Source organism: Henckelia pumila, chromosome 2 (assembly GCF_033568475.1).
Source record: "Henckelia pumila isolate YLH828 chromosome 2, ASM3356847v2, whole genome shotgun sequence".
NCBI lineage: Eukaryota > Viridiplantae > Streptophyta > Magnoliopsida > Lamiales > Gesneriaceae > Henckelia > Henckelia pumila.
The window spans coordinates 143343656-143415744 of NC_133121.1; the positions used below are offsets into that span (position 1 = coordinate 143343656).

The 72089-nt window shown below is 35.4% G+C and overlaps 4 protein-coding genes across 6 annotated transcripts; 2 read left to right on the plus strand and 2 right to left on the minus strand.

The window, feature by feature from the left end:
* The first annotated feature begins 16296 nt into the window (after positions 1 to 16296).
* On the plus strand, positions 16297 to 21088 carry LOC140881607 (nucleolar complex-associated protein 2). The gene is made up of 10 exons (XM_073287046.1): positions 16297 to 16663; positions 17062 to 17133; positions 17222 to 17767; positions 18374 to 18769; positions 18902 to 19231; positions 19311 to 19517; positions 19671 to 19757; positions 19886 to 19980; positions 20070 to 20186; positions 20599 to 21088. Exons 1-10 carry the CDS (start codon positions 16607 to 16609, stop codon positions 20867 to 20869), a joined length of 2178 nt encoding a protein of 725 aa, XP_073143147.1. The 5' UTR covers positions 16297 to 16606; the 3' UTR covers positions 20870 to 21088.
* A 6494-nt stretch (positions 21089 to 27582) lies between these two features.
* On the plus strand, positions 27583 to 29851 carry LOC140881795 (delta(12)-acyl-lipid-desaturase-like). Of its 2 annotated transcripts, none has more exons than XM_073287384.1 (2): positions 27583 to 27739; positions 28417 to 29851. In XM_073287384.1, exon 2 carries the CDS (start codon positions 28457 to 28459, stop codon positions 29609 to 29611), a length of 1155 nt encoding a protein of 384 aa, XP_073143485.1. In that variant the 5' UTR covers positions 27583 to 27739; positions 28417 to 28456; the 3' UTR covers positions 29612 to 29851. The 2 variants fall into 2 exon arrangements, with proteins under 2 accessions (XP_073143485.1, XP_073143484.1); XM_073287383.1 differs by having other exon boundaries at positions 27592 to 27739; positions 28422 to 29851.
* A 77-nt stretch (positions 29852 to 29928) lies between these two features.
* Positions 29929 to 34952, minus strand: LOC140881794 (putative E3 ubiquitin-protein ligase LIN-1). Of its 2 annotated transcripts, none has more exons than XM_073287382.1 (9): positions 34651 to 34952; positions 32546 to 34254; positions 32252 to 32371; positions 32143 to 32170; positions 31417 to 32065; positions 31176 to 31320; positions 30812 to 31072; positions 30366 to 30723; positions 29929 to 30267 (listed from the first exon to the last, which is right to left on the minus strand). In XM_073287382.1, exons 2-9 carry the CDS (start codon positions 34232 to 34234, stop codon positions 30122 to 30124), a joined length of 3396 nt encoding a protein of 1131 aa, XP_073143483.1. In that variant the 5' UTR covers positions 34235 to 34254; positions 34651 to 34952; the 3' UTR covers positions 29929 to 30121. The 2 variants fall into 2 exon arrangements, with proteins under 2 accessions (XP_073143483.1, XP_073143482.1); XM_073287381.1 differs by having other exon boundaries at positions 34497 to 34952.
* Positions 34953 to 58194: 23242 nt separating this feature from the next.
* Positions 58195 to 61993, minus strand: LOC140878593 (putative E3 ubiquitin-protein ligase LIN-1). The gene is made up of 7 exons (XM_073282210.1): positions 61843 to 61993; positions 60304 to 61739; positions 59902 to 59929; positions 59176 to 59824; positions 58935 to 59079; positions 58571 to 58738; positions 58195 to 58479 (listed from the first exon to the last, which is right to left on the minus strand). Exons 1-7 carry the CDS (start codon positions 61991 to 61993, stop codon positions 58195 to 58197), a joined length of 2862 nt encoding a protein of 953 aa, XP_073138311.1.
* Between the last annotated feature and the right edge of the window lie 10096 nt (positions 61994 to 72089).

Genomic DNA, 72089 nt, shown 5'->3' on the forward strand with positions numbered 1-72089 from the left:
CAAAGGGTGTGATAATCCGGGAAGGTGCCTCATCAGCTCCTGAGGTCACTCTCGCTGATCCCAAAGACAAAGGGAAAGGTGTGATGATCTACACACCCAAGGCTCAACCAGCAGCTACGATAGAACTCAATATGATCATCTCTCACGTGCTCCGTACTGTCAAGCGTCATCTACAACGTTTTGACAGATGGCATCACTCCCGCACTCACTTGACACTCACTCAAATATTTCCTAAATGGAAATCTCTAAACGTCATTGAGCAGAAGATGCTTCTATTTGCTGATACTGAAGACATCGTGGAGGCTCTGGGAAGAAGACATCTCATAGACTTGAAGCTTCGAGGAAGCCTGCTATCTCTGCTAATTAATGAGCGTGTCAAGAATTTCAAGTCCAAGAGTCCTACCGCTGCCGATGACTTTATGATTTTGACTGGACTACAGGATAGTCTACGTCAAATCACTCAACTACTTCAGCACTTCCAAGCTCTCAACAATGTCAAAACACCAGCTTCAGCAGCCTGTTTACAAGCTTACGTGCTGGAAGCACAAGTGATGATAAAAACCTTTCTCACTCAAGATCAGGGTGAAGAAGACGTCTATGCTCTCCCTTCTTCAGATGGGATTCTGACCGATCTCATCACTGCTGACCTCTTTCAATCATCTGCTCTAAGATCGAATGTGGCAGCATCTTCATCGGTCGACCCCTCCTCAACCGCAGTCCAAGCAGTTACTCAACCGGAAGCAGTTGTGATTGCTCACTCCTCTCCAGTGACGACCGCTCACACTTCTCCCGGTCATTCACAAGATGTTTTAGAAGTGGTTGCACAAGAGATACCTGTCACCTCTGTGACAGAGGCTCCTTGCAGTAGTGAAGCAACAGTGCCCCCAACGGAGATATCAAGCTCTATTGTATCACCTGCATCTCCAGAACAGCAAGTGACTGATGCTGATCCAGCACTTCAACCGTCTCCATCTACTGAAAAGTTTATGGAAGATCTCATTATGGATGAACCAAGTGCTGATCCTGGTACTCCACCAACCATATTGGCTGCAGTCGAAACTATTACATCTCCAACTGTACCATTATTGGAAGGTCCATCGGGTAGCTCTCCAGCCAGTTCACCCGCACCACATCATCGTGAGTCTAGCCCGGTTTCACTAAGAAATGACCCAGAAGGGCAAATGCTTCAGACTGATGATTCTTTAATTGAAGCCATGGCCGCAGCTCTAGATCATACCTTGATAAATCGGCTTCATGAGCTCATGCAAACGGTTAGGTCCTTCTCTCAAGACATAACAAACTCATCCTTATCGGTCGATAATTCACGCCAGACGATGATTCGGCATTTCGAGACCGTGTCTCGAGACCTTGCTCGTCTGTCCACAGAGATCACTAATCATCATCGCACTCAAATCAACACGCTCTCTACCGTCTCCGAACAAGTTATCCGATCCGAAAACCGCCTTCATAAGCAGTTGAATGATCGGATGGACTCTATGCAAGCCACTCTACTTGCTCAAATCGATGCAAAAATAGACATTATGCAAGCCTGCCTTGGCACTCAACTCACTGAGGTCATCCTTCGACTCAACCAAGGTGATGCCAAAAAGGGGGAAGAAGAGCAACGTAGAGCAGCAGAGGCAAGAAGACGTGAAGAAGAGTCCAGAAGAAAAGAAGAAGCCGACAGAAGAAGAAGAGAAGGCGATAGGTCAGGAGGAGCCAGTTGGTTCAAAAGATGAACAACTTATCTCTTCTTTACTTATCGCAGCTGCATCTTTTCTGTAGGTGTAATAAAAATGCTTATTGTACTTAATGAAATTCATTCTCTCAATGAAGTTCATTTTAATGCTTTCATATTGTTCTTGGAGCACTTAAGTTTTGTCATCACCAAAAAGGGGGAAATTGTTGAATCCGATATTTTGGTGATAACAAACAACAACTCATTGTATAGGAATGTGCTGCCAACCTTTGTATTTCAGGAATCTACTACAACTTCTACCGGAAGCTTGTCAACCGCCTTTGCTCTCGACCGGTTGAAGTCACAAGCCTATCGACTGGCTATCAAAACCAGCAGAGGATAAATCTATCTACCGGAAGCTTGTCAACCGCCTTTGCTCTCGACCGGTTGAAGTCACAAGCCTATCGACTGGCTATCAAAACCAGCAGAGGATAAATCTATCTACCGGAAGCTTGTCAACCGCCTTTGCTCTCGACCGGTTGAAGTCACAAGCCTATCGACTGGCTATCAAAACCAGCAGAGGATAAATCTATCTACCGGAAGCTTGTCAACCGCCTTTGCTCTCGACCGGTTGAAGTCACAAGCTTATCGACTGGTTATTCAAACCAGCAGAGGACAAATATCTCTACAGGAAGAATGCCAACTGCCTATCAGGATATCTCAAGACAAGTACGTGTGACAAGATGTTCTTTGCAAGATCTTTTATTAAAAGCAGAACCGGCGTGTCAGAAGATATGTTGACTCCTGCAATCGAGACAACAGGTTGCACCAAAATGGCAAAAACACAGAATGACTACAGATAAAGCATTCGACCGTTTATTCCAGTTTTGGACCCTGGAAGTTGTCTGCAGTGTACGATCTTCATGCAGAATCATCAATGCATTTATGAGCATTAAATGTGCATTCAATGCAGCATCAGAACGTTCAAAATAAAGACGTTGATGATTGACCTATATAAAGGGAAGATTGCTCAACAACAAAAAGGGGGTGTAGACAACAAAGAGAGACAAGCAATTCAGAAAAATCTCAATCAACTCAATCAATTGAATAATATCAGAAGTCCTCATCTGATATACTTGAGCATACTTACAAGATCATTCATTTGCTGCTCAAATAAACCCTCGCCTACAGTTCACATATCTGATCGTCAAGGATCGTCCTAGGGTTTTCAAGCCTCTCGACCGCTCTGCAGTTTGAGAAGCTCAACTCAACTATACTCATTGTTGAAGAGAATTGAAGCTACTCTGAAAGCTTCCACCAGTCTGATAAGAACTGAGAATCTTATCTGTGTAAATCTAGGAGTTTCGGATTAGGCATTGGATAAGTCCTAAGTCTGAAGTGGGTGTATTACAAGACGTTGTAATAACCAAAGTCTTCTAGTGAATTCCTTCCTAAGTGGAAGAAGGGGAGACGTAGAAGGATTAAGCCTTCGAACTTCCATAAATCGTGCCTTAGTCTTTACTGCTATTTATCTTACATTCTGCTCATACATTGCATTATAAATTTTGCATCACTAAAACCTCTGAACTATTTCCGCACTATTTAAGTTGTTCAAACCGTTTTAGAAGTTGAGAAAACAGATTAAGTGAACTAAACCTCACTTGATCATTTCTAAAGAAGAAGAAAAGTTTCAGAGTGTATTCACCCCCCCCCCCCCTTTACCCTCTGAACCGATCCCAACAAACTCTATGAGGGTCATCAGGTGTCGGGATTTGGTACAGTTATGACACATATAGGAGTCGATGCTTTGTTGTCAAGGATTCACCACACGCTTGCGAGTGTGGATATCCTATGCGATCTGAGGAGATATTAGTATGACAAATCTCTGGCCAAAGTACTCGATGTGATTTAGGTTACTTGGTTTCCTAGTAGCACATGCGATGTCATTATTTGATCTTCAAGATGCATTGCATAGTTATCGAATCTCGAACGGCTCTCGATGTACCAATGGTTGTTGATTTGATCGGGATATTTGGATGAAGGGACCGTATTGTACGCTAACCAAAACCTACAGGTTCTGGCAGACACTATCAGTGATACCTAGGGAATAATGTGGCGATGTTGCTAGGCGCTTTTACCATGATTCGATGGGTAAGTCGGAAATTGTTGTTTCGAGTCACAAGAAGTTGTGAGCCCACGGCTAGCTGTATCTCTGAACCATTGAGGGTCACACAAGTAATGGATTACTAATCCCCGTTGAGATAGTTAAATTTAAAGAGTTAAATTTAGCGAAAGAGAAGTTGGACTTCTTAACTAAAGGGAGTGGAATTTCCTAAAATGACATAGGGATGGGCATTTTTGGAAATCACTGAATTCGGATTCAGAAAAATTATCTTGACTTTAAAAGCTGCAAAAATGGTTTCTATGCACAATGGTGAAATTAGTTTATCATTCTGAGCCACGATGAATTTTATATTAATTTTTGAACATGCGGGTTTTACTTGTCAGGCTTGAACTTATGACTAATGGGCCCTAAGGTGTTAGCAGCCCACATTATAAATAAGTTATTACAGTACAGAAATTAGACACACAACCTCATAATTAACAGAGCAATTTTCGAAAATCCTAGAAGAGTTCTAAGGAGAATTCGAAAATCCTGTCTCCCTTTTGAGAGAGAATTCAGTCTGTGATTTTTGAAAAATTACATTCTGAATTGACAGATCAAATCTGTAAATCTCTTCGATAAACATCTGATTGATTTCTAGTGCAATCAATCAGAGGGTTTTAGTTTTCTGTTCGTGGACCTAATTCAGGAGATTGATCGAGCGAGTCATCAGTTCCTGAGATTTACAACAAGAACAGATTAATTTGTTGGTGTCCATAATCAAGTCATAGCTTGAAGAGGTAAAATATTAATTGTTATTATTATTTTACATGTTGATTTTAATCGTTAGGATTTGATACCCATGATATGGAATTGTTCCATATAAGAAAATAAAAATTTTTAAACTTCCGCTGCTTCGGATATCATATCACACTGATCTGAAAACGTGTTCCAACACTTGGTCTAGATCTATCCAAAAACTATCCGAAAACTAGTTCAAGTAGAGATGTTTATCCAAGTTAATTTATATTTACAAATATAATGGATGCAAGACATCTAACAATGCCGAAGTGTTCCTTTATATATATATATTTAACAAAATTATTATTTTGTAGGTTATATATAGAGATCTAAGAGATGTAAATGAACCTAATCGCTCGTGAGATATTCGAATCTCGATTCGATAAAAGTTTGTTTAATGAGGCTCTCGTTAAGATCAATGAAATAAGATCAATATTATCTTTACAATATCCGGCTCGTTAACTCGTGAAAAAACTCGTTAGTAGGGTTGTAAGTTAGATCTAAAAGCAAAATTAATGTTTTTGATATTTGATTTACAAAATTTACACTTTTACTCATTACAAATATTTAAAAATTGATTAAATTTTTTTATTGAATAAAATTATAAATTTTAATAAGAATATTATATTTTTCTCTAATACAGAATTTAGTTTTCAATGATATCAATGTATATTTAAATTTATTAAGCTCGTTTAGACTCTATAAAAATTCGAATAAGCTCGTAAGCCAGAAATATATTTGTTAAATAAAGCTCGAGCTCGGCTTAGCTCGAATCGAATACGTCTCTAATTATATCACCACAACATTGAAATTAATATTGATATTGAACAAAGAAAACTACTGAGTTATAACAGGAGAAATAAATGTCACCTGATGTAACAGATTATATCCTATATTGAAATCGTGTATAGATCCGAATCTAAGGAAAATCTTGCTTATTGTGAATAGGATTTGAAAAACTTGGAGGGTTTGATCTTAACCCATTTTCCATAGCTTTCTCAGGCCCAGGCTGCACCATTTGATCTCCTCCACTGCTCGACTTCTCTTTATTCGGATAATTGAGTACTGATGAATTTACAGAATCCATCAGCAATTTTCTTGAATGAAATTTCCCTCCCACATTCTGATGATGTGTTGCATGAGAAAAATCATGAAAACCCAAAAAGGTGTGGGAGTGCAGGAAGATTACAACTGTGAGAACAAGTACTAATGTTGTTGTGTGATTAATGATGCTTTTCATGATGGTTTGGTTTTGAGAGCAAAATAATATGGAAGAATATATTGAATTAATGCTTGCTAGCTTGAGATATTAATTGCTTATTATATAAGGAGAAGAAAAGTTAGATCGAATTTTGTCATGTTTTGTGTTACTTTGAAAATGATTGAGCCTGATTTAATTCTTGGTTGGAGCTCGTGCTTTTGCCTGCCTAAACAATTGTTTGTGTGTTAAAATACACTAGTAGAAGGGACGAGAATGACGATTAAACTATGGCTCAAACTCGAGTTTACGTTATTATAATTGTTCAGTGCAAAGTATGGGACATCAGTTGATTAATGTACATATTTCGTTGCAAGTTTTACAAAAGACTAGCTAGAGAATTTGTATAATTCATTATGTGCTATATGTATAATGATTTATCATCGTCATGATATAACATTTGTCATCTTATTTTACGACTCAAACGGTATTTAATAATTCTAAAATGCGATCAAATACTATTATAGTAAAAGGATTTAAGTTTCCTCCGTCGTCGGAACTCATCCATTCATATTCAGAATCAATCTACGTGAAATTTTGCCAGAACTATGTTTATTTAATTACTATAAAATTCTTATTTTTCCTGGAATCTTGAAATAGCATGGAAATTGGGAGGACATGTTCACATGCCATGCTGATTTGACTCGTATTATTGAGTAGCCAATCTTCAAATATCTAAGAACATGTGTCATGTGACTTTTGGCAACACATCACTTTGCTCGTCTTTTTAAAGATTATTATTATTATTATTATTATTATTATTATTATTATTAGTGTAGTAGTAGTAGTAATATACACATATTGCGTCGAAAGAATGTAAGCGAGTTAAATATTGTAACAGTTATGAATATTTTGCATTCTCATTGATTCGAAATAAACAATAAAATTATCCAATCGATTACTATATATATCTATCCAGTAATCATATATATTCACACAGAAGGACTCTAGACAATTCATCATCAACAACACAAGTACAGGATTCTCTGCAAATTTAGTTATACCTTTTTATATATAGTTTTAGTTTTAATTTTATCTTCTTGTTGGAAATATATTAAATAAAAATTTTGAATGAAAATAATGGATCATGAATGTGTGAGTGTTTTTTGGCTCTCCACATTCTTGAATTAATTTGAGGCTTTTGGCTCTCCACATTCTTAAGTTAAATGAAAGATTAATTGAGTTAATTAATTTTATGACTCTTGGTGTGCTTTTTGAAGCCTATAAATAGTGTTCTCATTTTCTCAATCTAAACACACATTATTCAAGATCTCACTCAAGAATTCTCTTACATTTCATATTGTTAGCTCTTCTTTTGGCCTCCATTTAATTTTGATGATAAAGTGAAGGTACGATTCGAGTTCGCCGGAGTAGTGAATTTGTGCTTAGTTTGCTACTGGTTTTTTCGTTGTATCCTGGAAAACAGACGTCTGTACGTGTTGATCCTCAAGCATCTAGTGGAGTGGACGAATCTGTTTTAAAAAAACTGTACTAGTTACAGGCCTCGGTTTGCTTGACTATTTCCTTACTTGTTTGCTTTATACTTTTCAGTATTTGTGTATTCGTTATACTATTGAATTGTTATACGATCATTCTTTCTTCTTGTAATATTATTTCTGTAATATTCACGTTTTGAATTTGCATATTTTGGATAACAAACTTAAAACAAAATTTGGTGCTCATTACGTGATTTGTTTCAGAAATGGCTTCTGCTTCAAGTGAGACTACTCATGTTGTCCCTATTGTCACGGTTCCAAATCGTGTCGTTCCTCCTGTTGCCCCACGTGGTGCTGCCGTTCCTATTCCAAACAGTCACGGAGAAAAGCCAGATAAGTTCACTGGTGCGGACTTCAAGAGGTGGCAACAGAAAATGCTCTTCTACTTGACGACGCTGAACCTGGCCAGATTCCTCTCGGAGGATGCTCCTAAGCTCAAGGAGGGTGAGGGAGATGATGAATCCGTCAGTGCTTTAGAGGCATGGAATCATTCTGATTTCCTATGCCGAAATTACGTGCTGAACGGATTGGCAAATTCACTCTACAATGTGTATTGCGAAAAGAAAACGGCCAAAGAGCCGTGGGAATCCCTTGACAGAAAGTACAAAACCGAGGATGCGGGGGCCAAGAAGTTTCTTGTAGGCCGCTTTCTGGATTTTAAGATGGTGGATTTCAAGCCGGTAATCAGCCAAGTTCAAGAGATCCAAGTGATTCTTCACGAGATTCACGCTGAGGGGATGATGTTGAGTGAATCCTTTCAAGTGGCTGCCATTGTTGAGAAGCTACCACCGGCATGGAAGGATTTCAAGAACTACTTGAAACACAAGCGAAAGGAGATGAATGTTGAAGAACTCATTGTTCGACTTCGTATCGAGGAAGACAACAAGAGCTCTGAAAGACGACTGTTTTCTCTAGTTACTGCTAAAGAAAATGTTGTGCAGCATGACCAAAGCTCGAAAAAGAAACACTTCAATCCTTCGAACAAAAGGATGAAGATAGGACCAAAAGGATGCATTACGAAGAAGAAGTTCTCCGAGAAATGCTTCAACTGTGATGGTACTGGTCACAAGGCCTCTGAGTGCAATAAGCCAAAGAAAAACCGAGAGGTGAATATGGTGGAGAACATATCCCATGAGGTTTCAAACATGAACCTCTGTGCTGTCATTTCTGAAGTGAATCTGGTTGGTTCAAACCCAAGGGAGTGGTGGATTGACACTGGTGCCACTCGCCATGTTTGCTCTGACAAAGAGATGTTTGCAAATCTTGAGAAATCCATGAACGGGGAAATGTTGTTCATGGGGAATTCTGCAACTTCTGAAATCAAGGGACAAGGGAAAGTGGTTTTGAAGATGACCTCTGGAAAAGAGCTGACTTTGAACAATGTGTTGTATGTGCCAGACATCCGTAAAAACTTGGTGTCTGGGTCACTGATTAACAAGCATGGTTTTCGCATTGTGTTTGAGTCAGATAAAGTTGTTTTGTCTAAGAGTGAAATGTTTGTAGGAAAAGGCTATGTAAGCAATGGTTTGTTCAAACTCAATGTAATGGCTATTAAGCCCGTGATCAATAAAATGAAATCTTCTGCTTACTTGCTTGAGTCTTCAATTTGTGGCATGGTAGACTAGGACATGTTAATTATGATACGATTCGTAGATTAATTAACTTGAAAAACATTCTTACATTAAAAATTGATACACAACACAAATGCAAAACTTGTGTTGAGGAAAAACTAACAAGATCATCTTTTCAAACAGTTGAAAGGAAATATGAACCCCTTGATTTTATACACTCTGATCTATGTGATTTAAAAGGAGTACAAACACGTGGTGGAAACAAATACTTCATTACTTTTATTGACGATAGCACAAAATATTGTTATGTGTATCTTCTTAAAAGTAAAGATGAAGCTATTGAAAAGTTTATCCACTACAAAAGTGAAGTTGAAAACCAACTTAGCAAGAAAATTAAGGTGCTGAGAAGTGATCGTGGAGGAGAGTATGAATCACCATTTGCTGAGTTTTGTGCTCAACATGGTATCAGGCACGAAAGAACTGCACCTTACTCTCCTCAGCAAAATGGTGTCGCAGAGTGAAAGAATCGCACTTTGAAAGAAATGATGAATGCACTGTTACTGAGTTCTGGTTTATCATAGAACATGTGGGGGAAGTTGTTCTAACAGCTAATTACCTTTTAAATAAGATACCCCGAAAAAAGCAAGATAAAAGTCCATATGAATTATGAAAAGAAAGAATACCTTCATACCAATATTTGCGAGTGTGGTGGTGTCTTGCCGAGGTAGCCGTACCTACTCCGAAAAAGGTAAAAATTGGACCAAAAACTGTTGATTGCTGTAGTAACCCAGATTCTATTTTAAGATAATGATATGTTAAACATGATTAAGGGTTAGTAATTAACCAATTCCAGGGCATAATTGGACTTCAGAATTACCAGAGGGATCGCTGCATATAAGGGTGATAGCCAAGTTCCACTTTCCATGCTATGATATGGCTTATAATTTTAAATGTGGCAAAACATGATTAAGGAGTCCTTATTTGGTAAAAATAAGTGGAAAATCAGCTCCAAAATGTCCGAAAATGATAGGAAGGGTCCTGGGGGTCTCGAACAGTTCGGAGGCACCGAAATGAGTTTGGACCATCCGAACTCAAATACAAAGTTCGGACCATCCGAACCCAGCACTTAGGAGGCTCCGAACTCCGACGGATTTTTGGCTATAAATAGGGCTCTTCGGAGTCATAATTTGAATATGAATTCCCCAGTTTTTTTCTTCAGTTATATAGTGTGAGTTATACACTTGAGGGCCTTATCGGTTATAATAGAGGTTCTGGAATAACCAAGGAGTGGTTATAGTCATCCGGGACTAGCGACTTCAAAGGGCTATCAACGGACGAAGGTATGGTCCGGGAATCTATTTAAATTTTGGGAGTACTTATTAGCTTAGTTAAGGCTTATAGAACTTGTGTAGTGATACGATGAACTTCTGAATATAGGCTTGGAACCTAGGATCCTACTATACTTGAACTAGCTTAGAGGTACGTACACATTGACTGAGATTGCCAGCGAGTATACATGTTTATATGTTGCATTTATTTGGCATTATTATATGGCATGATATATGATTTACCGCTTTCTATATTCATATGTCATGTACATATACACGTTGAGCCTATACCTTGATATACCTGATTATAGAGCCGCTCAGCTCTATACTCGATAGTCTGTCACTGAGAGTACCGCGACAGCGGGGACATTTATGTCTGACTACTCTGGTGTACTTGACGAGTGTGGTTGCAACCAGAGGTTGATCCGTGCGGTGGCAGCACTCATGTGGCGCCGGTACTGAGCATGACTTTTCAGATGACCCTTTACCAGTCATCATGTTGCATGCACTATATACATATGTTTACTCATGTTTATGTACTGGGCGTTAGCGCTCACGTCCTAGTTATTATCTTGGACATCTTGTTCCATGGGGCAGGTCGCAGGATGGACGGAGCTGGTAGTTCAAGGCAGGACTAGGGAGCAGGAGCCTTGAGGAGTTTATTATACAGCAGGATTCGATATAGCTGTATAATATTTACTTTTAAGTTTTTCGATATGGTTGTATCACTACAGTATTAAGCCTGGATATATTTTACTAAGCTGATATGTAATTTATGGATTATGTTTCCGCACGTTTTACTCTGTTAAGTATTTTGCTGTATTAAGTTTAATGCATGCTATTAGTTGCCAGTTAGTAGGTGATTCCATGCAGGGTCACTACAATTGCATTTTCATAGAATATGCACACAACAGTAGCTCTTATCAATTCCTTGTGTATGAATCTCAAATTCCCGACATTCATAAGAATACGATAATGGAATCAAGAAATGTTTCGTTCTTTGAACATGTGTTCCCTTGCAAATCTAAGAAAGAACCAAGTTCATCCAAAAGATTACATGAGACAATGGAAAAAGAACAAGAGGTTAACTACGAGGTTGAACCTAGACGTAGCAAAAGAGCTAGAACTGAGAAATCATTTGGTTCAGATTTCATCACTTTCATGATGAAAAGTAAACCTCAAAACTTCAAGAAAGCTGTAAATTCATCTGAAGGACCTCAATGGAAAGAAGCTATAAATTTCGAAATAGAATCCATTTTGCAAAATTATACGTGGGAACTAGTGGACCTTCCTCTGGAAAGCAAACCACTAGGTTATAAATGGATTTTTAAATGGAAAATGAAATCAGATGGAACAATAGATAAATATAAAGTCAGATTGGTAATACCGTCAACGTGAAGGGCTTGATTACTTTGACACTTACTCTTCAGTCACGAGAATAACTTCCATTCGAGTGATACTTGCAATTATCGCATTGCGAAATCTTGAAGTACATCAAATGGATGTAAAGACTGCCTTTCTAAATGGAGATTTAGAAGAAGAAATTTACATGAAACAACCTGAGGGATTTTCTGCACCTGGGCAAGAAAATAAGGTTTGTAAATTGGTGAAGTCTTTGTATGGTTTAAAGCAAACACCAAAACAATGGCACGAAAAATTTGACAAAGTCATGTTAGAAAGTGGATTTAAAGTCAATGAGTGTGACAAATGTGTATACGTAAAGAACACTGAAAGTGGCTATGTTATTTTGTGTCTTTACGTAGATGACATGCTTATCATCGGTAGCAATGATAAGATGATCAAATCCACTAAAAAATTGTTAAACTCAAAATTCGACATGAAGGATTTGAGATTAACCGATGTCCTTGGAATTAAAATCCATAGAACATCAGAAGGGATGGTTCTAAGTCAATCACATTATGTGAAAAAAATACTTGAGAAATTCAATAAGGATGACTCTGCATTGGCAAGAACCCCAATAGATACGAGTCAACATCTAACGAAGAATCGGGGTGAGATATCTCCCAACTAGAATACTCTCGAGTCATTGGTAGTCTGATGTACTTAATGAGTTGTACATGACCAAACATAGCCTATGCAATAAGCAAATTGAGCAGATTCACCAGTAATCCAGGAGATGAACACTGGAAAGCAATTATAAGATTGATATGGTATTTAAAATACACTCGTGACCATGGGCTGCACTATACCAGATATCTTGCTGTTATTAAAGGATACAGTGATGCAAACTAGATATCTGATATGAAAGACTCAAAATCTACAAGTGGATTTGTATTCACTTTAGGAAGTGCAGCAACTGCTTGAAAATCTTCTAAACAAACTGTAATAGCCAGATCCACGATGGAATCTGAGTTTATTGCACTTGACAAGTGTGCTGAAGAAGATGAATGGTTGCGTCTATTTTTAGAAGATGTTCCAGGATGGGTGAAACCTGTACCGGCTATTTGCATTCATTGTGATAGTCAATCTGCGATCGGAAGGGCACAGAACAAGATGTATAATGGAAATTCTAGACATATACGTCGTAGACAGAACACCATTAGACAACTACTCTCAACTGGAGTTATCTCTATTGACTATGTAAAGTCAAAGGATAATATAGCGGATCCGTTAACCAAAGGGTTAAACAGAGAGTTAGTTGAAAAATCTTCAAAAGAAATGGGTCTGAAGCTTATGGAATAAATTGGTGCGAAGAAAAACCCAACATATGCTGACTGGAGATCCCAAGAACTAGTTTCAATGGGACAACCTAATCGCACAGGTTTGGTAGATCACTGTGGGGGTTATCCCTAGTCTATTCCTATTGCAAACAGTGAATGTTGAGGATAAGCTTATTGTTTTTAATGATTCTGATGAAATTCAACATAGAATCACCTATGTGAGAGAGAAGTGAGGCCGCTTCGAAGGAATTACAAGGCTCAATACTAGACCCTCTTACAGAACCAGGCGTGTGTTCATGGCCAAAACGAACACAATCATGAGAACTGATAGTATCAGGGAGAGTCCTGTGTGAAGTATATTTTAATTTACACAAACGGATGTACAATTCAAAGACATCGCATCTACTGTCAACCAGTACATTACTATGCTTTCACAGGGAAGGTTCAAAGGATAACACCTACTTATCCTTTGCAGGATTCAACTGTAGAGCTTTATTACCAAAAATTCGTATCAATTTTCATTCATGTGGGGGATTATTGGAAATATATTAAATAAAAATTTTGAATGAAAATAATGGATCATGAATGTGTGAGCGTCTTTTGGCTCTCCACATTCTTGAATTAATTTGAGGTTTTTGGCTCTTCACATTTTTGAGTTAAATGAAAGATTAATTGAGTTAATTAATCTTATGACTCTTGGTGTGCTTTTTGAAGCCTATAAATAGTGTTCTCATTTCCTCAATCTAAACACACACATTATTCAAGATCTCACTCAAAAATTCTCTTGCATTTCATATTGTTAGCTCTTCTTTTGGCCTCCGTTTAATTTTGGTGATAAAGTGAAGGTACGATTCAAGTTCGCCGGAGTAGTGAATTTGTACTTAGTTTGCTACTGATTTTTCCGTTGTGTCCTGGGATACAGACGTCTGTACGTGTTGATCCTCAAGCATCTAGTGGAGTGGACGAATATGTTTTAAGAAAATTGTACTAGTTACAGGCCTCGGTTTGCTTGACTATTTTCTTACTTGTTTGCTTTATATTTTTCAGTATTTGTGTATTCGTTATATTATTGAATTGTTATACGATCATTCTTTCTTCTTGTAATATTATTTTTGTAATATTCACGTTTTGAGTTTGCATATTTTGGATAACACTTCTAATGTAAAAAAATTAAAAAATCAAGAAGTTAATTTATCCAACTTATATCAACACAAGGGAGCATCGCTTGTTTTTAAAAATTGGATTTCACATATTTGACACGATTTGGTGTCTGACACGTATAAATTTTTGGTGCAAACGATATTTTGATTAAATGGATTTTCTTAAAAATTTCACACTGAATGAAATGAATAAGTGAGTTCATTCACCACTTTTTATACTCGTCAGTCGTCACTCGAGAAACAAAAGCCATAGCCTATATTTATTCAGATATGTATTTTAAATGAAGAAGAAGAAGATCAGAAGAGTTGCTAGTATATTTCACTCAGAATAATTTTTGTTAATATATTTTTTCTAACTTTGAGATTTTTATCAGTTTTATTTTCCAACTATATCATTAAGTTTTTTTATTTTAAAAAATCATTAAGCTTTTTTGGTTGATTAAGTATTTTTTTTAAGAATTAAGTTGGTTTTTTTAATTAAATATTATTAATTTAAACAAATTAATGAATCAGGTTGATATAAAAATCCGAGGAATGATTCCTCGGATTTTTCAAATGTTTGAATAACTTTGAGATAGATCTGTCAAACGGGCCAACTCACGTCCCACCAAAAACCCACCGTTTGACAAGTCAAGGACGGGCCGGCCAACTATCCCGACGAGCTGAAAATTCTCAACCCAACCCAAGTTGGGTTGCGAGTTAGGCGGACCGACTCACGAGTTGGCTCACTACAAATAAAAATTATTATAATTAATTATAAATTTCATAAATAAATATTAATAGACACATATTAATAAAAATTTTAATTATTGAAGTATTGATTTCATATGTGTAAATTTTATATAAAGTAATTAATACAAAAAAATTTCACAACTTTTATTTAAAAATATATATGTCACAATAAAAATAAAAAAAATAATTATCCAGTCCACTGCGGGCTGACCCGCCTAGGCCCGCGACCTGCGTGAGTTGGCCTACCTAAACCTACCTTTAGTTGGGTTGAAACCCACTTAAATTGTGTGGCGGGGTGAGCGGGGCCGGGCCGACCCGACCCGATCATCCTAACCCGGATTGACTGACACCCGGATTCCTCAATTTCAAGTAACGAATTTTCTTAACCATCAAAAACAATATTATTTTTTTTATTAAAAATATATCATATATATATATATATATATAATATGCTCAATTTCCTTTAATTTTTATACTGCTCGTGGATATATAGTTGATTTCAAGGGATATGATGTCCCCAGAGTGTTACTGTTATGATATCCACATTAAAATATTAAATTAATAAAGATTGAATAATAAACTAACGAGGTCAAACCACCCAACAGACAAATTTTTTGGGATAAACACCTCATGAGTTTATAACCTAACATTGATGTTTTTGTTGAGAGCCGACGTAGCGGAAGAGACGACCTAGAAAATGGCTACCATTAGAGAAAAGGTGAGTAAAAACCTTCTAAAATGGGCCGTCGCAGACGTCGGCTTCTCAAAGGATTATCATAATAGCTACTCTCATCATTCACAATTTGATATCTCTTGAACCTTTATCTTTTCAAGTATTCCAAGTTTTTTTTTTTTGTTAGAGTGACCTCAACAAACACTTGCTTTGAAATAGAAGTGACGGGATGCGAGTTACATCAACTTGGTGTGGAGCACTGGTTTCATTCATGGTGTGGAGCACTGATTTCATTCATTTTTTAATTATTTATTTCCGGTACCATATTTTAGTCTATTGAGCATGTCAAAACTTGGTTGACACAAATTTTGTAAAGCGTGTGCAGATGTGTGTCAAGTGTCAAAATGACATCAATTGAAAACAACAAAACATGAAAATACGATTTCTAATTTGTGGTTTGTGGGTGTTAGAAAAAGTTGAAGATAAAAATAGATATAGAAGCTCATGTTAAACATGATTTTCTTAAGAAGATTTTGCTCTGCTTTTGGTGCTGACCGAATACAATAATTTTCTTCAAAAATACAACAAGTTTGATTTATGATAATAGTACAATAAATCACAAGTTCCAAAAACTAAAAAAATTATAAACTCTCGTTGATCCGGTTAACCGACATGTGAACCATGGGCCTGGTCCGGATAGGCCTTGGCCAGGTCTAACCCACGATCCTAAATTTCGGGTTGTAAAACTAAAAGGGCCTTAATTTGAAAAAAAATTAAAAGAAAATCCCCAAATATCATTTAAAACCCATTCACTTTCGCAGCTCACTCATTCTGCAAAAACCCTCGTCCAAAACCCAGAACCACCACCTCCCTAACTCCTGCCCGCCGCCGCTCGTCCTCCGCCGCCTCCATACGGGTCTTAAAATTTTGTTTTTCACCTTTCATGCTGAGATTCAGAAACGCGGCCAGCTGTTCCTCCGTTTAAAAATACCGTATTTCCAAATATTTGAAAAAGATTTGGCTGTAGAATTGTTGTTTTCTTTATTTAACTTCATTATCGATCATAATTGGACTGCGCATCTAAGAAACTGAAAGAGGCCATTGGCTTGAAGGATCACGAGGTGATGGGGAAGAAAGAAGCTGAAGAACATGTTGGGACGCTGCGGAAGCTTCAAGAAAAGGTCTTTTTGCCACTCATCGATTTCGTGGATGCTTTTCTTAAATTTTCATTTTTTTTGTTTCCGTTCAGTTGTGTATTACCGAATTCAGTTGGCCACAACCTTAGATGTTGCATGAGGATAGACGCGACGAGCAGCAGTGTCTTCCTGCAAACTTTCAAATTTTCAGATTTTACAGTTTCACACACTTGCTAGTTTCCTAGCTGAGCCATCCAAGATTACCGATTCAATGTTGCTGTGTTTTACCTTGAATTTATGGAACATTTTGTATCTTATATGTCGTATATATAGAATGTTCTAGGATGTTATGCAAAGCCACTCTCCCACGATTTAACATTCGTTCGCTAGTTCATAATATTTGATGATTAGGGTGTTATATTTTCTATGGTGCATATCTGCAGGACCCGGAATTCTATGAATTCTTGAAAGAACATGACAAGGATCTCTTGGAATTTGATGATGAGGACATTGATGTGAGTCAACCAATTTTGTATGTATATAGTTTGTAATTATAGGTATTATTCTACAGATCACTAGAATTTGTCCCCCTCATATTTTTAGGATGACGCCCAAACTGATGCAGAGGAAGAAGAAACAGCAGTTGTTCATGTTGAACACGAGGATGATAAACTTGAGAAGGAAGAAGAGCCTTCTAAAAAAGTGATAACTAGTGCAATGGTTGATTCTTGGTGTAATGCAGTTCATGAAGGACCAAAGTTAGGGGCAGTTCGCTCGCTTTTGAGAGCTTTTCGTTCTGCTTGCCATTATGGTGATGATGGTGGTGATGACCCCACAACAAACTTTAGTACGATGTCTAGTGCTGTTTTTAATAAAGTAATGCTTTTTGTTTTAAATGAAATGGATGGAATCCTTCGGGAACTGTTGAAATTACCATCTTCTGGTGGGAAAAAGGAGATGATTGTGGATTTGATGAATACAAGACGCTGGAAGAACTACAACCATTTGGTGAAGTCATATCTTGGGAATTCTTTGCATGTATTGAATCAAATGACCGACAATGAAATGATAGCATTCATGCTAAAGCGTCTTCGATATTCCTCTTTATTTTTGGCTGCCTTTCCTGCTCTCTTGAGGAAGTATATTAAGGTATGATTTTCCACCTGTTTGTTTGTCAATTACATACTTCTCAGTCTTTGATGATGTAGTGCTTCATAGTTACGGGTTTTTTTTTTTGTTGAAAATATAATGTATATAAACACCATAGTTTACCAGACAAGTGCACAAAATGATGATAATAAGGAAACTATAAAGGAGAAGGTGACAGAAAGAGATAAAGAGAGATGGAGACGCTTTCAATATGTTAAACCTCATTGTCGTCAACTAGTTGCTCCTACAGTCCCACTTGCTCATGGCTGTGTCTGAGCTTTGCCTGGGGCCATCATAGTGAAACACATGAATTTGTCCTTGCGTTATTTCTGTGCGATCTGATACTCTCTATTATCTCGAAATAAATTAGACAAAGAGGTTCATTAATTTGGGCGATTGTTTGTGTTCTGCAATACAATATTCGGCCATGAATTTCAGTAGAATTTTAATTTAACTGCTATCACAATTGGGGCTGATGTGTGATGCCGGATATTTCGTCATTTCAATTAGAGCCGTTGGCAAGAATTAGCTCCAATAATTTGATTTAACATTTTTTTCCTGGGCACAATAATATCATATTTTATGCAGAAGCTGTAACATTTTCAGGTCGCTCTTCATTTTTGGGGTACAGAAAGCGGTGCTCTGCCAGTTGTTTCCTTTCTATTCTTAAGAGACTTATGCATACGACTTGGTTCTGATTCCCTAGATGAGTGCATCAGAGGAATGTACAAATCCTATGTCTTGAATTGCCATAATATTAATCCAGCAAAATTGCAGCACATTCAGTTTCTCAGCAACTGTTTTATTGAACTTCTTCGGGTGGACATTTCATCTGCTTACCAACACGCCTTTGCTTACATCCGGCAATTGGCAATGATTTTGAAGGAAGCACTTTCTGGTTCCAACAAAAAGAACACTTATAAAAAGAAGGGGAAGGATGCACCTTCTCGTTCCAAAAATAAGAGGGGGAAAGAAGCACCTTCTGGTAAAACGATTAAGAAGGTGTGGTCTTACATATTCTTCTGCTGATGATTGTTACTATAAATTTGAGTTTGCGTTTCATGGGGATCACATTGCCTACATTTAGGTTAATAATCTAACCTCAATTCTTCATTTTCATACAATTTATCACAGGACACGTTCAGAAAGGTTTATCAGTGGAAGTTTATTAATTGCCTGGAGCTATGGACTGGTGTCATCTGTGCATATAGCTCGGAAGCTGATTTGATCCCCCTTGCTTATCCATTGACTCAGATTATAATGGGGGCTGCTCGTTTACTTCCATCTGCTTGTTACTTCCCCGTCAGATTGCGTTGTGTGAGAATGCTCAACCGAATCAGTGCCTCAACCAATACTTTCATTCCCGTTTCTCTGCTTTTGTTGGACATGTTAGAAATCAAAGAATTGCGTAAGCCACCTACGGGAGGAGTGGGCAAAGCCATTGATTTTTGTCCTATTCTGAAGGTATCGTTGATAAGTTTCTAATCCATGATTCCAGGAGTCTTATTTCCTTTAACATGAATTTAAGATGGTCCGTTAACAGGTAAGCAAAGCCACCCTATCTACACGAGCCTTTCAGGAGGCTTATGTTTTTTCTGTGGTTGAGGAGCTCACCGAACATCTTGCTCAGTGGAGTTACTCAATTGCTTTTTTGGAGTTTTCTTTTATTCCTAGCATTCGGTTACGCAGCTTTTGTAAATCCACTAAGGTTGAGAGATTTCGTCGGGAGATGAGGCATCTCATTCGTCAGGTTTATGATATGTTCATCAGTGATTGCGTCTGTTAATTTGATGTCTGCATTATGTCGTAAAAATAAGATCTATTGAAAAGCTTGACAGAGCATTTCGTAGTTGATGCAGTGTGTTTATGTTAACTCTATTAATCTGTTACTCGAATGGTGTAGGTTGAGGCGAATTGTGATTTTATAAACAAGAAGCGGACAACATCATCATTGTCGCCAAATGAAATCGCGGTTGAATCTTTCCTTGAGGTCAGGAAATCTACTGACGGTTTTGTCCTCATCTTAACTATTTACCTGTCTGCATATTTGATATATTAATAAAATATATTTGATTGTTTATATTGCATCCTGATTGATTTTTTTTACGTGTACACTAGGATGAAAAGAAGTCAGGGACTAGCCCCCTGTCGCGGTATGTTGCCACTCTACGCCAGAGAGCAAAGGAAAGAAATGACTCTTTGAAGGAATCCAGGTGGATAAAATGAGTCATCTAGTTTATATAATCGTATTGAATTTGAAACTTTTGTTCTCTAAACTTTTACAAAATGACATTTTATCTAGTGTACTTGTTGGACATCATGCTTCAAAATTTGGAAACGGCTTAGAAGAGGATGATGAAGATGATGATTCTGAGGATGAAGAAAACACTGATCTTTTGCTGCCTGAGCCCCAGTCCAAGTACTCTCTCGTTTTCTCTGTCTGCAGCATAATGTGTTGTATGAGTTATGTTGAACTCAACTAAATATCTCACCGGTTGAGTTCTAATATTTGAGATCAAATTTTTTTTGTTGTACATGGCAAAATTGTTCTGCATGTGTTCATATGACTTAGGTAGTGTTTTGTAGAATTTCTAGGAAGCACTTCTTAGTGAAATTCTGTTAAAGAAAAAATGAGAAGTGCTTCCTAGAAGTTTTACAAAACACTACCTTAGTTTAAGAAAAGTACCAGGTGATTTAATGTGAATGAGTATTGGAGCCTGGCTTATATGTGGTATAGCTTCAACTGATCTACTTACGTGAGCCTTAGCCAAACTGCTTGTGGAGCTTCCATTGTGCAGTGCTTGTCTTAAATTGAATTGTTTGGTCACTAGGAATAAGCCTCAGAGACATGTTAAGAGGAAGAATGACGAACCATTGGACGATGCAGCCATGGATGAAGATGTTGTAGAGGATTTTATTCTCAGTTCTGACGAAGATAGTCCGATAAGGGACGATGCAGAGGAAGAGGACAGTCCCCTGAAGGCAGCTGCCCCGAAACGGAGGAGCAAGAAACAGAAGCAACCGGTGGAGATGTCTATGGAGGAGACTAAGGTAGGTCATAAAAAGTCGAGGAAGAGGAAAAGGGAAAAGGGTAAACCTTAAATCTCTCTTTTTGAATTATCCACCAATTTTGCTTAAAAATTAATTTGTTTGGAAATTGCAGAAATTGTAAGATCATGCTGCTTTGTAGTTCTTTGTAGTAATTAGTGTTTTAATTATTAAAATTTTATTGCTCGACTCACCAAACTTGGTTTAGGTTTTGAATTTAATCTGTATTATCATCCAATCACTCTTAAGAAACCTAAACCACATGGAAATCTGTCGAGAATCGTTTCAATCTTGGCGCTCTGTAGGGGTTTTTTTTAAAAAAAAATTATAATATACTCTCTCAGTTTCAATTATATATGCAATGTTTTTTTATTTATTTATCTCAAATATATAGAGATATATCATATTTAATAATATGTTTTAACGCTTTCTTATTAATTTATTTTTGTTAATTACATCTAAAAAATTGTGCAATTTTTTTTTAATATATTAAATATGCATAAAATAAAAAGTTTGTATAAAATTTGTTTTTTTAACTATGAAAAAAATCGGTTGATATAATCGGGATAAAGAGAGTAATATAATAACAATATATTATATTTAGTTTGAATCTATCAATTTTGATAACCATCATACACGTGTATTAGTTAAGTAAAATAAGATTCGACACAATTTAGGTAGTGTTTGGTGGATATTTTAGGAAATATTTTTTAGTTTTTTTTTTCACAAAATTTTAAAGTTTTATGAAATTTTGTGAAGAAAAAACCGAGAAATTATTTCTAAAAGTTCTTCAAAACACTATCTTAATATCATCCTTCAAAAGTCTATTTTCTGGCCTTCATACAAAATCAGGTTTTTATGACAATATTATGTATTGCGGTTTTATTTTTCTGTTACACAAATTGAATGCTGGAAAGGGTCTGTATAGAACAAAACTATGCTGGAGACATCATTATCGATTAACACGGGGTAAATTATGGGGGCAAAATTTTTTTTGAAACGGTCTCACAAATTAATTTGTGAGACGTGCCTTTTATTTAGGTTACCCATGAAAAAATATTAATTTTTATGCTAAAAGTAACTTTTTATTGTAAATATGGGTAGGATTGACCTGTCTCACGGATAAAAATCCGCGAGACTGTCTCAACCTATTCAACTCTCTGAGTTGTGTTAGTTTGTAAATCACGTCAATCAAATAAATCGTATCGACAACCTTTATACGATGGATGGATTCACCTCATATATAAAAATGATATCAGAATTCATCTTATATATATTTCCGACCATGTGTACACGTAAATTCAATTGAAATTATTTTGTATTATCATCTAATCACACTCTTTACAAAAATGGGAAACTATCGACAGTCGTTTCAATCTTTAATTTGCGCTTTGTTAATATATATCCAATTCCTAATTGTTTTCTAGATTGGTGGAAAATGTTTATTATTAAAAGAATCAATTTTGAGTTTCTACTTATATCCAAGCTATTCAAACAGTAAACAATCATGGAGAGGATATCGGAACAGCAGGTGTTATAGCTCCGGAGTTAATTTACTACGCTAGCTGCAACAAGGCTTTTAAAATTTTTTTTTTCGAACAAGAAAATATTCATTGAACAGAATCAACTAGAATTACATCAAAAATAAAAGAAGACGAAGGAGAAAATTGTTCCTCCAGACCAGACATAGAACCTACTGCTTTAGCTAGAACATTAGCATCTTTTAATTTATTTCTTTTAAGCATATGCGGAGAACTGCGAATACAGTCACACACAATCTAGCTCGGAGTGCTATGTCTTCATGTAGGGGTTTCGAATGGAATGGTTAACTGGTGTTTTATACCAGTGTGGTGGTCAAATGTGTAAAAAAATGACACGATTGCTTCTTCTTAATGAATGTGTGTTCATTCTAATTTTTTTTTTTATATAGAACTATCATAATTATATTAAATGAAATTCGGCACTATTTAATATTATCCCTCGAAAGTAGTTCCCAGCCTTCATACAAAATCAGGTTTTTTCTCTCCAAAAAAAGAAATCAGGTTTTTATGACATTATTATTTATTGTGGGTTTGAATTAGGGTGGGATCGGACATACCTGTCACGTAACTCATCTATCTAATTTTTGTTTCAATAAGAATCGAGAGTCTATTTTTTTTTTCTCATCACGTACCCGACACATGTCGAGACTTGAATATTCGGGATCTCGAATCGGTATCCCTTCGAGCGTGGAGAGAATATAACGATAATCTTTTCATGTTAAAAATTTTGTCTAAAATTTTTTTTTATTTATTTTTTTAAAAAAAAGACTATTTATAAATGTATGTATAAATAAAAATAAGCCGATGACATGTAGTTCATTTTGCACCAAAGTCTCAAATATGGGATGATGTCTCGTGTCTTAAAAAAAACAAAAACAAAACAAAACCTTTACTTAGAAATATATCAGTGCATAATAAGATCATTATATATATTCATGATTAAATTTGATTATCATAAAATTCAAAATATTGTACGCAATAACTAAGATTGTAAAATTTTTTCATGAAATATATATATTGTTCATGCAAAACCCAAATTCACATCAAAAGTTGTGATTAACACATGAAAATCTTGCATTTCATATTTTTTTCGAAGAAAAACATCAATTTTGCAATTGATTATTGTTGTTGATCAAATATTCGGAATACAAATTACATTCAAAATACGAGTTAACAAATAACTTTTGTTAAATAGATGAAGGGCAAATTGCATCTCTTATTTCGCATTTTTATAGGCTTATTTTGCATATATTGTTATAATTAAAAAATTATAAAAATAAATTAATAAAATTATAATATTTTTTAAAAAATATAAAAAAATAAAATGTTATTTCGTGATCCTAATATTCGATCATTTCAATCATACATAATTGTGCGACATAAGTCCCCAATTAATTTTCGTATAGGCTGAAGCCAAATAAACCAGTAGCCCAATATATATGTAATAAAATTATCAATAAAATTTATTAAAAATATTATTTCGGGTCGGGAATCACGTCGGAAAGATTTTTTATTCCCGATGTCTATCCCAATGTTAATCAGGACTGAAAAAATCCTAAAAATTTGGGTGGAGAAAACGTTAGGTGGGATTTTTTCGGGATAAAAATGAGATGAAATTTGAAAAGGTTCGGATTTTCAGATTTTTTTTCAGCCCTAGCTTGAATGCTGGAAAGGATATTTATGAAACAAAATTCAAACCTCCCTTTTTATTTTCCTTTTTAATACAGATTATGTAATTCATAATAGTTATCTATCAAGAACAATGGATAAACTCCGAGTATATTAGCTCATAAATCATGTTATTAGATAAATAACAAACTCTACACCACAAATTGATTCAAAAATAAATTTATATAAGAATATATAATAGAATATTATTTTTTAATTATTTTTTTTAAAAAATAATAGAATATGAATTTATATGTTGGAAAATGAGTTTTGTACTCATTTAGAGTCAATAAATAATTCGAACAAATTGCGTAACGAACAAGTTTTATATCGCGAGAAGAATTCGTAAGAAATTATTTTTCGATTATCTAATAGGGTGAATGAGAAATTAATTGATAATAGTTCAAATTTTAACGTGTTGAAAACTTAGATGGAGTGATATATATATATATATATATATACACATTCAAATTCGATTATATGAGTGAAATATAATATATTATTATTATTTATATTACATATATCGATGCGTTCAAAAATTTTGTATCAAATAAATTACCTCAAACCAATAATAAACCAATTAATTTTTTCAATAAATCGAGCCGAATTATCCTAAAATAATTCTGTGTGTGTATATATATATATATTGGTTTTGTTTGGTATTTTTTTTAATAATTTTTAATGGGTCGTTCCCCATTTTTTTTTAATATATAATATATTGACTTCTCAAATAAAATAATGTAATTTATTTTAAGTGGCGATCAACCTCTCTTTTTTATGAGATATTTGATTCATTTTTTCTCTTAGAATCTTTCGAGTGGCCGACCAACACAGTGACACACAACACCCATTTAAGATTTAAGGTCATTTTGCCTTAAACAAAAAAATAATTAAGGGCATTTCATAAATGATTTCAGGTTTTTTTGTGTATTTTTTTTCTTCATATCGTGTTTTTTAAGTCATTTTTTTTTTCAAAAAATTAGGTTTTGGTTTCTTGAGAGTATATATTTGTTAATTCTTCTCTTTATTTTTTTCTTGTTTTAAATCTTTGTTTCATTTAATCCTGGAACAACACATTTGATATCAATATTAGAAATACTAAAATTTATTGTAAAAAATGAAATTAGCATTGTTAATTTTTGCATCTTTGATTATTTTTGTTTGAATATTTCTATCTGTTGAATAATTGGTCGAAAATATTTGTGGATAGCAATGTATTTTTTTTACTATATTCATGAATCATAATGTAATTTAATTGATAAAGATATAGTAGATAGTGTTAAATAAACTAGCAAAAAACTGAATGCAATGAATCTAGTTTTATCTACTAAGTTTTATCCAAAAAACTTTGCAGAACATGAGATGCTGCAATTAAAAATCCAATTTGAGCATTTTGATCATGTTCGACAACTTTCTTATATCAGAACTCACTTGAAACTTATTTAATTGTTTAGATCTTGAGAGTGGTTTGGGCTTAGTCTTTCTCTCTTGTTTTTTTTTTTTTTTTCATTTCTAATAATATCTCTTTCAAAAATCTATATGTCTGTGTTTACGCTTTTAGTTTCTTCTTTGTTGGCCCCCCTTTTGCATGATTCTGGCTCCGCCCCTATATAGAAGATGTGTAAGAGACACATAAAAGCGCATATAAATGTATAAAAGAGTGTGTAAGAGCATGTGTAAGAAGTATGTAATATGTAAAACGTATGGGAGACGTATGCATTTCTCACACCATATCTTCTCATCCTCTCTTGTTTAATTTTTATACGAATTTTTAAGCTTCTATCTCTTAAAATCTAAATTACAATACATAAAATCTTTGTTTGAATTTTCTAAGCTTTTGGCTTAAATTCAATCTTTAAAATTAAATTCGAGAGTTGTTTCAAATTTTAAGCAAAACACTTAGATCCAAATTTTGCAAGACATAAAATCTTGGATTTGAATTTTTAAGTTGAACGAATAAAATTCGAATTCACAGCGTTTTAAATATTTCAAAGTTCGTGTTACTTTAAAGTCGATAGTCATTGTATATTGGAAAGCATATTGTCAATAGCAATAAACACAAGGACGGGGTAATAGCCTTTTAAATAAAAACAGTCAAACTCTTGCTTCGATTATTTTTTTATAGCTATTTTGTTCAACCACATATAGTCTATTTATCTCAATATTAGTATTTTATCTAACAATATATAATTTCCGACCATGTATACATTGTTATAAGTTCATTTGACCTGAATGGTTTTAGTCCAAGTTGGTGGAGTGCAAAATTTCGTAAAAAAATCATATTTATTATTTATTATTTTATTTAGAAAAAAACAGTAAAATCCTTAAACAATTTACAATATGAAGTGGTTCACGAAGTTCGAGGTGAGGTGTGGGGTCGAGAGTCACGTGTGGTGACATGTCTGCCATTTGTCCCTTTCGCCCCACACTTGTGTAATCCGTGCTCCGGCCAAATTTTTTAACTTCTTTCAGTAACATGCAAGCCCTTTTCCGTCATTTCACCCTCATACCTAATTTTTTTGTTCGATATCGTATACAACCGTCCCACCTGCATCGGCGGAATGGAATTTAAGAGAATTTAACTAATTTTTTTTTGAATATAATTTAACTAATTTTTGACTCGTTAAAACATGGTGTTCAAGTAGGGGTTTCTTTTTTCTTTTTTTTTTTTTTTGTTTGAATTTCAAGCAGGAGTTTCTAGCTTGATAGTAAAATGGGTTAATTCATGGGTTAATATCTACTCCACAAAGTAAAATGAGTAGCGTCGGAGGATATTTAATGAGAACAAATGCTCAAGTCAATGGTCGGTCTATTAAAGTCTCAAAAAAATTAAAGCAATTAATTAGTCATAAGCCATTTCGCTCGAATAATAAGTTTTAATTTATAAGAAAAACTCTCGAATTTTTTAAACAAACTGGTTGTAAATTAAACGAAGGTAAATTACAATGAAATCAAGGTTAAAAATAGTAATTTAATTATATTGTTAAGAAATATATATTAAAACAAATTTTCGGTTGGCGACGCATCCGCATTTTGAATAGTCCAATAAAATCACTCATCACGTACCGATAACGAAAAAAATCTATGACACAAATACACAATCTATAACAATACATTATTTAATTTCATCCACAAGTTGTCTCGTAGTTATTGTAAAATAAATAAATTTATATATACTTAAAATACATCTATATAATAAATATAAAGAATCATATAATGCGTAAAATGTGCACCATACGTATCAATATATATTATTATAATGTACTAAAAAAAAAGTTATAAAAAAAATATAAAAAATAAAAAAGGAAATCCAATCGAAAAGCTACCTTAATTTACTTTCAGTTCCCGCATTCGTCAGCAATTCCAAACACGCCCCAAAAAGACTCAACGGTGGTGCGCAGAATACGACGTGTCCCCGAACCAATCGCCTCTCGACACGTCATCACATCCCCCGGATGAGATGTGGTTACGTTGAGGCATGCATGAAAGGAGGGATCTTTGTGGGGGCCCACGTGAAATTTGGAAAGGCCTTTCCAGTGGAGTTGTATATTAGGGACACCCCTCCTTTTCGTGTTGGGAACCACTGCTCCACATTTTTATTCTTGTTTAATCTTCAATTTGAGCAGAGGAGTTGTCTGTTTTCTTTGGTGAGATTTGGGCAGAAAAAGGAAAGAGCTTCTCCTCCGTCGGAAGTGCTTTCGCACCATCCCTTCGGGTATTCTCTGTTTTTTTTCTCGATCTACATTTTGCGTTTTCATGTTATTGTTCTTTTTGTTGGGGTTCCTTCCCCTGTGAATGTGTTTCAGCTGCATTGGCTTGTAATCGATGGGTCTGTGGAATAATGTTCAGTAATCTTTCTAAAGAATTGATTTTTGGGGTCATCTTTTTTGTGGCGTTTGCGTAATGCTCTGGATTCTTGTGTTTTTTTAAGGAGATTGTTAGCTTAAATTTTTGTCTGCATGTTGAATCCCTGGGGAAATCTGAGATGAAAATGATGATTTTTTATGCAAATGTTTGTGTTTTTGAGATGGGGTGCCATGGATTAGTGTAAAGCATGCCTTTTTCCTGATGGATTGCCTCAACTTTCAGGGGTTGCATGTGATTCAAACCTTTCTTGAAATGGGATTTTCAATTGTGGCGATCGACACATCCATCGTTAATGTGATTTTTTTTAAAGCCCACTTGAATTGAAGCTATTAAATATTCAATTCAAGATATTTAAATGTACAGCTTGCAAGAAAAATCAATAAATAACGTCTTTAATATTCAAGTTGTCTACATCCACTAGCCACCGGACGGCACTTGCATGATAAGAGTGACCTTTCAAAATAAAAAAAAGCTGAATCTTTAATGTGACCCTGTATCCCTAAATACACCAATATATGTTGTTAGTGCAGGTGCTTTGAAGCAAGTGAGGGTGGTGCAAAAAAGGATGGGAGCCGGGGGGCGCATGTCTGTTCCAGCAGCCAAAAATGGGCAAAAGAAGAGCAACACCCTCCAAAGAATGCCTTACTCGAAGCCTCTTTTCACTCTTGGTGACTTGAAGAAGGCCATCCCACCCCACTGCTTCCAAAGATCCCTCGTCCGCTCCTTTTCCTACGTCGTTTTCGACCTCTTTTTCGTGTCTCTGTTCTACTACATTGCCACCTCCTACTTCCACCTCCTCCCGCCGTCCCTGCGCTACGTTGCGTGGCCTGTTTATTGGATTGTTCAAGGGTGTGTGTCTACTGGAGTTTGGGTGATCGCTCATGAGTGTGGCCACCATGCTTTCAGTGATTATCAGTGGGTGGATGATACTGTTGGATTGGTGCTCCACTCGGCTATGATGGTCCCTTATTTCTCTTGGAAATACAGTCATCGTCGCCACCATTCGAACACGGGATCCATGGAACGTGATGAGGTCTTCGTACCCAAGCCCAAGTCGAAAATGGGATGGTACTCCAAGTACTTGAACAATCCAGTAGGCAGGGTTTTGACTCTCCTCATCACCCTCACCCTCGGTTGGCCTCTGTACTTGGCTTTCAATGTGTCTGGCAGGCCTTACAGTCGTTTCGCGTGCCACTACGATCCCTATGGCCCGATATACAACGACCGAGAGCGTCTTCAAATCTACTTATCCGATGCTGGAGTTCTTGCCGCCGCGTATGTGCTCTATCGTGTGGCATTGGCAAAAGGGCTAACTTGGTTGATATGTGTTTATGGTTTGCCTTTACTAATCGTCAATGGCTTCCTAGTCTTGATCACTTATCTGCAGCACACTCATCCGTCTTTGCCTCATTACGATTCCTCCGAGTGGGACTGGCTGAGGGGTGCATTGGCGACTGTGGATAGAGACTATGGCGTGCTGAATAAGGTTTTCCACAACATCACGGACACTCACGTGGCGCACCATTTGTTCTCGACGATGCCGCATTACCACGCGATGGAGGCCACGAAAGCAATAAAGCCGATCTTGAAACAGTATTATCAGTTCGACGAAACCTCCTTTTTCAAGGCTATGTGGAGGGAGGCAAGGGAATGTGTGTATGTCGAGCCGGACGAGAATAGCAAGGACAAAGGTGTCTTCTGGTACAAAAACAAGCTTTGAAACTGTGGTGGCTGCGTGTTTGGTTTTGTGTATCTGTGTTAGTTGTAAGAGTGAGTCTTTAGTGTTTTCCATGGAGAGGAAGTCTTGCTTCAGTTTCCCCTCTGATAAAACAAAACAAAAAAAAGAACATCCTTTAGTTGGTGCGTTCTCTCCTAAGTAATGAGTTGTTAGTTCAAGATAATCTTGTTGGAACTTGTTGGAACCTTAAAATTTATTTAATGGTTTGAGTCTTTTATGATATTTTTGTTGGTTCATCACAACATTGGCGATCCATTCATTCAAGAATGTGCTAAGTTGTACTTGTTGCAACCTTAAACTCGCTAATTATGGTGGTTGATTCTTTTGAAACATAGAATGTTGATTCATTACAACAATCGAGACATTAACGTAGATTCCTTGCAATAAGGAGTATGCTGAAAGTTTAATCAATGCGCCGAAAAATTTCTTTAAATTTGAATCTTTTGTAAAGAAGCACGACTCAAAACAGTACACAAATCAAGTGCAAGAACTTTACTGCATCAGTTTTACTCTTTCTTCTGCTTTCCTCTTCCCGGAGATTATGGCACACAGTTCCTTGGCCGTCCATGTGACCTCTTCCAGGTTTTCGATGCAACCGTAGATCTCCTCCGCAATCTTCATCAGCAGTATCCTGCATTCTGCAGCAACAAAAGAAGATACCTCGGAATCCAATATTGAATCATGATGGAAGAAAATGAAGCATCAAATATGGAAATGGGAAAAGAAAATGGCAGACCTGGAAATTTACTGAAATTGAGCAGACATAATGAAGCAAGAATCTTGTGCTCGACCAGCTCCCCATGTTCCATACATTTTTTGAGTGGAGAGATGAGAGCTGAGAAAGCATAGAGTTGAAATTCTGTATCTGGCAATGAAGCAAGTGAAGAACTCAACCAGGCCATTGTTACCAAGCATACTCGGACCAAATCCGAGTTCCCTAAATTCAAACACTTGCATACAGTCTCCAAGAAAGGCTTAGTCCCATCCTCAAGCAGTGAAGCTGATAAACTCACTAGCCAACTCTCCCTTGCCTTTTCCTCTTCACTGTCTTCGATCTGAGAATCAACCTTCGAATTTTTTGAATTGCCAGAATTCTGGTAAATTTTGGCAGCCAATGTTCAGAATATATCATTTATTTAGTTGGATACAAAATGAAAAAAAAAGAAAGAAGAAGAGATGTACCATTGTCGCTCTTCCATCAAATGACATATCATAGGAGTCATCATCAGTAATATCCCAGTCAGGACCATTGAGAAATCCAGCAAGTTTAAGGATCCAATCCTCTGTCATGAGTTTCCCAGATGAAGAGAAGCAGCCTCCAAGGACTAAGAGAGCTCTGGAACACTTCTTCTGGACTTTTTCATCCGTTAAGCTTTGTCCCAGAGCGACTGTAAGCGCATCTACCGCCTCCTGTCTATACACGTTACTCGTTTGTAGTTGAGACTGCAAACCCAAAGACATTTCCAAGATGGCTAGTTTGAGATCAAACCCACTACAGTTTAAAGCAAATTCATCATTAAGAAATCGGATAAACTATAACACTCACCAGAATATTCAAATGTAGAATCAGAATAGCAACTGCAGGCGTCTCTTCCAGTGTGCACGTCTTGAGATGTATTAACAAATCATCCATCGCATTCGCTAACTGTTCTTCGTCTACACCTTCTAAGAAAATTTGAGAATCCCTCCTCCTAACATACAATACCATTTTTTAAAAAGAATAGCTTCGAGAAATAAAGTTTAAAATGTCATAGAATCCATGATATTGTTTCCAGGACTGGAAGTACCTGTTCAAGCAAATGAGTTCAGTCAGCAGTGAAACTGCATCTGACACTGTCTTCAACTGCTCACCGTGAAGTAGATCAAGCAGACTTGACTTGCTCATGTTTATTGAAAGATCATTCCTGCACTCTTCATCAGCTTCAATGCAACACAACAACAAAGGTAAGATAAACGTCTTCTCCTTATTGTTTCCACTATGAAACCTTTTCAGGAGAAACTGCAAGCCCCCAAGAGATAGAACTCTTTTTGAGTTCTCTACTCTCTTCGTTCCATTTAAAACAACAAGAAGTTGTTCCAAGATACATATGATCATATCATCATTTAATATAAATGAATTTTCTGCAGAATTTGCAGCTACTTGAGAGACTACAGCCAAGATATGCTGAAAGTGGTCACTCTTCCAATTGTCGATAACACGCTTCAAGATGAGATTGGTAGGCGGTACAGCTTGAAATTGTAACGTTTTTCCGGTGACTGGACAAGTAGTGGATCCTTTATTGAACCAGTCAATGATAGCTTCCCGTTCGAAACTTTGACCTGTCTCAAGGGTCACTGGATCTTCAAAAATAAGGCCAGTCAAGTGGCATACGAAGTCGCTGGGGATGCTTGAAAGTGCAGGTTTATCTCTAAACTTTTCATGATTCTCCGCTTGTTCTGCATTATATAAGAAATAATACATAAACAATGGTTACAAGAAGAACCTATGTTGGTATGAATCTATCTTCACTAACCTTGAACATTACTCTCACATTCAATTTGCTGCATCAAGGAAAATATAAAAAAATTAGTGGAAGGAACTCGTAATACGTATATTTGCATTAGCAGTGGACAGAGTATCACCAAGGCTGTAGGGTGTGAATATTTTTTTTGATAACTCTGAGAATTTCTGTATCTTTCATCAGGCTTTGTTACTCCTAATGAACTTTCTGAGTGCGTTTCATTGGCTACACATATATCTCCCTGTAAAAAGTTAGAAATTCATGAGAGCTTGCTGTGTCATATCGCAAGTAGCAAAGTTTCGGGGAAGCTTCATTAATTTACACAACAAACACAATGAATCTTCAATATTTGAGGAAATTAGAGCCTACATATTAATGCCTTATGTGATAAATTATTAAAATTTGGAACACATACAGGTAGAGATTCGCTGTCTGGTTCAAAGCATTGATTTGTGCTGGTAAATGAATCATATAATATCAGTTGCTTGTCTTCTGGGGCAGGACTATTTGAGCTTCTAGCACTTATTTCAAAGTTCTCCTCTTCATAAATTTCCAGTTCAAACCCCGTTTTACGTGCACGACTAAATACTTCATCATAGAGTTTTTTGCTGACCATTGGCTGAGGTGAGACATAACTAGCAGGACTATTTGTGTGGCCGTGCAGGCCTCCCTTTGGCATCAGTTGAACAGAGAAAGAAGGAATTTTGATCACAGGGAGTGAAGGTGCTTCAAGATCCTCAGTTAGCCAATCTTTGTAGTACTTGGCAAATTGGTGTGTTCCTGAATCCAATGTTTCGTTATAGACTTTATCAAGAAGATTGATGTTTTTTGAAACAGGCGAATCTGCCACAGAACGAGCTTCTTTATCATACCAGAGCTTCAAATGTAAGAGATTTGGCAGAAAAACATGGTCCCATAAATCAGGTAACAAAGCTACTCGTGCCTGGAAAGGAGAATCACGGAACACTTGAAGAATATGTTTTGCGGTAATCTTGTCCTTCTTTTGTATCACATATATCACACTGAGATACAGATGAGCACAAGCTGACAATTTCAAATTTGGGATTCCAGACGTAAAACCATCCTTCAAATCCTTTGAATTTAATCCAGTAATAACACTTAACTGTAACGAAGCTTTTTTCAGTTCTTTTACACTCGCACTGTCCTCTGCTGCTCTTTCCACTGTCTCTATAGCTTGTTCAAGATTTTCTATTACTTTACTTTCAGTATTCAGGCCTTCTTCTAATCCAATGAAATTGAGGGAAGCAAAACTATTGTGACGAAGGGATGTCCTGAAATCTTCGTCCTTAAGAAAACGCCTTATGTATCCGCTCAAGATAGAAATGATGGCCTTAACAGCAGCTTCATCAAGAGCCGGAGTATCCAGCGTCTCTTCAAGATCAGGTTGTTTCATGCTCTTATTTTCGTCAAAGTTTTTCTTAGCGGAGCTCTCGGGGGGTTGGTTCATAATTTTCCAATTGGTTGTGTCGGTGTTTCCTCGCTTGGGTATGGACAGAGGATGGTTGAAAGAGTTAGTCCTATTTTTCTTGTCCTCTACCATATTCTTCCCAGAAAGTTGCATGTATCTCTCCCTTTCCTCATGTTTAGCAGAATTCCTACTCTCATTTTCCTCGTACCCATAGACTTTATTCAAGTAAATATCTTTGTATGGGCTGTTATTTCCCACCTCAACTATCTCATATCCCTGTGTCACCTCAGTTATCTCTGAAACTTGTGAATCTGCAGAAGTCCTAACGTTAGACCTTGCGTCATCCCATGAATCTTGGCGACCTCTTCTTTTGAGTTGCACATCATTTTTCCTAGTCTGGGATTCTGAGTCTATCTTCTCCCTTGGGATAAAAGTATCCCTCGGTTTTCTTCCATTAAAACTTTTACTTGTTGAAGCTTCTCCTTTTGAGCTGTATCGAGGTATCTCAGACCGCGATCTCTCCACTTTTTTCACAGTAAGTGAAGAACTGGCTTCATGTCTAACACGCAGAGGCACGCTCGGTCTCCCTTCGGATGTAGAATTTCTTGAAACTATTTTTGTTTTTCTCCTCTGGAATCCTTCCTCTGCCAGAAGATCCTCCAGTGACATGGCCATATCAATTCAATTTATGGTTCCTGCATTTTATGTTAATCAAATCAAATTGCCATCAAATGAAGATTGAAACGTTGAAGCCAATGTAGTGTCATTTTCCTAAAACGCATTAAAGACTAATATATATGTGAAAATTGGGAGGCCAAACTTCTAAATCATCAACATATGAACAATTGTTGCAAAAAATTCATCAAGTTTTCATAATCAACACCTGGTTTTTACTATAGTCAAATTTTTTTAAGGTAGAAATTCATTAAGGTGATACCTGGGAAGGACCGTTGCCAGCAAGAAATTAAAAAGGTAGAAATTCAAGAATGATCAAAGCCCACTAAAAGACCAGAGGATTCAAAACCCAAAACTTGCACAAAAGGCCAGTTCAAGAAAATCAAATGCATATTTGTTCGATCTCAAGAACTCACAAGAAAGAATAATAACAAAGACAAAGGTATCAAATTCTCGTCTTGTTCTTGAAAACTCATTCAACTAAATCGAGAGCCTAGGAAACATCCATTTTCCTGCAAGAATTGATTTAAGGTGGAAATTCCAGCACGATATCCAAAGGGGTGTGTGAGTTTATTGGAAACAAAAGAATAATTAAGATTTCGTAGGAACAAACGGAATTCATTGGTTGATAGTGAATTTATTATTTACAAGGAACGAGAAAATAAAAAACACACAGAAAAAGACTCTGCAAGAAGATTGATGGGATGATGTTCGGAGAGACAAATGGAAAGTGCCAATTGAGTGAATTTAATCTTGAAATCTTATTTTATGTAAATCGTTGTTTTCTTGCAGTGCAGGCCATACAGGATTTCAAACCGTTCAAACTGCCGTCTCTGTGTATGTCATATTTACTGAATTAGTAAGCGTGTTTCGTAAATTATTGTGTATATATATATATATATTATATATATATATATATATATATATATATATATACTAGTGTATTTGCACACATGATGTGTGTGACGAATATTTTTTTTATTATACGTAATTTCAATTAAAAAAAATCTAATCAATTTATAGTATAAAAAATAACTTTATTTGGGTCAAGAATAGTAACCAATGCATCATTACTTCCATTAGGTATTTTTCACTCCATTAGTTTTTTTTAAATAATTTAGAATTTGAAAATAGATAAATAAATATAAATTATTATTAATTTTCAAATAAAATGAATGTACTATATATTACATACAAAATTTGGGAAAAAAAAATGAGAGAAATAACTAAATGAAAAAAAAGAAAAGAAATAGATAATAGATATATTAAATATATATTATGTTTTTTTTAAAAAAGGCCGACCCGACGGGCTGAATTGGCCAACCCGCCGGGCCGACGGGTTTTAAACTCGTAAACCCGTAACCGGACCGCCTATTGGGTCAATATGATATCAAAACTCGTAAAACTCTTTGTTTATAATCAATTGTTGAGTCGTATGATTTCACCTTTAGAGAAAGGATCATGCTGGATTAAGATATATTAAACTATCGGATTCCCCTTGTATGTATCAATTTTAAGACGATTATCTGCGCTCGGTAGAGTCGCTAATTTGGGTTTGGCCCGTCAAGCAAACCCGCCCCTATCACTAAAAAAAAAAAAGCGGGGTTGGCCAGTGTGGGCCTTCGGCCAAGAAGAGATCGGCTCGCCATTTTTTCTAAATTTTTTTAAAAAAATTATGTTGTAATTTTTATATTTAATAATTTATGTATGGTTATAAGTTTTGAAATGATTTATTTATGATTTATATGTTTTAAAACATTTATATAATTATTATGTTTTAATTGATTAATTTTTAAAAATTATATTATTTATAATGATTTATTTAAGGTTAATGAATTTTTAAATGTGTACATCATTTATAATTATTTATATATGATTTTCTTCCAATTTTTTTAATTATTTGTCAGTTTAGGCCAGTGTATTCCCAACTCGTCGTTATGACGGGTTTGCCCGAATTGAAGCCTTAAAGCCCATGGAAGGCCCGTTGATTGTAACTTAATTATCAATATATATAATAATATTAAACAAGTTAGATATGACAATCTTTAAATAATATTAGTTTTGAAACGTTGTCATAAAATGTAAACCATGCTATTTATATATTTAAAATAAAACATTAGATAAATATAATTAAAATATGAATAAAGGTACTTTCCAAGAAAAACCAATTAATCATACAATCAAGCTATATTTTCAGAGATAAAGATTCTGATCTATTTTTCCGAGATAATCATGCATGCATTGTCCCTTTGTCTAAAAAAATTGTGATGGAAAATACTGATATCTTTAAATTCAACAATTTTAAAATTTGAAATATTTATCTCCAACTAAAAAACTCCTTATGTTCAATTATATGTAAATTTAACGCCAATAATGGAAATGGAACAAAGAAAGACGAATACATTGGTAACAATACGTCTTCGATCAAGATATGACAATCTTTAAATAATATTAGTTGGTTTTTTAAAAAAATAATATTAGTTTTGAAACGTTGTCATAAAATGTAAACCATGCTATTTATATATTTAAAATAAAACTTTAGATAACTATAATTAGAATAATAATAAACGTACTTTGAAGAGAAAAAACCAATTAATCAAACAATGAAGCTATATTTTCGGATATTTAAAATTTGAAATATTTATCTGCTTTATCTTTATCTCCTACTCAAATTAAACTCCCTACATGTAAATTTCACGCCAATATTAGAAACGAAACAAAGAAAGACGAATATATACATTAATTGTGTTCGATCAAGATCCTGAAACAGAAATTTTGTAGGCTCTGGGAATCCAATTAATTAGTTTTCTGATGGAGATGGAGTCTAACAATCAACAGTGTCCAATTCCCGCCAATTCGAATCAAGATCGAGATTGGAATAGCCAATTTGAAGCTTTAACTCCGGAAGAATGTGTTTCAAGTATAGACGACAATATTCTACCAAACAACCAACACATAAGCTATCACAGAAGACTTCCAGATGCAGAATATGTTCCGGTTATACTTTCCCCGGGATATTGCTTTCGCCCCGAAGACGATGAACTCATCGTGGACTATTTGAACAAGGAGATCAATAGAGAACGGCCCGAATACATCCGCTGTATCCGCAACGTCAACGTTTACGATCATTCTCCTGAGGATTTGACTCGTACGTATACAATTAATTTTTCTGTTTTCTTTGTAATTGCATTGTTTTGATTAATAATGTTATTCGGATGGATCTTTGTTACAGGGATGTATCAGAGTTTGGGAAAAGGTGAATGGTACTTCTTCACGTCTCGAGAGCGCAAGTATTTGAATGGAAAAAGGCCGAACCGAGCGGCCGGTAACGGGTATTGGAAGGCCACCGTAGCTGATAAAAAAATACTTGCAAATGGCGTGCATGTTGGATTCAAGAAGACTTTAGTGTTTTTCGTAGGGAAGCCCTCCAAAGGCCACAAAACTGATTGGATCATGCACGAGTACGTATCTAACCAGCCTACGACACAAATTAGGACAAGTGCTGATGATGCTATGCGAGTAAGAACTATTTCTATTTGATCTTCTTTTTTTTTTTTTTTTTTATCAATATCGATGGATCTGTTTTTAGTCATACGCAAAATTAATTACATGCATATCAATCTAATTGCGGGGTTTGTCATATTCCCACATGTTAATTTGTTTGTTTTCTCTCCTTTACCCTAGCATGCATCTAGGCATATATTTAGGCCGTTATGCAAAACAAATTAATAATGTGTTTGTTTCATAATGTTGCAGCTAGATGATTGTGTTATGTGTCGGATTCACAAGCGTGTGAAAACTGAACACAATCAGCAGCAGCAGCTCAGCCTTGAGGTGACGAATTTCAACGCGCAACAGAATCAGCAGCAGGATATACATGGACAGCAGCTTCATTTCGGCCCGCAAAGTCAGCAGGCAAATACAAATCCAGACGAGGCACAAGCAATCATGGACGAAGACATTTTGCAGTACATTAATTTCGATGAACAGGCGGAGCCCTGGCTTAATTTTTATTATTATTAAGTATAGTGATATTTAATGTTAGCAAAATTTGGTCCAGTCCACTTCAACATTTGGCCAACCCACTCCAAGCATTATATTAACACATACCAACTTTAATATTTGATCTAGCCTACTGCTCTTTTTTTATGTTTTTCTTTCTTCGGCCCATATATTGCTAGATTTTTTAATTATTGATTATAAATCATAAAATATGCTATTGAAATTGAGATTTATTTAAATTACAAACTAAAGATTTAGATCTATAAAATCATCAATCAGAGCAGAATATGATAAGAAGATTCAATTAGTGAAATAAGAAAACTACATAAAGTGTTAAAGTTATATAAAAACACCTGCATATTAATTATTTAGTACCCGATTGTGTATTTTGATTTTTAAAAGAAGAAAGCACGATGTTGTTTTCAAGTTGTTCGATGAAATGTTTGAGATGTGAAATTGAGTATTTTTTAACTTTCACATAATCTCAATCCAAGTAAGCAAATTGTAATTAAGCTATGAATTTTTGAGTTACTAAAATATTTCTCTCTTTATCTCGCTAATTCCACATGAATGGTTGGATTCTAGAGCATGGTAGATGTTGTATAAATTCTAGAAGTCTCTACATTAATCGTGTCATAGACATGTGTATAACTCTGTAGAATATACTTGTATATACATGTAACTTGTATAGAATTATGTAGAAGAAAGGATCTATAATCGTGTAGATTGTATGAAGCTCAACTATAAAAGGGTGCAAGCCCTCATTTGTAAACCACCAAATTTGAAAGCAATACACAAAATATTATTCAAGCTCTCTTGTGTTCTTACACAATTGACAACTAAATAACCATTTAGAGCTAGTTGGCTAGTCCCTATTAAATTTTGTACAATAGTTGTGATTTTAGAGTAAAACAAAACTATGTTTTCATTTTTTTAAAACCAAAAGCTAGCACATCGATTTGTAAGAAATATTCTCCAAGTAATGATGAGATCTCAAAATAGAGGAAGAGACAGAGTCGTCTGAAACTTGGAACCAGGCAGCCCCCAAGCGTGTTCACATGGGTACATGTTTATCAGCCCAGGATAAAAAAATTTTCTGGCTACGCCCCTGGATGAACTATTGGAAAAGCAGCAGGAGGCATGGAGTCACATTAATCCTGATTATGGACAGGGAATTATTCTAGAAAATATATATGATGAAAATGAGTTGTATATGAATGATGACAATAGTGTTTTAGTATATGACGAAAATATATATTAACGACAGTATTGAGAAGTGAGCTACCGAGCATTTGCATTTTCTTTATGTTTTGCTAAATATTATCGGAGTTTTACGGTGCTATGATTTCCTCATTGAGGCTGCTCAGTCTGCGCAACAGGGCACCTATATTTAAGAACACTAGTTAATAAAACGTGCGTTGCACGTGAAATACTATCTGACAACGCTTAGTTTTTAGGTTAGTGAAAATTAGATACTTGCAATTCTCCAAGTGAGATAATTAAGTACGCAAGTAATTTAGATATTTATATAGATATATCATGGAAAGCAAAAGATTCATTTCTAATTTAGAAGTTCAAGATCGGAAATAAGTTCGAATATTGAAAAACATATAGTATCAACGCTAAAGTCTTGGAATTAAAAATAAAAAAGCACCATCAATTCTTCTCCAACTTAACTTTCACTATTTGGCGCATGCCTTTGTTGGTTTGTTTGAGATTCTTCAGCCTTTTGTTAAAATCAGCAAGCTTCTCATTATCTTGAATCTCTATAGTATCTTTTTTGGAAGATGACTGGCTTTGGTTTTTCTTCAGTGTTTTCCCCGTAGTCTTCGCGCTTTGTCTAGGCTCATCATGATTATTTATGTCTTTGATACTCTTAGTCTTTCTTTTCCTATTATTTGGATTGTTTGTCTTGATTTGTGCTGGTTTCTTGAAACCTTCTCCTATGATCGATAGCATTCCATTTTTGTCCAAGACCGATTTATCTAACTTGAAAAGAAACTTGTGGTTTTCTTTGCTTGGGTGATCCAGTATGTTTCCGTGTTCCATGGGACATTTTTGCTACAATATAAAAAATGGAATTATTGGAAATAATATAAGATAAACTCAAAAGTATAGAAATGGATATTTTAAATCACCTTAGTGTTCATTTCAATGTATTTGTCAATAGAGCAACCAATAAATTCTGCAGCCACTTCTTCGAACAAAGTCACTCTAGCCATTTCATTTTCATCTTGGACGATTATTGTCATTCGATATCTGAAAAATCACTTGTGAGAGTGTATACACAATAAGTAAATATATATATTTTTTAAAAAATCTATAGTTGAGCATAGTTGCGTACCTTGGTACAACATTTATATTTGGCTTCATACAATTTGTGCATTTAAATTCACCAGTTGTTTTGGTAACAGCTTTGTTACAGTAACCACAAGCCTCATACCACAGGGATTGTTTATTCTCAATTTCCTTGATGGTTGCTTTGATGAAGTAAAAGTTATGCTATAGGCAATTCCATGCGAACAATGGTCTAAGAAATCACCAACATATAATAGAAATTTGTTTAATTAATTACATATAGCTGCTTGAACTTATGTATAAAATTGAAATTTGTGAATATAAAACATCATCATTACCTGCGGCAAAGTTGTCAGCTCATCCTTCAATTGTCGTAGGCTTAGTTGGTTTGACTCTTTTATCATTTTCTCCATCCAAAGTTTATTCAAGCTTTTCTGAGTTGCATTTCTCTTCAACCTATAATTTTGGCGGTATGTAAATTCAATAGATAGAATTTAATTGTAGGAATGTAATTAATGACATGGTTGCACTATATAGTTTATATTCTAATTGTTTCTCGCCACACTACATATGGCACACAGAGGATTGTTCTATTGCTACTGATCATAAACATGATTCTGGGTTGAAAAACAGAGGATGACTCTATTACCACTGACAAACTTGATTCTAGATGGAAAAAATAGTAAACTGAGACTCGTCCTCATCACCAAACAAACAGGGGCAGATACATAAGCTTAAAACAGGTTCAACTTAGTCTATGAAGAATGATAAATAATCTGGTAAAGGAAATTAAAAAAATAAGAAAAGTTTAATTTGGTCCACTGGGTCTGCATCGAGAGGAAGATATATGATATAGTTGTTCCACATACATTAATGATTTTAGAATTCAATTTGCAGATATATATTTGTATGTGTGTTATTGATCAATAAGATATGTATGGAAATATATGAAGTGTACCATGAGTTAATATTTTCAGTTTCATCGCACGGGGGATTGATCAACATCGCCGTCTTTGACGTAGATTTCAGCTGTATTCCTGTATTTGATGACAAATTTTATGACAAAATGAGCTAAGTTAGATAGCCACTGTCAAATGAGAGAGGTTAATTTCATGTCTATTTCATGGTATCACTTTGGTATATATTAATTTTCAAATTGCGAAAAGCAATCACTGGATTTTGGTCTTGAATCTGGTGTAGTAATTGTCCTTCATTCAACGCTATATCATCCCATAGCTGTATTGTCATGGGTTCCAACCTGATTCACATACGCGTTAGCTATTTGTAAAATGAGACGAATACAATGTTTCTTTCTATAAACTTACAAAGTGTTTAACATAATTACTTCCCTCCGATGGACAACAGTGTTATCTTCTTTTGTGTAGTTGAACAATGGTCGAACATGCTTGATGATGCCAATTATGTCTGTTTATGTGACAATATATAGATGATTGGAAACTATTGTTTACATTTTAAAATACAATAAAGAAAAGAAAAACTCACTTTGGTCATTAGTATCTGCTTGATTGCTTGCTATATGAGCGAATTCCTTGAACCGAAAATTGATTCTGTCCAGAAAAGGTTCATTTGACAACTCGGTAATTCTAGTTAATTTGTGTTTGCATCGTCAACTCAATCTTTGGATTAACATTTGGATAAGTGAAATTTATCTGTTTCACGGATGGGTTACATATGAGATAGGTTTTGTTACTATCCAGGAGTTGCTCGAATGTGTTGGCAAAAACTAAGCCATGTATCATCGTTCCCTGCAGTATCCAGACTCATCAGTGTTAGAAAATATGCACGTTGTCCTAAAAAATACGCAATCAATTTTGTTTAACAAAGTTAGCATTTGAAAAAGAGTAACTTGTGCATCCATGAAAATGAGCTTTCGAAGAGTCTTGGAGTTGAGTGTCCTTGAAACTCGATAGCCTTGACGAATAACCAAAACTTTGACGACCACATCTTTTTGACCACGCTGGAGTGTATCAATGAGCATCACATCAAGGTTGGCCATTGATAATTACTTTGTTTTTTTGCAGGTGGGAATTATTTTTTTGGCTGCAAGGTTGGTGTGTGACATGCTACCTTATTTTTTGTCTTATTTATAATCACTAATAATCATTGACACTAATTATTTGTATTGAATTCATTTACGGTTATTTGGATTGATAACAAAATACGTGCTTGCTTTCTCTTCAGCTACCCTAATTATTATATTCACTAAAGTAATAACACGATTGGGTTTTTTAATCAATGATACGTTACTCAAATAATGATCATCACAGAACGTGTTCAGAATTGTGTACTGATATAAATTATATGTGAAAAATATGCGTTTCAGTGAAAGCTTTATAATAGTATCTCTTATCGGAGATATTGGTGTAACTAAAGTATTTGCTATATAGGCAAATTCAAAATGATGAGGAAGAAGTCAATATGTGATCTAGCTTCGTCTATCTTAAAGTTATATTGGATGTTGTTTTAATTAAAGTGAGTCGTTAAGTTTGGTTAACAATTAAATATATACGTATAAACTTGGGTTGAATGTACTTTGTATACAATTTATATGGATGGATTGGTAATTAAATTGTGTTGGTTAATTGGAAAGTGCGCATATACATTAAAATATAAACTCATTCATTTATTCAATTTTTTATTATGTGGAAAATGGCAGTAGCCACCGGCCCACCAAATTATACTCTGTAAGTTACATTAAGTTGATATAGTAATCTTTCGCGTGTCATTTGAGCGTAGTATAATTGAGGTAGTGTGAATTTAGAAGACATAAAATTGACAATTGGAATTTTTTTAAAAAGTAGAGAAATGGTGGATATAAATCAAGATGAAAATAGAAATAAAAATTAATATTTGTTTCAATAATTTTTTTATAACTAATGTTATTTAAATATTTAATTATAAATTTTGTGTAACTAATATTTTAGATAATAATTTAGAAATTGAAACTATTAAAGAATTTAGTAAATACTAAATTAATCAGTCAAAGTCTCAAAGAGAAAGTATCAATTTATATGATAAAAAATGGAATGCTGATATAATATATATACATACTACAGCTGGAAAAGTTTTAATAGGTTGTTATTTGGGACAATGCTACATATACATTGAAGATTACATATTGATTTATACGATATATCTGAAATAACTAAATTATCTTAATGGTTTTTTGCATGATATGATCCTTTATGTTTTATAAAAATAAAGTGTAAGAATAATTATGTATTTTCAAATACAATGCATAAATCAATGTATAATTCTCAATGTATATGTAATAATTTTCCTTTACTTTATATATGTTGTATATAGTATTAGTATTTAATTTTAATAATGTATTGGACACTTGGACAAATATACATTATTTTAGAGATACACATAATAATGAGAAAACACTAAATTTTAATAGAATGTGATATTATCAAAGTTGTCACCAATATGATCTTTGGAATGATGTGTCTCAAGTCTAAAAATTTATTATTAAATGTTTTCTTTAATATGAAAACCAGTGAAAAATTAAGGATATATTTTTTTTTTACAAAAAAATGCATTGAAACAGTTAAAAAAGAAAAAAATAGTAAATTAATTTGAAAAATTTTGTAATCGGGTCAATTCATGGTCAAAAAAATAAAATACCGTAAATACTGGCATCACAATGCGTGCATTTACAACATGGATTAGATAGAAGCTGTTTGGAGAAAAAAATTTAAAACATTGAGAACATATCAGGTTATTAAATTTCTATAGGATTTTATGATAATTAAGTTTTTCACATGTGATGGATACTAATAGTCCAACTCTGATCTACAATGTCATAGTTTGTATTTGTAAATCATTTTATTTGAACAAAATGATGATTGAAGTAAGCATTCCGAAATTTGTATTGTCAAAAAGATGATAACTAAACTCAAAGCTTTGCCAAAAGTGCATTTTAATTCATAATATTGGTGTGACTGTTTATTGCAATATTAGAGTTTTTTGTGATAGAAGAAATTTATTCGTAGTTAAAGCGGAATAGCGCAAATAAAGACATTAGCAAACCTGATGGCTTATATGGACCTTGTGTATGAGATATCTCACTAAATTTTGTTATGCCAATACAAGAAAAGTTTCCTTGATTTTTAATTTGCGTTGAGAAAAAGAAAAAAATAAAAAAAACCTAAAGAATGATAATTAATTTATGAACCAGTCATAGCTATTTGCTCAAGAAGAATAGCAATGCACAACTACAAGCGTTCTTTAAGCAGATGAAAATCAGCTTTTTGCAATCAAGAAAGATAAACTAATTTTTTGTAAAGAAAATACTATAAGTCTACTCGACCCACATACATAATTATTAAATAATTTTTTTTACTATTAATATTTATTTTAATAGTATTTTAAAAAATAACAATAGTAAAATTTCTCATTCCTCAATAAAATTTCATTTTTTTTTTATCAAAATTTGAAGTGGCCATCGAGTTTCAAGGACACTCAACTCCAAGACTCTTCGAAAGCTCATTTTCATGGATGCACAGGTTACTCTTTTTCAAATGCTAACTTTGTTAAACAAAATTGATTGCGTATTTTTTAGGACAACGTGCATATTTTCTAACACTGATGAGTCTGGATACTGCAGGGAACGATGATACATGGCTTAGTTTTTGCCAACAGATTCGAGCAATTCGAGCAACTCCTGGACAGTAACAAAACCTATCTCATATGTAACCCATCCGTGAAACAGATAAATTCCACTTATCCAAATGTTAATCCAAAGATTGAGTTGAAGAATGCAAACACAAATTAACTAGAATTACCGAGTTGTCAAATGAACCTTTTCTGGACAAAATCGATTTTCGGTTCAAGGAATTCGCTCATATAGCAAGCAATCAAGCAGATACTAATGACCAAAGTGAGTTTTTCTTTTCTTTATCGTATTTTAAAATGTAAACAATAGTTTCCAATCATCTATATATTGTCACATGAACAGACATAATTGGCATCATCAAGCATGTTCGACCATTGATAAACTACACAAAAGAAGATAACACTGTTGTCCATCGAGGGAAGTAATTATGTTAAACACTTTGTAAGTTTATAGAAAGAAACATTGTATTCGTCTCATTTTACAAATAGCTAACGCGTATGTGAATCAGTTTGGAACCCATGACAATACAGCTATGGGATGATATAGCGTTGAATGAAGGGCAATTACTACACCAGATTCAAGACCAAAATCCAGTGATTGCTTTTCGCAATTTGAAAATTAATATATACCAAAGTGATACCATGAAATAGACATGAAATTAACCTCTCTCATTTGACAGTGGCTATCTAACTTAGCTCATTTTGTCATAAAATTTATCATCAAATACAGGAATACAACTGAAATCTACGTCGAAGACGGCGATGTTGATCAATCCCCCGTGCGATGAAACTGAAAATATTAACTTATGGTATGTCTGAACTTCATATATTTCCATACATATCTTATTGATCAATAACACACATACAAATATATATCTGCAAATTGAATTCTAAAATCATTAATGTATGTGGAACAACTATATCATATATCTTCCTTTCGATGCAGACCCAGTGGACCAATTAAACTTTTCTTATTTTTTTAATTTCCTTTACCAGATTATTTATCATTCTTCATAGACTAAGTTGAACCTGTTTTAAGCTTATGTATCTGCACCTGTTTGTTTGGTGATGAGGACGAGTCTCAGTTTACTATTTTTTCCATCTAGAATCAAGTTTGTCAGTGGTAATAGAGCCATCCTCTGTTTTTCAATCCAGAATCATGTTTGTGATCAGTAGCAATAGAACAATCCTCTGTGTGCCATACGTAGTGTGGCGAGAAACAATTAGAATATAAACTATATAGTGCAACTGTGGGGACCTCGGGTTGCTAATCTCATCTTAGGGCAATAAACGATTAATTAACAATTAATCATAGAATAACAGAATATTCAAACCAAGAGCTAAATTTTTTTTTTTTTGAAAAATCTCAGCCCCTCGCTCGATCGGGTAAACTCACCCGATCGAGCGAGCTAGAAACTCCAGATCTCGGGTCTGAATCCATTTTGGCCTCACTCGATCGGTGAACTTCAACCGATCGAGCGGGCAAGAAAAATCATTTCTCTGTTTGCAAAATACAGGCCTCGATCGATCGGTAAAATTCACCCGATCGAGCGGGCTCCAAATTCTGGAAATTCTGCTGCAACATAATGTTGTCAAACTTGGAATATAAGGACATCTAGTCTTATACAAGCTACAAACTAATATACATGCATTGACAAATAAATCCTAACCCATAAATACATCAATTCATGAATATAAACTAGGATTTACCAAATAGAAACATGTTCAAGATTCTTTGTCTTTTAACATGTTATTAACAATACATATCATCTGCTTAAAACCTGAGTCACCACATGCTATATCTCGTCTCATGCTATCCAAGCCAACTCTGGCTTGATCATACCCCAACCTGATGCAATGCACACATACAAACAAAGCAACAGTTGGATAACTCCGGTGAGAATAAATCTCAGTATGAACAACATACATATACATCATTTAAGCATGTAACTTATTCAATTATGAATGTCATATAATAACATAACATGCTAGCATTTATAAACGCATATTCTAAACCATAGAAATCTCTAAGTTAATGCATAAATGCAATGCTTGTACCAAGGAATAGGCTATCAAATCTGATATCAATAAATCGTAGTTCTGGGATCCCGAGGAAATAAAATCTTCAACAAACACCAACTCACCCAATCGAGGTGAAGTTGAATACTTCATTTCCCCTGACTTTGGTGCAACTATAGTAAGTCTTCTGGATCTTAAAGTAAGTCTACATTCCATGCCACTCAACTACAACCCTCCAAACATCATATGCACTCTAGGCCTTTCAACCCTCTGTGCTTTACAGGCTGGAGTTTAAGATGAATGCAACATGTTCTGTATGCATTAAATTCTATAAAACACCTTGAACACATACTCAAATAAACCAACAAAGCAATCAAAACATCTAATCACATAAGTTTATTGACAAATTTGTAAGCATCACATAATACATGTAAAAATGTTCAATACAGAAAATACTATAAATCAAATTAAACAAGTAAACATTTACATAAATATTCTGGGAATTCAAGAAAATAGCTATCTTGAATAATCTATCCCATATATGTAAACGTAAACAATAACATATATTAAAACATACAGGTATGTGATTTTAGGCAACTCGATAATCAGAAACAATCTCGAGTTATTCTGCCCATCTTATTAATGTCTATTCATACCTGTGAATTGGATTCAAACATCTTGAATCTTTTGCCAATGTTGATCATCTCAAAGCTAGCCAAATCGGTCATATAATTCTGCTCATTTCAATCAGTGCTAATTGAAGGTGTTCTTGATTCAATCTTAAACACTTCAAGTCATTAGAACTCGAACTCGTCGATTCGAATTCGATAACTTTCATTCCCAACTGAAATTAAGTATAAAACATGCTCAATATCATTATCAAATCTGATATTTAGTGCTAAGTTCAATCTATAGTTGATATCGGATTGAATTGCAACCCGGCGACGTAACGGTTCGAAATCGGTAATTCCGAATACATTAACATCAATATCATCACCATCTTAACAATATAACATCATCAATTCTTCAGCTGAATTTTCGAAATATTCAACCCCTAAAAAATCAGATTTTCAAAAATTCTTTCAATATTCCAAAACATGTCCAAACGACGATCTTTTCTCGATCCATCTTAGATATGCTATCGTCGTATATGCTAGAACATGTTTATACAATCAAATCTTAATTCTAACAACATCATAAAATTAAAAAATGGTAGAACTTCATAAAACTTACGTCAAAACGTAGCACTCGGAGCTGTGATCGCAAATATATGTTCAATCGAAAATTCTACCAGGCGGATCGAAAGATATCGGAGCTTAAAGGGACAAAAATGGACTTGGAACCCTTGTTTCTCCATTCCCACGTTTTCTTGTGGAATTTGGGCTGAAAACTGATCAGATTACACGTTTAAAAATACAAGTTGCAAAGAAAATTGAATTTTGGTCCCTGAACTTTGACCTAATTGCAAATCAGTCCCCGGACAAACGATTTAATTCAATTTCAATCCTAAATAATTTAAGAATAATAGAATTTCATTCTAAACTCTAAATATTCTCAAATTAAATATTCTCGAATTAAAATTAAATCATTTTGGGCCTTATCACATTTTAGTCCTTGAACTACTCAATATTTGCAAATGGGTCCTTGCTCGGATTTCATTCGCAAATTCAATCCTTGATATTTATAATATTGGAATTCACATCTTAAATTCCATAAATATTAATTCAAATATTTTTAATCTTTTTAATTTAAGAATTTTGGATATTAAAATCTTAAAATCCGAAAAATCCTCAAATTAAATATTTCTGACCCGAAATTGAAATCTCTAATTTCCATACATTCTTAAATTCATATTTTCTTTCTTATTTGGAATTTAAATCTTAAATCCCATAATTAAGAACTTAATATTTTCGGGCCTTACATTTCCTCCCCTCTAAGGAATGATTTCGTCCTCGAAATCGCATTCGATCTGACTACGGATTCTCATAAGCTGTATAGCTGATTGAAGTAATACTGACTTCAATTCTCTGAGCTTTCGATATCTATTCTGATATCTTCTCTTCTATCGTATCTCCATCTTCTTTCTGATTGCTTCTGCAATACATATAATCACTGAGTCAACTTATATCTAAGTTGCTATTTCTCGTGATCTAACTCTGCATTAGTTAGTCTGTCTTGCTTACAATCTTATCGACTTCTGTTGTATCTGAATTTAATGCACATACATATTCTAGCTGATATTCTTCAGCCAATGCATATGGATAACAATTCATCTATCTGACAATTTACGATTGAGTATTAATCAACTAGCTAGATCAAATACTCATAGCTTCTAAAATCTCTTTATGAACCTAATGATGCTTGGGAAAGAATTTCTTTTCTGATCATTCTGTTCAGGCTTCAAATCTCTATCTGTTACTCATCTACTAGCTCTGTTAATGCTTCTCTATTCTTATTCTGTTCGAAGCAATCTTCACATCCTCTATCGTTTCTTGACTCATATCTGGTCTGATAGCTGATATTTCTGTAAGATTGTTTCAATATAAAGACAATTCTGTGTTTCTAATCAATCAATCATCAAAATATTGTCTTTATATCTATCAAATAGCTGTCATAGGAATCATAGTAATCACGTGGCAAATAATCAATCAACTAGTACCGAATCTATTACTATAGTTCTGAGCATATCCTCGGAAATCTGGATAATCACATCTGATAGTCCACTAATCAGAGGATGGTATAATGAAATCTCATACAACCAAACACTCAGAACATCTGACAATCAATGCCACAATCTAGAAAACAAATCTAAAGTCTCTATCTTGACAATAGATTTCCATAATTCCTGTAATCTGATCATCTTGCTAAATGCATGACAAGTATCTTTTATGTTTGTATCATATCTAATACAACATATTCATAAATCTGTCGAAATCTACTACACTCTAAACCGCAAAATCATGACGATTCGAGTAGATTCAAACTAAAGTCGTTCACAAAGTTGATCTGTTTTCAACTTTTATGTAACTAATCTGTTACATAAACCACTTGTGTTCTTATTTTTAGCTTCTTTTACTGGAATTTTAGTATTGTTAATGTCAATTCTGTCGTATCTTTTTTCAGTTCTTCTTCCAATAATAATTTCCAAGTACTGACTACGTGTAAGTCATACATGTTTAGACAACTAAATGGATATTAAATCTGTTGTCATATGTCTCTTTCAGAATCTGATATTCCATATCTAGAATATCTGGCATAATCAAATGATTATTCACCGCAAAAATTCATCTATTCTGCTCTGCTGTCTTATCTCTAATCTTAATCTAGCGTTCTCAAGCAATATGGTTTTTTTTTATCTTTCCAAACCAATTCAAGTTTAGCTTGGATCGCAACAATTCTGATCGTTTGATTATCTGTCAAGCATAAACATTCAACAAGTATATATATGTACTCAATAAATCCAGCAATTAGCTAAAACCCATAAATCTTACTGATGATCTAAATCTGAATTTCTATCAGTTACGAGCCAAATACATCAAGATATACTGAATAAACACATCAAATAATCAATAATTCTCAAATTTTAAATCAAAGGAACTCGCTCAATTCAAAGTCATCCAAAATCAACTATTCTGAATGACAAAATTTGCTAAGTGAAAATAACTCACTTGCATTTCAAAACTCAACGCAAATGAATCAAAACAGACTCTAGCAACGGAATAAGAGTCAATCAAAATCGATCGAGGTCGAATACAAAAACCTCAGAATCGATAGCAAGAAATTCAAGAATCATGATTTTTATGATGGAATAGCTTCAGCAAAATTGAAGAAAAAGCTCAACTGTAACTGATTTTTCTTATTCTTTATTGATATGAGTTCATTTATTAATTCTTAATTCTCAGCTGACAATAGTCGAATATACTCTTTTCGACTTAACTTATTGTCATAGAATTAATCATCATTTCGGTACTACATAACTCTTTTCTACGCAATCTGCTAGTTGTTTATGAAGTTCTCCAGTTTAAGTAATGCTCTTCTATAAAAGTTGTCATAATACCATTGTACTAGACACCACTCTATATAGAACTGCATTCATGTCGTAGAAAGTCGAAATATGTCATTGAACTATGTCTGTACATTCTAACCACTGACATAGTTGTCAATTCTAGGTTAATTCTGTACTAGTTCAATATATCGACTAGACTTCTACTGACATTCTTCCACGGTCAAACGTGATATAACCAGTACCGAAATAACAAAATCTAATTTCTGAAACTCATATCATAAATTGCTAGTCATATCTATTTCTTTATCAGTGAACGGATTCAATCAACTGGTAACTGGTACTCAGTTATTGCATTAATATCTATAATGCATTCTAGCTTAATATCTCACGCCTGATATCAGCACATTCAATCTTATTTCCTCAATTTTTTATTTCATCTTCTATGACTAATCTTACAAATGTATTCCATCTACTCAAAGGCAAAATTTCAGCAAATACGATGAATACAGGCTCATCAGATACAGATTATAGCATAACAAATCACTGATCTATGAATGTATGCTATGCAATCAATATATAAGCGGTTAACTAGAATTAACTCACTTACCTATAATATTCTTATCTGATACAACTTGAGCCTTTCAGCTAGGGGATCTATGCTTATATATCTTCATCTGCTGGCGTTTAGACTGACTCGATCTTTGCTGTTATTGTCACTATCGCTTGCTTCATAGCTATACAGCTATGAAAGTTTAGTGAAGGTGATGATTATAGTGATTCCACAATTACAGAGACGTGAATAAAAAAATTCAACTCTGCCTCATGCTACCAGTTCATGATTTCGTTCTTCTATTACTTTCTTGAAATCAACTTATGCTTCTAGTCTGCAAAGTCTACTGTTCTATCTTCTTTAGCATATATGGAAAGAAACAATTCTGTTTACTTACCTGCCAAACAATTTCAGTACTTCTTCTGGAAACTTCACCAACTTCTTGCTAAGTCCTGAAGTTGATATAAAATCAAGCTGATTCTATGTTCATCTGAATATTCTTCTCTTGAACAACTGATCCAGCTCTTCAAATCAACTCCTTTCTAGACATAGCATATTCTGTATCTTTCTGAGTTGATGATTCATAGCTTTGGAGTTGTTCAACTCACATACTCCTCAGTGCATCGGCTCAAAAACTTACCTCAACACTGTTCTGTTCTATCTGCGGTTATGTTCTGTCTGAGGTTCTAATGCTATCTGCATAGTCTGTCTTATTCGATAACAGAAGCAATATATATGGCAGAGATTATAAATAAAATACATATACTCTCATGCTTCTGAATAGAACACATGCTTGCAAATTCTCATGCTTTTTCACATATTACATGCTTGCAACGAATTCATTTATTCAAATGAATTCAAGAAATCAGGCATACATATCAGCATATAAGCATGTAATTCTTATCTCAATAAAGCAAGTAGTGTTCAATCAAGCAATCATAGTCGCATATAATTCTGTAAAACAAGTAAAGCATACTCATGCAATATTATCAATGCATGCGACTCAATCTACCCCGCTCAACTTCTATCTTAGTCCAAGACTTTATGCTCTGATACCACCTATTGTGGGGACCTCAGGTTGCTAATATCATCTTAGGACAATAAACGATTAATTAATAATTAATCATAGAATAACAGAATATTCAAACCAAGAGCTAATTTTTTTTTTTTTAAAAAAATCTCAGCCCCTCGCTCGATCGGGTAAACTCACCCGATCGAGCGAGCTAGAAACTCCAGCTCTCGGGTCTGAATCCATTTTGGCCTCGCTCGATCGGTGAACTTCAACCGATCGAGCGGGCAAGAAAAATCATTTCTCTGTTTGCAAAATACAGGCCTCGCTCGATCGGTAAAATTCACCCGATCGAGCGGGCTCCAAATTCTGGAAATTCTGCTGCAACATAATGTTGTCAAACTTGGAATATAAAGACATCTAGTCTTATTCAAGCTACAAAATAATATACATGCATTGACAAATAAATCCTAACTCATAAATACATCAATTCATGAATATAAACTAGGATTTACCAAATGAAAACATGTACAAGATTCTTTGTCTTCTAACATGTTATTAACAATACATATCATCTGCTTAAAACCCGAGTCACCACATGCTATATCTCTTCTCAGGCTATCCAAGCCAACTCTAGCTTGATCATGCCCCAACCTGATGCAATGCACACATACAAACAAAGCAACAGCCGGATAACTTCGGTGAGAATAAATCTCAGTATGAACAACATGCATATACATCATTTAAGCATGTAACTTATTCAATTATGAATGTCATATAATAACATAACATGCTAGCATTTATAAACGCATATTCTAAACCATAAAAATCTCTAGGTTAATGCATAAATGCAATGCATGTACCAAGAAATAGGTTATCAAATCTGATATCAATAAATCGTAGTTCTGGGATCCCGATGAAATAAAATCTTCAACAAACACCAACTCACCCAATCGAGGTAAAGTTGAATACTTCATTTCCCCTGACTTTGGTGCAACAATAGTAAGTCTTCTGGCTCTCGAAGTAATTCTACATTCCGTGCCACTCAACTACAGCCCTCCAAACGTCATATGCACTCTAGGCCTTTCAACCCTCTGTGCTTTACAGGCTGGAGTTCAAGATGAATGCAACATGTTCTGTATGTATTAAATGCTATAAAACACCTTGACCACTTACTCAAATAAACCAACAAAGCAATCAAAGCATCTAATCACATAAGGATATTGACAAATCTGTAAGCATCACATAATACATGTAAAAATGTTCAATACAGAAAATAATATAAATCAAATTAAACAAGTAAACATTTACATAAATATTTTGGGAATTCAAGAAAATAGCTATCTTGAATAATCTATCCCATCTATGTAAACGTAAACAATAACATATATTAAAACATGCAGGTATGTGATTTTAGGCAACTCGATAATCAGAAACAATCTCGAGTTATTCTGCCCATCTTATTAATGTCTATTCATACCTGTGATCTGGATTCAAACATCTTGAATCTGTTTCCAATGCTGATCATCTCAAAGCTAGCCAAATCGGTCATACAATTCTGCACATTTCAATCAGTGCTAATTGAAGGTGTTCTTGATTCAATCTTAAACACTTCAAGTCATTAGAACTCGAACTCGTCGATTCGACTTCGATAACTTCCATTCCCAACTGAAATGAAGTATAAACCATGCTCAATATCATTATCAAATCTGATATTTAGTGCTAAGTTCAATCTATAGTTGATATCGGATTGAATTGCAACCCGGCGGCATAACGGTTCGAAATCGGTAATTTCGAATACATTTACTTCAATATCATCACCATCTTAACAATATAACATCATCAATTCTTCAGCTGAATTTTTGAAATATGCAAACCCTAAAAAATCAGATTTTCGAAATTTTTTTCAATATCCCAAAACATATCCAAACGACGATTTTTCTCGATCCGTCTTAGATATGCTATCGTCGTATATGCTAGAACATGTTTATACAATCAAATCTTAATTCTAACAACATTATAAAATTTAAACATGGTAGAACTTCATAAAACTTACGTCAAAACTTAGCACTCGGAGCTGTGATCGCAAATATATGTTCAATCGAAAATTCTACCGGGCGGATCGAAAGATATCGGAGCTTAAAGGGACAAAAATGGACTTGGAACCCTTGATTCTCCATTCCCACGTTTGCTTCTGGAATTTGGGCAGAAAACTGATCAGATTACACGTTTAAAAATACAATTTGCAAAGAAAATTGCACTTTGGTCCCTGAACTTTGACCTAATTGCAAATCAGTCCCCGGACAAGCGATTTAATTCAATTTCAATCCTAAATAATTTAAGAATAATAGAATTTCATTCTAAACTCTAAATATTCTCAAATTAAATATTCTTGAATTAAAATTAAATCATTTCGGACCTTATCGCATTTTAGTCCTTGAACTACTCAATATTTGCAAATGGGTCCTTGCTCGGATTTCATTCGCAAATTTAATCCTTGATATTTGTAATATTGGAATTCACATCTTAAATTTCATAAATATTAATTCAAATATTTTTAATCTTTTTAATTTAAGAATTCCGGATATTAAAATCTTAAAATCCGAAAAATCCTCAAATTAAATATTTCTGACCCGAAATTGAAATCTCTAATTTCCATACATTCTTAAATTCATATTTTCTCTCTTATTTGGAATTTAAATCTTAAATCCCGTAATTAAGAACTTAATATTTTCGGGCCTTACATTTCCTCCCCTCTAAGGAATGATTTCGTCCTCGAAATCGCATTCGATCTGACTGCGGATTCTCATAAGCTGTATAGCTGACTGAATTAATACTGACTTCAATTCTCTAAGCTTTCGATATCTATTTTGATATCTTCTCTTCTATCGTATCTTCATCTTCTTTCTGATTGCTTCTGCAATACATATAATCACTGAGTCAACTTATATCTAAGTTGCTCTTTCTCGTGATCTAATTCTGTATTAGTTAGTCTGTCTTGCTTACAATCTTATCGACTTCTGTTGTATCTGAATTGAATGCACATACATATTCTAGCTTATATTCTTCAGCCAATGCATATGGATAACAATTCATCTATCTGACAATTTACGATTGAGTATTAATCAACTAGCTAGATCAAATACTCATAGCTTCTAAAATCTCTTTCTGAACCTAATGATGCTTGGGAAAGAATTTCTTTTCTGATCATTCTGTTCAGGCTTCAAATCTCTATCTGTTATTCATCTACTAGCTCTGTTAATGCTGCTTTATTCTTATTCTGTTCGAAGCAATCTTCACATTCTCTATCGTTTCTTGACTCATATCTGGTCTGATAGCTGATATTTCTGTAAGATTGTTTCAATATAAAGACAATTTTGTGTTTCTAATCAATCAATCATCAAAATATTGTCTTTATATCTATCAAATAGCTGTCACAGGAATTATAGTAATCACGTGACAAATAATCAATCAACTAGTAGCGAATCTAGTACTATAGTTCTGAGCATATCCTCGGAAATCTGGATAATCACATCTGATAGTTTACTAATCAGAGGATGGTATAATGAAATCTCATACAACCAAACACTCAGAACATTTGACAATAAATGCCACAATCTAGAAAACAAATATAAAGTCTCTATCTTGACAATCGATTTCCATAATTCCTGTAATCTGATCATCTTGCTAAATGCATGACAAGTATCTTTTATGTTTGTATCATATCTAATACAACATATTCATAAATCTGTCGAAATCTACTACACTCTAAACCGCAAAATCATGACGATTCGAGTAGATTCAAACTAAAGTCGTTCACAAAGTTGATCTGTTTTCAACTTTTATGTAACTAATCTGTTACATAAACCACTTGTGTTCTTATTTTTAGCTTCTTTTACTGGAATTTTAGTATTGGTAATGTCAATTCTGTCATATCTATTTTTAGTTCTTCTTCCAATACTAATTTCCAAGTACTGACTACGTGTAAGTCATACATGTTTAGACAACTGGATGGATATTAAATCTGTTGTCATATGTCTCTTTCAGAATCTGATATTCCATATCTAGAATATTTGGCATAATCAAATGATTATTCACCGCAAAAATTCATCTATTTTGCTCTGCTGTCTTATCTCTAATCTTAATCTAGCGTTCTCAAGCAATATGGTTTTTTTTTTATCTTTCCAAACCAATTCAAGTTTAGCTTGGATCGCAACAATTCTGATCGTTTGATTATCTGTCAAGCATAAACATTCAACAAGTATATATCTGTAGTCAATAAATCCAGCAATTAGCTAAAACCCATAAATCTTACTGATGATCTAAATCTGAATTTCTATCAGTTACGAGCCAAATACATCAAGATATACTGAATAAACACATCAAATAATCAATAATTCTCAAATTTCAAATCAAAGGAACTCGCTCAATTCAAAGTCATCCAAAATCAACTATTCTGAATGAAAAAATTTGCTAAGTGAAAATAACTCACTTGCATTTCAAAACTCAACGCAAATGAATCAAAACAGACTCTAGCAAAGGAATAAGAGTCAATCAAAATTGATCGAGGTCGAATACAAAAACGTCAAAATCGATAGCAAGAAATTCAAGAATCATGATTTCTATGATGGAATAGCTTCAGCAAAATTGAAGAAAAAGCTCAACTGTAACTGATTTTTCTTATTCTTTATTGATATGAATTCATTTATTAATTCTTAATTCTCAGCTGACAATAGTCGAATATACTCTTTTCGACTTAACTTATTGTCATAGAATTAATCATCATTTCGGTACTACATAACTCTTTTCTACGCAATCTGCTAGTTGTTTCTGAAGTTCTCCAGTTTAAGTAATGCTCTTCTATAAAAGTTGTCATAATACCATTGTACTAGACACCACCCTATATAGAACTGCATTCATGTCGTAGAAAGTCGAAATATGTCATTGAACTATGTCTGTACATTCTAACCACTGACATAGCTGTCAATTCTAGGTTAATTCTGTACTAGTTCAATATATCGACTAGACTTCTACTGACATTCTTCCACGGTCAAACGTGATATAACCAGTACCAAAATAACAAAATCTAATTTCTAAAACTCATATCATAAATTGCTAGTCATATCTATTTCTTTATCAGTGAACAGATTCAATCAACTGGTAACTGATACTCAGTTATTGCATTAACATCTATAATGCATTCTAGCTTAATATCTCACGCCTGATATCAACACATTCAATCTTATTTCCTCAATTCTTTATTTCATCTTCTATGACTAATCTTGGAAATTTATTCCATCTACTCAAAGGCAAAATTTCAGCAAATACGATGAATACAGGCTCATCAAATACAGATTATAGCATAACAAATCACTGATCTATGAATGTATGCTATGCAATCAATATATATGCAATCAAATACGATGAATACAGGCTTATTTTTTGAGTGGAGAGATGAGAGCTGAGAAAGCATAGAGTTGAAATTCTGTATCTGGCAATGAAGCAAGTGAAGAACTCAACCAGGCCATTGTTACCAAGCATACTCGGACCAAATCCGAGTTCCCTAAATTCAAACACTTGCATACAGTCTCCAAGAAAGGCTTAGTCCCATCCTCAAGCAGTGAAGCTGATAAACTCACTAGCCAACTCTCCCTTGCCTTTTCCTCTTCACTGTCTTTGATCTGAGAATCAACCTTCGAATTTTTTGAATTGCCAGAATTCTAGTAAATTTTGGCAGCCAATGTTCAGAATATATAATTTATTTAGTTGGATACAAAATGAAAAAAAAAAAATAAAGAAGAAGTGATGTACCATTGTCGCTTTTCCATCAAATGACATATCATAGGAGTCATCATCAGTAATATCCCAGTCAGGACCATTGAGAAATCCAGCAAGTTTAAGGATCCAATCCTCTGTCATGAGTTTCCCAGATGAAGAGAAGCAGCCTCCAAGGACTAAGAGAGCTCTGGAACACTTCTTCTGGACTTTTTAATCCATTAAGCTTTGTCCCAGAGCGACTGTAAGCGCATCTACCGCCTCTTGTCTATACACGTTACTCGTTTGTAGTTGACACTGCAAACCCAAAGACATTTCCAAGATGGCTAGTTTGAGATCAAACCCACTACAGTTTAAAGAAGATTCATCATTAAGAAATCGGATAAACTATAACACTCACCAGAATATTCAAATGTAGAATCAGAATAGCAACTGCAGGCGTCTCTTCCAGTGTGCACGTCTTGAGATGTATTAACAAATCATCCATCGCATTCGCTAACTGTTCTTCGTCTACACCTTCTAAGAAAATTTGAGAATCCCTCCTCCTAACATACAATACCATTTTTTAAAAAGAATAGCTTCGAGAAATAAAGTTTAAAATGTCATAGAATCCATGATATTGTTTCCAGGACTGGAAGTACCTGTTCAAGCAAATGAGTTTAGTCAGCAGTGAAACTGCATCTGACACTGTCTTCAACTGCTCAAAGTGAAGTAGATCAAGCAGACTTGACTTGCTCATGTTTATTGAAAGATCATTCCTGCACTCTTCATTAGCTTCAATGCAACACAACAACAAAGGTAAGATAAACGTCTTCTCCTTATCGTTTCCACTATGAAACCTTTTCAGGAGAAACTGCAAGCCCCCAAGAGATAGAACTCTTTTTGAGTTCTCTACTCTCTTCGTTCCATTTAAAACAACAAGAAGTTGTTCCAAGATACATATGATCATATCATCATTTAATATAAATGAATTTTCTGCAGAATTTTCAACTACTTGAGAGACTACAGCCAAGATATGCTGAAAGTGGTCACTCTTCCAATTGTCGATAACACGCTTCAAGATGAGATTGGTAGGCGGTACAGCTTGAAATTGTAACGTTTTTCCGGTGACTGGACAAGTAGTGGATCCTTTATTGAACCAGTTAATGATAGCTTCCCATTCGAAACTTTGACCTGTCTCAAGGGTCACTGGATCTTCAAAAATAAGGCCAGTCAAGTGGCAAACGAAGTCGCTGCGGATGCTTGAAAGTGCAGGTTTATCTCTAAACTTTTCATGATTCTCCGCTTGTTCTGCATTATATAAGAAATAATACATAAACAATGGTTACAAGAAGAACCTATGTTGGTATGAATCTATCTTCACTAACCTTGAACATTACTCTCACATTCAATTTGCTGCATCAAGGAAAATATAAAAAAATTAGTGGAAGGAACTCGTAATACGTATATTTGCATTAGCAGTGGACAGAGTATCACCAAGGCTGTAGGGTGTGAATATTTTTTTGATAACTCTGAGAATTTCTGTATCTTTCATCAGGCTTTGTTACTCCTAATGAACTTTCTGAGTGCGTTTCATTGGCTACACATATATCTCCCTGTAAAAAGTTAGAAATTCATGAGAGCTTGCTGTGTCATATCGCAAGTAGCAAAGTTTCGGGGAAGCTTCATTAATTTACACAACAAACACAATGAATCTTCAATATTTGAGGAAATTAGAGCCTACATATTAATGCCTTATGTGATAAATTATTAAAATTTGGAACACATACAGGTAGAGAGTCGCTGTTTGGTTCAAAGCATTGATTTGTGCTGGTAAATGAATCATATAATATCAGTTGCTTGTCTTCTGGGGCAGGACTATTTGAGCTTCTAGCACTTATTTCAAAGTTCTCCTCTTCATAAATTTCCAGTTCAAACCCCATTTTACGTGCACTGCTAAATACTTCATCATAGAGTTTTTTGCTGACCATTGGCTGAGGTGAGACATAACTAGCAGGACTATTTGTGTGGCCGTGCAGGCCTCCCTTTGGCATCAGTTGAACAGAGAAAGAAGGAATTTTGATCACAGGGAGTGAAGGTGCTTCAAGATCCTCAGTTAGCCAATCTTTGTAGTACTTGGCAAATTGGTGTGTTCCTGAATCCAATGTTTCATTATAGACTTTATCAAGAAGATTGATGTTTTTTGAAACAGGCAAATCTGCCACAGAACGAGCATCTTTATCATACCAGAGCTTCAAATGTAAGAGATTTGGCAGAAAAACATGGTCCCATAAATCAGGTAACAAAGCTACTCGTGCCTGGAAAGGAGAATCACGGAACACTTGAAGAATATGTTTTGCGGTAATCTTGTCCTTCTTTTGTATCACATATATCACACTGAGATACAGATGAGCACAAGCTGAAAATTTCAAATTTGGGATTCCAGACGTAAAACCATCCTTCAAATCCTTTGAATTTAATCCAGTAATAACACTTAACTGTAACGAAGCTTTTTTCAGTTCTTTTACACTCGCACTGTCCTCTGCTGCTCTTTCCACTGTCTCTATAGCTTGTTCAAGATTTTCTATTACTTTACTTTCAGTATTCAGGCCTTCTTCTAATCCAATGAAATTGAGGGAAGCAAAACTATTGTGACTAAGGGATGTCCTGAAATATTCGTCCTTAAGAAAACGCCTTATGTATCCGCTCAAGATAGAAATGATGGCCTTAACAGCAGCTTCATCAAGAGCCGGAGTATCCAGCGTCTCTTCAAGATCAGGTTGTTTCATGCTCTTATTTTCGTCAAAGTTTTTCTTAGCGGAGCTCTCGGGGGGTTGGTTCATAATTTTCCAATTGGATGTGTCGGTGTTTCCTCTCTTGGGTATGGACAGAGGATGGTTGAAAGAGTTAGTCCTATTTTTCTTGTCCTCTACCATATTCTTCCCAGAAAGTTGCATGTATCTCTCCCTTTCCTCATGTTTAGCAGAATTCCTACTCTCATTTTCCTCGTACCCATAGACTTTATTCAAGTAAATATCTTTGTATGGGCTGTTATTTCCCACCTCAACTATCTCATATCCCTGTGTCACCTCAGTTATCTCTGAAACTTGTGAATCTGCAGAAGTCCTAACGTTAGACCTTGCGTCATCCCATGAATCTTGGCGACCTCTTCTTTTGAGTTGCACATCATTTTTCCTAGTCTGGGATTCTGAGTCTATCTTCTCCCCTGGGATAAAAGTATCCCTCGGTTTTCTTCCATTAAAACTTTTACTTGTTGAAGCTTCTCCTTTTGAGCTGTATTGAGGTATCTCAGACCGCGATCTCTCCACTTTTTTTCACAGTAAGTGAAGAACTGGCTTCATGTCTAACACGCAGAGGCACGCTCGGTCTCCCTTCAGATGTAGAATTTCTTGAAACTATTTTTGTTTTTCTCCTCTGGAATCCTTCCTCTGCCAGAAAATCCTCCAGTGACATGGCCATATCAATTCAATTTATGGTTCCTGCATTTTATGTTAATCAAATCAAATTGCCATCAAATGAAGATTGAAACGTTGAAGCCAATGTTGTGTCATTTCCTAAAACACATTAAAGACTAACATATATGTGAAAATTGGGAGGCCAAACTTCTAAATCATCAACATATGAACAATTGTTGCAAAAAATTCATCAAGTTTTCATAATCAACACCTGGTTTTTATCTGAATGACTGAAACTATAGTCAAATTTTTTTAAGGTAGAAATCCATTAAGGTGATACCTGGGAAGGACCGTTGCCAGCAAGAAATTAAAAAGGTAGAAATTCAAGAATGATCAAAGCCCGCTAAAAGACCAGAGGATTCAAAACCCAAAACTTGCACAAAAGGGCCAGTTCAAGAAAATCAAATGCATATTTGTTCGATCTCAAGAACTCACAAGAAAGAATAATAACAAAGATAAAGGTATCAAATTCTCGTCTTGTTCTTGAAAACTCATTCAACTAAATCGAGAGCATAGGAAACATCCATTTTCCTGCAAGAATTGATTTAAGGTGGAAATTCCAGCACGATATCCAAAGGGGTGTGTGAGTTTATTGGAAACAAAAGAATAATTAAGATTTCGTAGGAACAAACGGAATTCATTGGTTGATAGTGAATTTATTATTTACAAGGAACGAGAAAATAAAAAACACATAGAAAAAGACTCTGCAAGAAGATTGATGGGATGATGTTCGGAGAGACAAATGGAAAGTGCCAATTGAGTGAATTTAATCTTGAAATCTTATTTAATGTAAATCGTTGTTTTCTTGCAGTGCAGGCCATACAGGATTTCAAACCGTTCTAACTGCCGCCTCTGTGTATGTCATATTTACTGAATTAGTAAGCGTGTTTCGTAAATTATTGTGTTTATATATATATATATATATATATATATATATATATATATATATATATACTAGTATATTTGCACACATGATGTGTGTGACGAATATTTTTTTTATTATACGTAATTTCAATTAAAAAAAATCTAATCAATTTATAGTATAAAAAATAACTTTATTTGGGTCAAGAATTGTAACCAATGCATCATTACTTCTATTAGGTATTTTTCACTCCATTAGTTTTTTTTAAATAATTTAGAATTTGAAAATAGATAAATAAATATAAATTATTATTAATTTTCAAATAAAATGAATGTACTATATATTACATACAAAATTTGGGAAGAAAAATGAGAGAAATAACTAAATGAAAAAAAAGAAAAGAAATAGATAATAGATATATTAAATATATATTATGTTTTTTTTTAAAAAAGGCCGACCTGACGGGCTGAATTGGCCAACCCGCCGGGCCGACGGGTTTTAAACTCGTAAACCCGTAACCTGACCGCCTATTGGGTCAATATGATATCAAAACTCGTAAAACTCTTTGTTTATAATCAATTGTTGAGTCGTATGATTTCACCTTTAGAGAAAGGGTCATGCTGGATTAAGATATATTAAACTATCGGATTCCCCTTGTATGTATCAATTTTAAGTCGATTATCTGCGCTCGGTAGAGTCGCTAATTTGGGTTTGGACTGTTGGAAAACTGGCGGTCAGATCAATCACGATTGATACCCGGTGCAGCAGAAGTTTAAAAATTTTGTTATGGAACAATTCCATAGTGTGGGTATCAACCGTTCAACGATTAAATTATTGTGTGTGTAAAATTTAAATAACAGTTATTAAATTTTACCTTCAATCTCGCAACGAGATTACTGGACACCAACAGATTTTATCTGCTCTTGTTGTCTCTCCCTGGAACCGATGAACTCCTTCAATCAGGTCCACGAACAGAGGTTTAATCCCTCTGATAGATTGCACTAGAAAATCTATCAGAAGTTTTCTGCGAAGAGATTACACGAATCTGATTCGTTATTCCTGACCGCGATTCAAAATCACAGACCGGAATTTTCTCGGGCAGAGGGGGAGGGGTCGGCCGAAATTTTCTTTTAGAGAGACTAGGGTTTTCGATTTTTGCTCTAAAAAATTATGACCTGTTGTGTGTAATTTCTGTACTGAAATAACTTATTTATAATGCAGGCCACTAACACCTTAGGGCCCATTAGTCATAAGTTAGGGCCCGACAAGCAAAGCCCGCTCGTTCAGAAATTAATATAAAATTCATCGTGACTCCGATTGATGAAACGATTTCACCAATGTGCACAGAAACCATTTCTGCACGTTTTAAAGTCAAAATAAATTTTCCTGAATCCGAATTCAGTGGTTTCCAAAAATGTCCATCCCTATGTCATTTTAGGAAACCCTACTCCCTTACTCTTAATTAAGAAGTCCAACTCCTTAGTTCATTAAATTTAACTCTTTAAATTTAACTATCTCAACGGGGATTAAAACTCCATTACACTGTGTGACCCTCAATGGTTCAGGGATACAGCTAGCCGTGGGCTCACAACTCCTTGTGACTCGGAACAACACTTTCCGACTTGCCCAACGAATCATGGTAAAGCGCCTAGCAACATCGCCCCATGATTCCCTAGGTATCACTGATAGTGCCTACAAGAACCAGTAGATTTTGGTTAGCGTACAGTACGGTCCCTTCATCCATATATCCCGATCGAATCAACAACCATTGGTATATCGAGAGTCGCTCAAGATTCGATAACTATGCAATACATCTTGAAGATCAAATTAGTGACATCGCATGTGCTACTAAGAAACCATTTCTTAAATCACATCAATTACTCTGGCCAGAGATTTATCACACTAATATCTCCTCAGATCGCATAGGATATCCACACTCGCAAGTATGTGGTGAATCCTTGACAACAATGCATTGACTCCTATATGTGTCGTAACTGTACCCAATCTCGACACCTGATGACCCCCATAGAGTCGGTAAACGAGTCAAAGCACAGCACTAGCATATAGAGTCTCCATGATGTTTCAAGTCGTAAGGACTAATGGTGTACAACCAAAACCGCGGACTTAATCCACTCGATAAGTGATAACCACTTGGAAAGTCCGGATAGGGTAGTTCGATTATTCATCCTATGAATATCCATTTGCATGCTTCGAACATCTCCATGTTCCCTACCAATGAAACGTGGTACTCCGCATCGCAAATGCTAGTCTCAAACTCGAGCGATCCTTATCCTTATTATCGGACGGCTCAATCGACTAGGAACGGTTTTAGAATATACAGTGACTATAAGATGTATTTCATGATAGACATCTCCATGTTCTACCACATCTTACATACACTATAGTATATTCAAGGTCTTTATCAAAACAACAATAGTATATCACAATATAACAATATGAAGTAATATAAAGTCATTGCCATTAAAAAGTGTAAATAATATTAAACAAAAGATTGTTTATACAAAGAGTCATCAAAGCCCATAGCCACACAGTTGGCTCACTGGGCACCCACTCTTACAATCTCCCACTTGCCCTATAGCCAACTAGTCATACTACGTAGACCCATTGCTTCGCGATGTTTGTCAAACAATGGTCCTGGCAAGGGCTTAGTAAGCGGATCAGCGATATTGTCTGCAGAGGCCACTCGTTCGACAATGATGTCTCCTCTTTCCACAATCTCCCGGATTATGTGGTATTTCCTCAGTACGTGTTTGGATCTTTGATGAGACCTTGGTTCCTTTGCTTGAGCAACGGCACCCGTGTTGTCGCAGTACACCGGGACTGGACCAACAAATTCAGGAATGACGCCCAACTCTTGGACGAAATTCCTCATCCAAACGGCCTCTTTAGCAGCAGCTGATGCTGCAATGTATTCAGCCTCAGTGGTGGAATCCGCTGTGGTGTCCTGCTTGGAACTCTTCCAAGAGACAGCACCGCCATTGAGCATGAACACAAATCCAGAGGTTGACTTCGAGTCATCCACATCACTTTGGAAGCTAGAGTCGGTATAGCCTTCCAATTTGAGTTCTCGTCCTCCATAAACCATGAACATATTCTTAGTCCTTCGCAAGTACTTAAGAATGTCCTTCACGGCTTTCCAATGCATTTGACCAGGATTAGACTGATATCTGCTCGTGACACTCAGAGCAAATGCTACATCCGGTCTGGTAGATATCATCCCATACATGATACTACCTATAGCTGACGCATATGGTACATGTGTCATATTCTCTATCTCTTCATCAGTCTTGGGACACATAGACTTGGATAGAGAAACTCCATGACACATGGGTAGATGTCCTCTTTTGGACCCATCCATTGAAAACCGTTTCAATATGGTATCGATGTAGGTTGATTGAGTGAGTCCTATCATTCTCTTAGACCTATCTCTATAGATCTGTATCCCAAGAATGTAGGATGCCTCTCCCAAATCCTTCATCGAAAATCTACCTGATAACCATATCTTTGTTGACTGCAACATCCCTACATCATTCCCAATGAGTAGGATGTCATCAACATAAAGTACTAAGAATGTCACAGCATCCTTAACTACTTTCTTGTACACGCACGGTTCCTCCGGGTTCTTGATGAAACCAAAATCTTTTATTGTTTCATCAAATTTCTGGTTCCAACTTCTTGATGCTTGTTTTAGACCATAAATTGATCTCTGAAGCTTGCATACCTTATGCTCGCTTCCCATGGATGTGAACCCCTCAGGCTGCTTCATATAGATTTCCTCCTTAATGTCTCCATTAAGAAAAGCAGTCTTCACATCCATTTGCCATATCTCATAGTCATACCATGCAGCTATGGCAATTAGGATTCTTATGGACTTGAACATTGCAACTGGTGAAAAGGTTTCGTCATAGTCAACTCCTTGCCTTTGAGTATAACCTTTAGCCACCAATCGCGCCTTGTAGGTCAATACCTTACCATCAGGCCCAAGCTTTCTTTTGTAGATCCATTTACACCCTATCGGAACAATTCCATCGGGAGGATCTACTAAAGACCAAACTTGGTTTGTATGCATCGAATCCAATTCTGACTGCATAGCTTCAAGCCATAAATTCGAATCCGCATCAGAAATTGCTTCCTTGAAGTTTCTTGGATCACATCCAATGTCGGGTTCATCTTGATCCCCTTCAAGAAGAAGACCATATCGAACTGGAGGTCTAGAAGTCCTTTCGGATCTTCTAGGTGCAGGCGTGTCCAGCAATGGTTCCTGAGGTGTAGGATCGTTATTTTGTATTTCGGGTTCTTCTCGAACTTCTTCGAGTTCCATCATCTCGCCTTTCTTATCCAATAAGAACTCCTTCTCCAAGAAGGTGGCATTCCTAGAAACAAACACCTTTGTTTCAGCAGGATAATAGAAATAATATCCGATTGAATTCTTCGGATACCCTACAAAATAACATAAGCTGGATCGACTATCCAACTTATCTCCCACTGTCCGCTTCACGTAAGCAGGACATCCCCAAATCCTCAAGTACGAATACTTAGGAGCTTTGCCATTCCATAACTCGTATGGTGTTTTGTCCACTGCTTTAGTGTGAACGTTGTTCAACAACAATACCGCCGTTTCAAGCGCATAGCCCCAAAACGAAGGTGGAAGCTCAGTGAAGCTCATCATAGATCGAACCATGTCCAACAAAGTTCGATTACGACGCTCCGATACACCATTAAGCTGTGGTGTCATAGGAGGAGTCCACTGAGAGAGAATCCCATTCTCTTTCAGATAGTCCAAAAACTCGGTACTCAAGTATTCTCCACCTCGATCCGATCGAAGTGCTTTAATACTTTTACCTAGCTTGTTTTCTACTTCAGCCTTGAATTCTTTGAACTTTTCAAATGCTTCAGACTTATATTTCATTAAATATAAATACCCATACCTTGAATAATCATCAGTAAAGGTAATGAAGTAGGTGTGGCCATGTTGAGTCCCTACTCTAAATGGACCACAAACATCTGTATGGATCAAATCCAACAGATTCTGACTACGCTCAGGTTTCCCCTTAAAAGGAGATTTAGTCATTTTTCCTTTTAGGCAGGATTCACAAGTAGGTAGAGAGTTAATATCAGACATATCAAACATGCCCTCTCCCACTAGCTTGTTCATCCTCCTTGAGGAAATATGACCTAGTCTAGCGTGCCAAAGGTTTGCCGGGTTTTGACTATCGATTTTCCTTTTGTTTGTTGTCGCCGGTTTGTCAATACAATTCACTGGAACGTCTTTTAGTTTTAAATTGTATAGATCGTTTTCAAGTTGTCCATTTCCAATTAAACATTCATTCTTGTAAATATTGCAAATCCCATTCACAAAATTACAAGAATAACCATCTCTATCAAGCATAGAAATAGAAATAATGTTTTTAATTAAATCTGGCACAAATAAAACATCTCTCAACAATAATTTAAAACCATTCTGCAAAATCAAACAAACATCTCCAATGGCCGTAGCTTCAACTCTGGAACCATTCCCGAGCCTCAGCTGGGTCTCACCCATTCTAAGCCTGCGACTTCTTGTCATCACCTGCAAATCATTGCAAATGTGAGATCCACATCCGGTATCCAATACCCAAGAAGTTGTATTAAGTGACATGTTTATTTCGATATAGAACATACCCTTTGCAGTTCCTAACTGCTCAAGATACTCCTTGCAGTTGCGCTTCCAATGACCCGGCTTCTTGCAGTAATGGCAAACATCCTTGGATTTTCCATTGTTTGAAGCCTTTGTCTTTTGCTTCTTCTCGGGTTCCACTTTCTTGGGTGGGGCAGAACGTTTCTTGCCCTTCATACTTGGCCCTTTCTTAGCAGAAGATGAGGAGCCCACCAAGAAAGCTGGCTTATCCTTCTTAAGTGTGGATTCATATGTAACGAGCATATTGACCATCTCTTCAAGGGTGGCCTCTATCTTGTTCATATTAAAATTTATCACGAATCCATCAAATGAAGAAGGAAGAGATAGAAGCAGCAAGTCCACATTGAGTTCATGCTCCAACACCAAATCAAGGGTCGCTAACTTCTGTATGAGCCAAATCACTCGTACCCCATGATCACGGACCGAAGTCCCTTCACGCATGCGGCACGTCATCAACTCCTTAACAGTAGCGAACCTTTCAGCCCTCGACTGAGCCCCAAAAAGTTCCTTGAGTTGCGCGTGAATGTCAGCAGCATTCACCGTGTCCTCAAATCGCCTCTGGAGTTCATCAGACATCGAGGCTTGCATATAGCATTTGGTCTTGATGTCATGGTCCCACCATGCATCAAGCTTGGCCAATTCCTCCGGACTAACATCAGCTGGTGCTTCCTTCGGAGGTGCTTTCTCTAACACATAGAGCATTTTCTCCGAAGTTAAGACAATCTTCAACTTCCGGAACCATTCCGTATAGTTGGCGCCAGTCAGCTTGTTTTGTTCGAGGATCGAGAATAAAGGATTTCGCGAATTCATTGTATGAAATACTGAAAAGGAAAACAGACATATATCAATGATTGTTTAACAATTTACTAAGACATAAAATAGGCGAATTTAATTTTATGAATCTCACTCCCACTATTTTAACGATTTCACCACCCTCTAGTGAAAATGGGAAACTTTTTCCTTAGTGAGAACATGGAGTCCAATTGACAAACTTATGGTCCCGAATAATATCAGCCAACCATAATTCTCAAAAGGTAGAGCCCAATTGCTTCCAAAGCAACCCCCATGTATTTACCTCATGTCCAATAAGGGCCCAATAATATGACGCCGTTTAAAGTGACATGTCAAGATGACCCATCAATATTAAGTTGTGATGGACGGTCGCCATGTGGATCCCCAATAATATGAGCCGATCCCATGGGAGTTCCACCCAACTTACAACATTTGTCGATCCAATGTACAGCTTTCCGACGGACGGGCCCCCCCAATAATATGAGCCGGACCGTATCCGCGGGTAGCATCACATACATTGACCGTTGATGGAAGGTAGGAACATTTAAACAATATTTAAATTTCCTTTATTTATCTTGATATAAATTTTAAATCATATTTAAAATGAGGGATTTTATTTATAAAAATATTTGTCTCATCATATTTAATTTATTGCATGCATTGCCGGATTCACGCAATTTATGTCTAAACATGCATACAATCATAATATCACATATTATATAGGATGATCGATTCCATTTCTAATTGACCCGTGGTTGCCAATCACGGGTCTTAGTCCAATCCTAGGTAATATGCAGTATGCAAATGCAATCCTATTACATATGCTTCCAATTTACATTTCTTCAGTCTTCATTGTCTGCTGGGCCCACCATCTTCAAATCTTGATCTCCCACTAAATCTAATGTATTTACAATAAATAACAATGACAAGTAGGGGATACATTTTTAGGGGGTGGGAACGGGCTATAAACCAAGCCCACTTTTATTACATATGACATTCATATCGGGCCATAAACCAGGCCCATTAATAAAACCAACAATAATAAAGACAAAATGTAAATTCCTAACATACACCTACAAAATTGGTCATGGCAATCGATCATCCTTATCCAATAACATTTAATTCAAAATTAATTTATTGGATAACATGCTGTGGCAATTCAAATTTAAACAAGATAAAATCATATTTTATATATAAAATCTCATTTCACATATAAAATCATATTTTATCTCTATATCAAATAAAATCATATTTTATCTATAAAATCCAATTTTACAAATAAAATCATATTTTACTTAATATATCATAAGATCATATCTTATCATCAATTGTACCAAAATAATTGATTTCAAAATTCAATTTACGGATAAAATATTAAAATTTTCCAAAAATTCAAATTTATCCAAAATCAATTTTAAAATTTACGGACTCGAACAATTCGATCCGAAATCTCGTGAACCAATCAAAAACAATTTTTGACCGGATCAAAAATAAAATTTTAAATATTAAAATTAATTTTTAAATAAAAATATAATTTTTCCCGCGGGCCGCCCGGGACACTCCCGGGCCGGCCCGCACCCAGGGCGCGGGCCGGGGGCAGCCCGGCTGCCCCCTTAGGGCAGCGCCTGGCGCCGCCCCTGGGCGGCGCCGTGCGCTGCCCTGGGCGGCGCCGAGCGCCGCCCCTGGGCAGCGCCGAGCGCCGCCCCTGCGCAGCGCTCAGCGCTGCCCTGGGCGGCGCCGTGCGCCGCCCTGGGCGGCGACGGTCGCCGCCTTGGGCGGCGCCGTGCGCCCCCTTTGGGCGGCGCCGTGCGCCGCCCGGGGCAGCAACAATTGCTGCCCCACCGGGCAGCGATCCAATCGCTGCCCGGGTTTTGCCCCGAAATTTTTTTTTTTTTTTATTTAAAAATATTTATTTTGTTTCAAAAACCGAGACTCAAAAATTTTGTACAATTGATTAATTTAATCGTTTGATCTGAGCAACCTGGCTCTGATACCACTGTTGGAAAACTGGCGGTCAGATCAATCACGATTGATACCCGGTGCAGCGGAAGTTTAAAAATTTTGTTATGGAACAATTCCATAGTGTGGGTATCAACCGTTCAACGATTAAATTATTGTGTGTGTAAAATTTAAATAACAGTTATTAAATTTTACCTTCAATCTCGCAACGAGATTACTGGACACCAACAGATTTTATCTGCTCTTGTTGTCTCTCCCTGGAACCGATGAACTCCTTCAATCAGGTCCACGAACAGAGGTTTAATCCCTCTGATAGATTGCACTAGAAAATCTATCAGAAGTTTTCTGCGAAGAGATTACACGAATCTGATTCGTTATTCCTGACCGCGATTCAAAATCACAGACCGGAATTTTCTCGGGCAGAGGGGGAGGGGTCGGCCGAAATTTTCTTTTAGAGAGACTAGGGTTTTCGATTTTTGCTCTCAAAAATTATGACCTGTTGTGTGTAATTTCTGTACTGAAATAACTTATTTATAATGCAGGCCACTAACACCTTAGGGCCCATTAGTCATAAGTTAGGGCCCGACAAGCAAAGCCCGCTCGCTCAGAAATTAATATAAAATTCATCGTGACTCCGATTGATGAAACGATTTCACCAATGTGCACAGAAACCATTTCTGCACGTTTTAAAGTCAAAATAAATTTTCCTGAATCCGAATTCAGTGGTTTCCAAAAATGTCCATCCCTATGTCATTTTAGGAAACCCTACTCCCTTACTCTTAATTAAGA

Coding starts and splice junctions, on each gene's coding strand:
- LOC140881795 (XM_073287384.1), top strand. CDS start 28,457: ATGGGAGCCGGGGGGCGCATGTCTGTTCCAGCAGCCAAAAATGGGCAA.
- LOC140881794 (XM_073287382.1), bottom strand. CDS start 34,234: ATGGCCATGTCACTGGAGGATCTTCTGGCAGAGGAAGGATTCCAGAGG. Junction 31,321..31,416: donor GAACTCATTTGCTTGAACAG/GTACTTCCAGTC, acceptor ATTGTATGTTAG/GAGGAGGGATTCTCAAATTT. Junction 30,724..30,811: donor TTGATGGAAGAGCGACAATG/GTACATCTCTTC, acceptor AAAATTTACCAG/AATTCTGGCAATTCAAAAAA.
- LOC140878593 (XM_073282210.1), bottom strand. CDS start 61,993: ATGGCCATGTCACTGGAGGATTTTCTGGCAGAGGAAGGATTCCAGAGG. Junction 59,080..59,175: donor AAACTCATTTGCTTGAACAG/GTACTTCCAGTC, acceptor ATTGTATGTTAG/GAGGAGGGATTCTCAAATTT. Junction 58,739..58,934: donor TTCTACATTTGAATATTCTG/GTGAGTGTTATA, acceptor TAAAAAGTCCAG/AAGAAGTGTTCCAGAGCTCT.
- LOC140881607 (XM_073287046.1), top strand. CDS start 16,607: ATGGGGAAGAAAGAAGCTGAAGAACATGTTGGGACGCTGCGGAAGCTT. Junction 17,134..17,221: donor TTGATGATGAGGACATTGAT/GTGAGTCAACCA, acceptor TCATATTTTTAG/GATGACGCCCAAACTGATGC. Junction 19,758..19,885: donor CGGTTGAATCTTTCCTTGAG/GTCAGGAAATCT, acceptor CGTGTACACTAG/GATGAAAAGAAGTCAGGGAC.